The 72,089-nt window shown below is 38.1% G+C and overlaps 3 protein-coding genes across 5 annotated transcripts; 1 reads left to right on the forward strand and 2 right to left on the reverse strand.

The window, feature by feature from the left end:
• The first annotated feature begins 7,668 nt into the window (after positions 1–7,668).
• LOC111917006 (aspartokinase 2, chloroplastic) lies at positions 7,669–11,844 on the forward strand. Of its 2 annotated transcripts, none has more exons than XM_023912657.3 (13): positions 7,669–7,825; positions 8,018–8,583; positions 8,683–8,762; positions 8,852–8,892; positions 9,031–9,185; positions 9,276–9,425; positions 9,865–9,960; positions 10,045–10,161; positions 10,675–10,794; positions 10,882–10,974; positions 11,074–11,196; positions 11,320–11,436; positions 11,517–11,844. In XM_023912657.3, exons 2-13 carry the CDS (start codon positions 8,182–8,184, stop codon positions 11,676–11,678), a joined length of 1,656 nt encoding a protein of 551 aa, XP_023768425.1. In that variant the 5' UTR covers positions 7,669–7,825; positions 8,018–8,181; the 3' UTR covers positions 11,679–11,844. The 2 variants fall into 2 exon arrangements, with proteins under 2 accessions (XP_023768425.1, XP_023768428.1); XM_023912660.3 differs by having other exon boundaries at positions 11,074–11,190.
• An 8,906-nt stretch (positions 11,845–20,750) lies between these two features.
• Positions 20,751–22,619, reverse strand: LOC111917017 (N-alpha-acetyltransferase MAK3). Its single transcript, XM_023912667.3, has 4 exons — positions 22,071–22,619; positions 21,859–21,979; positions 21,604–21,659; positions 20,751–21,181 (listed from the first exon to the last, which is right to left on the reverse strand). Exons 1-4 carry the CDS (start codon positions 22,251–22,253, stop codon positions 20,951–20,953), a joined length of 591 nt encoding a protein of 196 aa, XP_023768435.1. The 5' UTR covers positions 22,254–22,619; the 3' UTR covers positions 20,751–20,950.
• A 9,424-nt stretch (positions 22,620–32,043) lies between these two features.
• On the reverse strand, positions 32,044–36,387 carry LOC111917026 (uncharacterized). Of its 2 annotated transcripts, none has more exons than XM_023912686.2 (9): positions 36,057–36,387; positions 35,785–35,831; positions 34,518–35,696; positions 34,169–34,257; positions 33,980–34,082; positions 33,791–33,895; positions 33,343–33,463; positions 32,949–33,116; positions 32,044–32,424 (listed from the first exon to the last, which is right to left on the reverse strand). In XM_023912686.2, exons 1-9 carry the CDS (start codon positions 36,235–36,237, stop codon positions 32,279–32,281), a joined length of 2,139 nt encoding a protein of 712 aa, XP_023768454.1. In that variant the 5' UTR covers positions 36,238–36,387; the 3' UTR covers positions 32,044–32,278. The 2 variants fall into 2 exon arrangements, with proteins under 2 accessions (XP_023768454.1, XP_023768443.1); XM_023912675.3 differs by having other exon boundaries at positions 35,785–35,834.
• Between the last annotated feature and the right edge of the window lie 35,702 nt (positions 36,388–72,089).

The following is a 72,089-nucleotide window of genomic DNA, read 5'->3' on the forward strand; positions in this document are numbered from 1 at the left end:
AGTTGTAAAAATGTAAGTAAATGTTTGAAAGTGTTTGTAAAAGTTTGAATCACTCAGAAAATCCTATATTTTCTATAAAAGTAACCTTCTACCAAGGCTAGGCTGTTTTGTAAACTTTTCTGTTGTAAAGTGTGTGATTTCCCGAATATAACTATCATTTGTTAAAATATAGCTTGTACATTAATGCTTAAGTGAGATTATCACTAAAATATGTAATGGGTAAATCATTGAAGTACTGTAGCTTTGTATAATAAGACTACTGCTGTACTAAATACTACTACCTTAAACCGGATTTATATTAAGGCATAATGTGATAAATTGCACCATGCTATCGACTGGTAACAACGACATAATGAATGGTCGTACTAAAAGAAATGACGTTTGGCACCCGCAGACCTGCAGGTCCAGCTGTAGCTAGCAGCAAGGTGTAGGATAGTCAATCCAGTATAGATCTATACGCAAACTCACGCTCTCCCTTCAAGAGAATTCTGGCTACAACTCGGGCCATGACATTTAAGGCATGCCCGATACAGTGGATCACAATTATTGCGTATTTATGTATATGTATTGTTTCTCGTATATCTGTATATGTATTGTTTCTCGTATATCTGTATATGTATTGTTTCTAGTATATCTGTATATGTATTGTTTCTAGTATATCTGTATATGTATTGTTTCTAGTATATCTGTATATGTATTGTTTCTAGCATATCTGTATATGTATGATCCTGCGTTACCCCGATGGTAACCAGCTAATGATGTACTGATGAGCATGAATATGGAAGTACTTTTATGTCTATACATGTATATATGATATATAAGTAATATGGAAACGACCTTCGAATGGTCACCCGAAATCCCACCAGACCACATCCAAATCGAGGAAAAGGAAATAGGGCGGATGGCATTCCTAAGCCTTTTGAACATTATTTATATATCTATACATATATGGGCATGCAATTGTATATATAAAGCATAAATAAGTTTTCATAAAACATTTTGAAGCATAAATATAATTTCAAGAGAAGATTAGCTTGATGTCGAGCTATAAATCATTTTGAAAGCATAAGTTGATAAAACAGTTTAATTATATAAGAAGCATTTGATTTAATCACAGTCTATAAGTAAGTTTGGATAGTAAAACAGTTTGTAAAACATTTTGATAGTAAAGCAGTTGAAAAACAGTTTGAACAGTGTGAAAATCGTTGTTTTCCTAGTTATTAATCACATGTGATTAAACACAATCACATGTGATTGAAGTAATAAATCATAAGTATTTGACTTGTATTCCCCCCATAAAGTGTTATAAAACATTTAAAATCATTTCAAAGGTTGATTCAAGGGGTATGAACTCACTTGTGGTGAGTCGTTTGAATTGCAGTGTCGGCTACCGTGCTAGGTGACAAACGAAGACTGGTTTACATGCACGAGCCTAGTTATCATATAATAAGCATATAAATAACTAATTAGACAAATAATAACTTAAATAAATAAGTTAAGACACTTAGAAAACCTTTAAACACTTTTATGAGTGTTTAAGGTCCAAATGGTTGCATCTAAGTTGCTACGGGACAAGGCAAAAGGGTTTGAAACATCAAAGGGCCTTGTATAGGAGTTCACCACCCAACAAACCCCACACCTTGGAGTTTACGGCCGTAAACTCATAGGTTTATGGCCGTGAACTCCTAAAAGGGTAGTTTTGGGTGTTTTGTGGTGCTATCTTGATCCTAGAACACTCCTAGCTTTATTGGAACAACATATGAAGTAGTTTAAGGCTTTAGAACACTCCATATGGGAGTTTACGGCCTAAGGTCCTTCACCTTAGAGTTTACGGCCGTAAACTCTAGGAATTTAATTGATTTGAGGCACTTAGACATCAAGGATTGCTTTCATGAATTTATCTAAGGCTAATGGGGACAAGAGGCACGCTTTGGTGCCTTCACTTGGAGTTTACGGCCCAAGTCATGTTCCTTGGCCATAAACTCCTTTCAAGGAGTGATTTCTATGTGTTCTACTCTCCATTCTAGTCCCAAAGGTGCAAGGTAAATTGTCTAAAGGCCTTAGGTGTGCTTGGAATGATTTTTGTCCCACAAAAAGGGGTTTACGGCCCAAGAAAGGTTCTTGGCCGTAAACTCCTAAAAACTTATGGTTTTTATGGGCTTTTGATGTTCTAAACAAGCACAAGTACTAGTAGTTAAAGTCCTTAAGCATTTGGGGAAGATTTGGGGCACTTTAAGCCCTTGAAAAGGGGTTTACGGCCCAAGGGAGTTCCTTGGCCGTAAACTCCTAGAACTTGTGTTTCTTGGATGCTTTTTGGCCTATAAAGATCATATCCTAACTCCTAAACAAGTTGTGTAACAAGGAATCGGGACTAGGAAGCCATAATGTTCCATTTTGGAGTTTACTCCCCAAGAACGTTCTTGGGTGGTAAACTCCCGGATCTTGATATCTAGACATGCAATTGATGTTAATAAACACCTAACAAGTATTGAATCACATATAGAAAAGTAGACTCACAATCTGGGATGAAAACCCGAAGATCCGTCAGAGAGAATATGGCTTTTCTCTATTTGGAATTGTGAATAATGAATTAATTAAATTCAGAAAACTATTTATAGTCCTGGAATATTTTGACAGAAAATATTTTTATTCCTGACGTTGGACTGTAACAGTATGAAACTTGAAATGCCCAAGTTTCACAAAACCAGGAGTATCCACTCTCCTGATATCATCTAAAACATAAACCCTAATGTACACAAACTTGTTCGGAAAAGCTTGAAAATCACTGAAACTGAACTAGCTTCTATTGAATAGATGATGTTCATACAATGGAAATTTCGGGTTGTCACATCTTTCATTTTGATTTATGCTTTAGTGTTTATCAAAATTTGACAGAATACAATTGTATAATAATTATTTTATTAATGCAATGGATGATGTTGTTGCTTGTTTACTACTTTACATTGTTGTTGATATTAAACATGACGTCCTCCGCCCCAGAACGTTTCCGCCGTTCTTGGTTTTGGGGTGTGACACATCAGCTCAACAATCCCCTCCTTGATCGACCCGAAGATGATAGGGGTCGACTCAAGGATGCCTCTCGTGATCTCAGACGCGATGAACTCGCGTAGCCCGTCATCAACCTGTTCGGATCCCAAACCCGAGCCTGATCCTGATCCTGATTCGGAACCTCCTGCTCCAAGTCGTGTGGTCACCATACTGAAAATACACGCATAAAGGTCAGGATCATACATATACTTGAGAGGTCTAACACACTCTCCAAGGTTCCCGGTTTCATCTAGGCCCTCCTTGATTCGAGTACAGGTCCTCTGCTTTCAGTAGTACGGGCCCATACTACCTTCCACATCTACCCGTGCTTTCCTCAAGGATTGCTTTGACTTCACCAGGTCCCTTTACCAATACCCTTTCCACTAACCACATCCTAGGCTTCCCTAGGGCACTCTTCGACCTACTCTCCGCCATTAGCTGCACAGGAGCCCCTACCATTTCCCCCTAACTAACTTGCAGGTACTGTTACATATCCGCTCCTTAGTTAGTTGTAAATAGCCAGAACCCCCATAGCACAAAGCAAGCAGCATTCGTGCATCGAGTAACAACATCAGGCATAACCTATACAGGCCATCCTACTGCTGCCTAAACAGTCCTAGCATACAGCTCATACAATAGGCATATAAGGCATCCTCCTAGATCCTTAGCCCTAACTAGCATGCGATTATAAAAATCATATATCAGGTACACAAGGCATCTTCCTAGATCCTTAGTCCTATTCTAGCATGCAATTCTGAATCAAAGTCGTATAGCATAACATAACATGTATAAGTATCTTGGGGAATACTTACTTGAGCCCGGCCGGTCGCATGCATCACACACCTTGTCTTTTGTAAAATCCTTCCGTTTAGATTTTTAGAAAACCATTTTATTGTAAAAATCCTTTAGCCCCTTAGTTTGAGTCCAGACACCCCCGAGGGCGTGTCTGAATCCCTCAAACCAGGGCTCTGATACCAACTTGTAACATCTCAAAATTTGAGTCCAAAAATTTCATTTTAATTAAGTTGTTCATAAAATATTCACTAAGAAATATTGAATCAACACGTCATCTCATAAAATCAAGTATCATGTTTCAAAACCCACAACATAAGCAAATAACATATCAGAGTACAATCCCAGAAAACACCATGCGGAAAATCAAATGTGTGTGTGATGCCATGCTACGCCGTCGGCTCCTTCGCCGTAGATGAAGAGGTACTTGAAACCAAAAACTGAATCCGTAAGCACAAAGCTTAGTGAGTTCCCCCATCATACCACATACCATACAATACCATCGGTATCTTTCAACCGGTAATCGTCATCGGTATCTTTCAACCGGTAATCGTCATCTGTATCTTTGAACTGGTAATTGGGGACTATTCCACCCCTACCACTAGCATACAATAGCAAGATATAAGCACACAGTCAGGCATATCCGGGTACTGACTACCCCTTGGTCCTAAGGACCACTATCAGGGAAACTATCCCTATCAGGTAACATATCATACAAATATAGCTCATAACCAAACGCATACCAGACCAAGATAAATTATCACAAAGACAACTATCTTCTAAATACTCCTCAATGGTGGGTCGGCATTGTGGCCTTAGACCCACCCCTACTGGAAGGTAACTCACCTCGTAGCTGCTGAACGGTGCGGGAATCCTCTGACTGCTGTCGCTGCTGCTCCGGAAATCCTCCGACTATAATTCCCACAAAACACTTAGTCAGAAATTGCCATCTACTCTTAGGGTAAAATGACCATTTTACCCCTTGACCAAGTCAAAGTCAAAGTCAACTTCCAATTGACCTGACTCGCCGAGTTGGCTCGCCAACTCGCCGAGTCTCTATCCTTCCACCAGACCTCATACCCGTCTCTACTCGTCAAGTTAGGCAATGACTCGACAAGTTTTCCTTCTAAATGAACACCGAATGAATCCTCATCCGACTCGCCGAGTTGTATGAACAACTCGTCGAGTTCAACATCAACTGATACTCATGTCCTGCCCTGACTCGCCGAGTTGTATGAACAACTCGTCGAGTTACTCTTCATCCTAAGAACACGTTCAGTCCTTGACTTGCCGAGTTAATGAACAACTCGCCGAGTTCTATGAAGATTGTCTTGGACTCGCCGAGTCCGTTCATGCACTCGCCGAGTACCATGAATTCCCAGAACACTATGCTTAGTCCAGAACGTTGGGTCACTCCCCGGGACTCTCTAAAACCCTTCCACACTCAACTGGTCCTTATGACCTTCACTGATATGGGACCAAAACCCTTGGACTCGCTGAGTCCAGGAATGGACTCGCCGAGTTGGTCACACCCCTCACTAAGAACTCCGATTTCTGATGTACAACACTTAATCAAATGATAGATCCAGGCCCATAAACTCGATCTAGCACGTAAAGTTACAAACTTCACGTGCATGCATGGGACATTAGAGCTTAAAAGGCTCTAAAATGGTTCTTTTGTTGCATGGGGCCTTCCTTGGTGCAAAAGCAACCTAGATCTGACTTGTGACTCATAAAATGACATGATACAGAAGCCTAAACCCCCAACCATGTTTGCAAACATGGTTGGCTACCAAAAATGGCTTATAAAAGCCCTAATTCACCTCAAAGAGGGATCTAACAAATGAATGAGCAAGGTTCAGACTTTATACCTTCCAAAGACTGCAAATGATGAACCAAACTCGAATCCTTCAGTCCCCTCTTGATCCTTCTATGCTCTTCCTTCTTCCTTGAGGTCAAAACTCACAAGAATCACTCAAAAAGCCTTAGATCTTCTCAAAAACGACTAGGGTTTGCTATGAGGAGCGTTTGGAAGCATAAAGGGGGAAAGGAGGCTGCATAAGGTTGTTTAAATAGGGTGCAAACCCCTGGACTAGGGTTTTTGTCCAAACAGCGGCTACTCGCCGAGTCCGCAGCTTAAACCTCGCGTCTCATCTCGCTTCTACTCGGCGAGTCAGTCCTTCAACTCCCCGAGTCCAAGGCTAAAATGCAAAAATAAAAGAAGATTTAATAGCAGAAAGCATACCAAGAACCAGGTGCTACACTTTCCCAAACAACCTCTAAACGAGATATTAAAGACATGCTACAAGTGAATAAATTTCACCGAGTATGAAGCCAAGAAAAATGAAAACACGAGATTTCCGAACTGTACGAACGATAAACAAGTTGCAAAATACTCCCTGAATCGTAAGCCTGTAACAAGGCAGAAAACTCTCTTATCAAAATATTGTCAATAATCGGCTATTAGAAATAACAACCCTTCAACATCAGACTGTGAATATGTCACTACCTCCTTGCATAACAAGTAATGACATAGCAACGAGTGATATTCTACACCATCCACATATCGACCTACCGACTAAAGTAGGATGCCCTAAAAAGTGTCGTCCATGTTTAGTAGGCTATATAGCCTAGCCATAATTTTCTAATCCAATTCAGATTTTCATGTTTTAATGACAACCACTTCACACACACATACTAATATATATATATATATATATATATATATATATATATATATATATATATATATATATATATATCGCATTGCTGCAAAAATATTAAACTAACACACTGTTTTGAACTAGAATTTTCTGTGTTTTAGACTTGTTCTATTTGTTCGAGACTAGTTCTATGGATTCCAGAGTGTTCGAATGATTGTTTTCTAGGTTTTTATTTGTATTAATTGCTTATAATACGAGTATTACTAACACATAAAGCCCAAATAAGGTGTTGTTTGTTTAAAAAAAAAACAATTCAGACCAATTATTGTTGCGTCGCGTAGCACACGTGCAACACTTGCCCCTTCGCAGCTATTTGTTTTTCAGAAGACTTCTGACTTATAAACTGTTGCGCGCGTGCTGGGTGGCGCAACACTAAACCAATTGCTTCAAACCTCTTCACGCCTTATTTTAACTTACTGCAGCAGTCTGCAGACGTTAAAAAACAAACATATTTTTTTATTAAATGTTGCAACCGTTTGTTCCACCTCTTTTGCTACAGAGGTGGTCCGCAGACTTCAGACATTTTCTTTTAAAGAAACAAACAACACCTAACACTATCTACTTCAAATGCAATATTTCGTCTAAAAGAATTAACAACACAATATGTTCCAAAATCAATAGGTTAAGATAATAATCTAAAAACAACATAATATGATTAAAATAACAATACATATGCATAAAACTTTGAGCTCCTCACCACTATCACATGACATTTTGTAGAATATTGTAATTCCCAAATGTATTTATTAGACCAAAACTTTGAGATAAAGACTTTTGTAAGTCCGAAATATAATTTTAGATGGTCCTGAAATATGATAGAGAATAGAGGGAGACCCATTATCGGGTCGAATTAATCATCTGAATGATAGACCCGGATACAATGCTCTAGACAAAATGATTATTTTGCAAAATAAACAAATTGTTATTTTCTTTAAAAAAGAATTAGTTTAGTTAATTTAGCTTCTGGTGAAAATTTAATATATTAATTAATTTCCAAATCTGAAAAACAAATAAAAACCCTTTGATTGGTTAACCCAGTCCAAAACTACCCTATTGAGTTTTGACCCACCAGTTCCTTGTCTTATTGGGACCCTTACAAGCCAAGCCACTCGAAGAGAGAAAGATGTGGAAACCAGTTTATAGAACACAGACAAGAAATTCCCTTTAAATTATTGCTACTCCACCAAACATACCTCCATCTTCAGCCTCAGCCGCCGCCGCCGCCGCGGTTCTCTGATACCATTCAGCCCTAGACTCACAAGGTACACCCCTCTTTCTCGTCCTCATTTTCACCTTTCTTAATCTCAAGACCATTTTCATGTTCTCTGCACCTCCAATGTGTTTTACTTTTTGTTTGTATTGATTTTGAATATTGGTATTGATAATCGCTGGTCGATTTATCTAATATGTCAGCAACTCGTATTAATTCGACCGAGAAATCATGTCACTTGCAGGTCGTTCATAATCCAATAGAAAAAAGCGCGTTGTCGATTAGATCCTTCAACGTTACATCATTAGCAGGGAGAGCTACTCTGTTTAATTAGCTCTCTCTGCCTCTCAACTCCCCTGATATCACCCCAATTTGTCGAACAATCTCGTTTATTATCTAGTTGTTACAATGGCGACACCTACATACCTATGTGGATCTAAGACCCCGTGTTATTTCTCCAAGAGTGCTTCGTCGTTCTCCCGATCCATGTGTTCACAGCAGCAAAAGCTCAATTTTGCTTCATTTGGTGGAGCGTGTAGAGTGGTTCAGTGTCCAACTCAAAGCAGGGGAAGAGGTGTGAGGGTTGTTTGTAATGTACAAAAGGTAGATGTCCTCACCAGAATTGAACCCGAAAGTCAAGCTTCAGAAGGATTAAGCAACCGGCTATCATGTGTGATGAAGTTTGGTGGATCGTCTGTGGCCTCAGCAGAAAGGATGAAGGAAGTAGCTGACCTAATCCTCAGCTTCCCAGAAGAGAGTCCTGTCATTGTTCTTTCTGCCATGGGCAAGACCACCAACAAGCTTATAGCGGTTTGTGTTTCTTTGATTCTTTCTATATATCAGACATTGTCATGAGTTTTTTTCAAGAAGGTTTTTGAGTTAAATTTGGGTTGTATGATATATATATAGGCTGGAGAGAAGGCTGCAAGTTGTGTTTCCATTGTGTCTGAAATTGATGAATTAGCCTTTTTGAAAGAACTCCATTATAGGTAAAAATCTTGATTATTGACTTCAAGTGGCTATTAAAGTTTGTAGACATTAGTTTATATACTGAATGAGTATCACTTTATATTCTCAGGACAGTGGAAGAGCTTGGATTAGAAAAAACACTCATTGAGGGTAAATTTATGACTGAATTATGCTTGACTTGTTTTAACTTCTGTCATCTTGTGGAGTTTTTGGCCTCTTTCTGAAGCATAACATACCTTAAATTGTCCATTTTGGTGATGTTAATTGTTCTTTTAATCTTTCCTACAGATCACCTAGAAAAACTGGAGCGACTTCTGAATGGGATTTCTGTACTGAAAGAGTTCACACCACGTGCAAGGGACTATCTGGTCTCATTTGGGGAATGCATGTCCACAAGGATATTCTCTGCATACTTGAATAAAATCGGTGTCAAAGCACGCCAGGTATGTGCTTTGTTGATCACTTGTATTTTGAAACTAAATCATGTCTTTTCCATGTTAATGACTTGACTTTGTTTTTGTTGTTTCTGGTAGTATGATGCATTCGATATCGGTTTCATAACAACAGATGACTTTACTAATGCGGATATTTTGGAAGCAACTTATCCAGCTGTAGCCAAAAGACTAAATGGTGATTGGATTAGGGATCCTGCAATCCCTATTGTCACTGGTTTCCTTGGAAAGGTTTTTTCATTTTTTTTTTTTTTTCAAATTGGACCAAAAGTGTCAAGTTCATAATACAGTAAAACTCAAGGTGGCAAACATAAAATACAAGGCACCAAAAGTGTCAACTTCTTATAACTTTTGTGGCGAAATTATGAAACATAAAAAGTTCGTCGAGGATTTCTTTTTCAAAATGGACCAAAAGTGTAAACTTCTTAAAATAAAACTCAAGTTGGCAAATATAAAATACAAGGGACCAAAAGTGTCAACTTCTTAAAACTTTTGTGGCGAAATTATAAAACATAAAAAGTTTGCCAAAGACGTTTTTTTTTTTTTTTTTCTTTTCAAAATGGACCAATAGTGTCAACTTCTTACAGCTTTTGTGGCTAAACTATGAAACATAAAAGGTTCCTGTTCCTAACTCGGTTATGATTTTAATATGTATGTTAATTGTTTGTAGGGTTGGAGAACTTGTGCTGTGACCACATTGGGTAGAGGTGGTAGTGATTTAACTGCCACAACCATTGGTAAAGCACTTGGTTTGCGAGAAATTCAGGTTAGTGAAGAACTCGAAAAAAAAAACAAAAAAAATCCATATGTGAAAAAAGACATAAATACCCTTCTCATAAATTGATTACAGGTATGGAAAGATGTGGATGGTGTCTTGACATGTGACCCTAATATATATTCGGGTGCAGAACCTGTCCCATATTTGACTTTTGATGAAGCAGCTGAACTTGCATATTTTGGTGCTCAGGTATTTTTTTTTTTGCGAGTAAATTTCACAATGGTCCCTATGGTTTAGGGTAATTTGCATGTTTGGTCCCTAACTTATTTTTTTTTTAACTCGGAAGGTCCCTACTGTTTGTTTTTGTTACACGCTTGGTCCCTGTCTTACCTAAAAAGACTATTTTGCCCTTGATTTTTTAATTTATTTAAATAAATACACTCCCAACCCCACTCCCCTCACCTTACCCTACCTATCCCATCATTTTTCTCTATTCAAATAATAGTCTTTTAGGTAAGACAGGGACCAAGCGCGTAACAAAAACAAATAGAAGGGACCAAATGCGTAACAAAAACAAACAGTAGGGACCTTCCGAGTTAAAAAAGTAAGTTAGGGACCAAACATGCAAATTACCCCAAACCATAGGGACCATTCGTGTAATTTACTCTTTTTGCACAAACCAAACATATTATGATGAAAATATGAAATTATTTGTTTTACTTTTACAATCTTTTTTTTTTTTTTTTTTTTTTTTGATAATAGGTCCTACATCCACAGTCAATGAGGCCTGCAAGAGAGGGTGATATACCTGTTAGGGTTAAAAATTCTTACAACCCTAATGCACCTGGCACCTTAATCACTAAATCACGAGATATGAGTAAGGTCAGTAATAACTAATAACAACCTACTTTTTGAACATTTTAAAAGCTAGTCAACTATGAAAAGACTAATTTGTCCCTGGTTTTTCAGGCTGTACTTACCAGCATTGTTTTGAAACGTAATGTGACAATGTTAGACATTGTTAGCACTCGCATGCTTGGTCAATTTGGATTCCTTGCTAAGGTACTAATATCACTTTATCAAATCATATTATTTTTTTTAGTCATAAAAAGTTTCAATTTTGTCCTATTATCATAAATTTGTATATGGTACATGATTCAGGTGTTTTCAATTTTTGAAGATTTGGGTATATCAGTGGATGTTGTGGCTACAAGTGAAGTTAGCATTTCCTTAACATTAGATCCTTCAAAGCTTTGGAGCAGGGAGTTGATTCAGCAGGCAAGCGTATGATATCATTGATCATTCTCATTTTTTATAAAAATGATTATGTTTTGATAAAATATCTGAAAAAAAAAATATAAGTATGTTAATATGTCCAAGTAGTGATATCGTAAGGTGTTGTTGCAGGAACTCGATCATGTTGTGGAAGAACTTGAAAAAATTGCTAAAGTCAATCTCCTTCAACACAGATCCATTATATCACTTATTGGAAATGTTCAAAGATCCTCACTTGTATTGGAAAAGGTATAAAAGCGTATGGTTTATTTAAACTGTGTTTGGCTAATAATAATGTTTTTATGACAAAATAAGTTATGTGGGTGTAGGCATTTCGTGTTCTTCGGATGAATGGAGTGAATGTTCAAATGATATCGCAAGGAGCATCGAAGGTGAATATATCACTCATAGTGAATGATAGTGAAGCGGAAAAATGTGTGAAAGCTTTGCATTCGGCTTTCTTTGAGAATGATATGTCCGACATCGATTGAGATGATTGATTTTGTAGCCATTTAATTTAAACGTGTAGTAGCATATTTATTACGTTTTGGCTAGAAACATTTATGTTGTTAGGGTTGTTAACTTGTTATTCAAGTCTTTGATTATTGAAAACAAGTTGCATGCCAAATGATTTTATGGGGCTCCTTTTGTATTTCAGTTAAAGCCTATCTTTTATATTTATGTTTCACAAGAAGCTTTGTGAATAAGTAGCGAGGATTATCGTCCTTTTGCTGAAGATTCATAATTCATTCGATGCTCAAGTAAGTATATCATTTGATAACGAGAATCATTCTTTGTTTGTTTATGCATTGTTCAAGAAAGCATTGATATTGTCAAAGTAATGAATTGTATAGTTTGTCACTTTGTTGTAAACTAGGTTTTAACCCGTAGTATGTTTAAAGTTATTATACTAGATAATAAAAATACTATTGTATGTTGTAAGTTTATAGGTAATTATGAATTAATTTGTTAAGTAAAATAAATATAATGTTTTATTATATATTTCAAAAATGTTATTAGGATAAGATTTTGTATTTTAAAATTTTCAATTGAAGTTGATATTTTACCAAAAAAAAACTTATAAAAATCATAGAAAAATGTCACCGGTCAAAAAGACATTAAAGAAAATGGTCATATGTTATATTTAGGTTTTGTTTATTTAATATGTGGATGTAAATTCTTATATAAGACTTGTATCATTTGATGATGTTATGTGAATGGACATAATCATGCCTAGTGTACGACTAACACATTAAAGAAAGTTTCGTATGCCAAGTGTATTACCAACTCAATAAAGAAAGTTTTGTAAGGGGACTAGAGCACACTATCATAAAATAAAAGAAAGTTTCATATGTTTAAGGTACTTCATTGAAGTTTTTTAGAGGTTTTCCTAGAATTTGTGTCAACAAACAATTAGAAATACCTCTTTAACTTTTTAGAATACGTACAGGTTAAATAGCAATGATTTGAAAACTTCTTTTTAAACTGTTATGGAAACCCAAATACTAAATCGTGTGGAAGTGTAAAAGATATAGGATTTCCAACATTAACAGAAAAAAGAAGAGAAACATGAATCGGAGACCGATCTCATGGCAAGATCGAGGAAGTGTGTTGTGGTGGGTGAAACACGAATTGCCTAGATATTATTAACTGTTTGTCTCTCTTATTTAAGCCGCTTAATAATTAGACTCTTACGAACATGTATGATATAAATTAGGGATGAATATAGGTGGGTATCCGTTCTAATTGTCTGGAACCGGATCCGGATACCGACACCGTCGGTTCTTGGAATGTAGGAACCGGAACCGAAACCAAGTACCAAATTGTTTTAAATATGCTAATAGTTTGAGGCAACTTTACGTTTAAAAAGTAAGCATATCTATGTTTACAAAGCTATAAATAAAAATAAGAAGCTTTATAATTTTTGATGATTTATACTTATGTTTTCTAAGTTATATATATATATATATATATATATATATATATATATATATATATATATATATATATATATATATATATATATATATATATATATATCGGTTCTGGTACCAGATATCCGGTTCCGATGCTCACCCCTAATATAAATATTTTCTTAGTATATTTTCAAACAAGCTTTTTTTATAATTGTTTTAAATTCACTTGGCTAAGATGCCAATGAAAGCTCACTTGGAGCAATATACATTGTTTCCCCGTTTTAACAAGAAATAAAGATACGTCATAGACTCGAAGGTGTGGGTTGAACAATGGCGGTGGCCGGAACTACACCCAAACACACCACACCATGGGTGCGGTTTCTCATATTCTCTCTCTCTCTCTCTCTCTCTCTCTCTCCCCCCCCCCCCCCTTCTCTCTCTATCTCTCTCTATCTCTATCTCTATCTCTCTCCAATTAAATATATATTTTTGAATTCCAATGGTATATATATATATATATATATATATATATATATATATATATATATATATATATATATATATATATATATATAAAACATTGTTTTCTTTTATTAATTTACAATTCTATAAATACCACTTCTATTCCACAATCAAAATCATACTATTTTCTATCTTTTTCTCTCTATTTCATCCATTCTAACAAAAAAAATGGATTCTCGCATCTCAACCCCAAAATCCGGTGAAAGAAAACTTTGTGTTTCTAGTACAACCATACCAACTAGAAACATTTTCGCTTTCAATCTTTCAGTCTCGAATTATTGTCCCCAACATTATGAACCTATTCAATCCCCTCTACAATTTGAATACCAAAATGTTCAATAATATTACCACATGCAAGTGTCAAATGTTAACCCCAACATGCTAACCAACTTTGTTGCTTTTCCGAATCAACTTTCACCAAATTAACCCCTAAGCCAAACCCCACCCTATCACCCTCAAACCCAAAGCCAAACCCCACCCTACCACCTTCAAACCCAAAGCCTCGATGAATTAGATGACGAAATTGTAAGTGAAACTGAACCGCTCGCACCCCTTTCATGCTGTAAAGGAAAAGATCCGATGGAAAATAAAATAAAGACCAAACCTAAAGGGTGGACTCCAACAGAAGACTTATTGTTGATACAATATTGGGTTGATATTTCGGAGGATTCATGGCTAGGAAATGAAAAATCGATTAACCATTTCTGGCTACACATTCTTGAAATATTTCGGTAGGAAATGGGTGTTGGTGATGACTACCGTACTAAACATCAACTAAATTCAAAGTGGCGAGAACCAAAGGGCCTTTGGCCTAACGGTATCAAGGTGTTAAAAATGTGTTCCTCCCCTAAGGGGTTTGAGGATTCAAGTCTCGTGGTGGACAAAATGAATAGTTTAGGAGTAGGATTTAACGGGTGTATGTTAGCCATTCAAAAAAAAAAAAATTAAAGTGACAAGAAATTGCGAATTGTGTTTCGTAGATGAACGGGTTGTACAACAACCTAAAACCCAAAGAAAAAGCAATCAAAGTGATGAAGAAGTTCTTCAAGAGGCTTTGCATTTATATTGTGACGAAACAAGAAAGACGTTCATGTATAATGACTCTTGGAAAGTGTTATATTCTAGTCCGAGATGGAAAGAATTTGAAGCCACCATCCTACATGGAGTAGAAACAAGAAAAATAAAAAAAGTAGGCTCAAGTGGATACACAACTTCTTTGGATGCTTGTGTCGGGTTAAATTTGAATGATGATGATGAGCTAAAGCTAAAGGAAATTGCCCGATCGATGAGTAGGGACAAAACAAAAAGGAAGGGGAATAGGTCTTCTTTAAATGCATCAGACTTCAGCAGCAAAACAGAAGAAAGGCAGAAAATGACAGAGACAATTGATCAATACAATTTGAATTAGGTTGAACGTTTGGAATTTGACAAAGAAAATTTTGCCAAAAACGAAATGGAAGATATGGAATTCTTGATGCAAAATACCGACATGCCCTCGAGCTTGTTTTGAGGATAAGGGAGAATATCACGAAAAAATTATTTCTCCTAGATTGTTTCATGTTTTTTTATTTTTTTAAATCTTGGTTGTTTTTTATTATGTAATTTTTAATTATGTTTTTAGGTTTTATTATGTATTTTTATTTTTAAGTAATTAACTATTTCTATTTTGATTAATTTTTGTCTTTATTAATCAGTTTTAGTTAATTATATTTATTTTTTAAATTATAGTTCTTAAAATTAAATTAATTTTATTGTTAAAAAATAAAAATGAAAGGAAGCGAAAGGTGACAATTTCCAAAGTTTTAAAGAGTGAAAGGAGAGTGAGAGGAAAGTTAACGTGTCACAAAAAAAGTAAAAGGTAAAAGGTGATGAATACACCTTATATCAAGATCGATGAATTGTGTTAAAAGTAATATAATGAGGTGAAGATGTTTTAGACACTACTTTGATCAATTTTGTGTAAATGATTATGGTATAGGTTAGAGATTCACTCTGAAAATATAAATCTTTCAATGGGAAAGTTGTATGATTATTTTTTTATTTTAAACAATTAAAGAGTAAATCTAAAATAAGGATATATATGAACATAGGACTATATAAATTACAAGATTGATTGCAAATAAAATTTATCACATACTTTTGAAATTTACTAACACAACTTTAAAGTTAAAAGTAAAACAAACTACAAATTAGAACGAAACTAAATACAATATGTTATAGTTCATAACTAAATTAATAATTTGGAAGTACACTTTCAAAATATAGTATCTTTTAGATAAACAAGATCAAATTGTACATAATATATAGGGTTGCTTGGCAACCATTGAATCATTTAGAGTCATGAATGATTCATTTAGAGTCACCACCTTGGTCAACATGTCTACATGATTGTCATTTGTGTTGATCTTTGATAACTCCAACTCTCGTCCCTTGATTGATTCTCTAAGCCAATGATAATGGCTATCAGTGTGCTTTATGCGGTAATGGTACATTGAGTTCTTGCTCAAGTCCATAGCACTCTGACTATCATAATGAATGATGTACTCTTCTTGTGGAAAGCCTACTTCTTGAAGAAACCGTTTTAGCCATATAAGCTCCTTTCCAGCTTCAACGACAACAATGTACTCAACTTCTGTTGTTGATAGTGATACACACTTCTATAACTTGGATTGCCTCGAGATAGCTCCCCCTGTTAAAGCGAAAAATGTAACTTGATGTAGATTTCCTATTATCAAGATCTCATGCCATATTGACATATATATAACCTTCCACGATTGGCTTTTCTCCCTCGTAGCATAAACATAGTTGCGAACTACCCTTCAGGTATCCAAGTATCCACTAGACTGTTTCTCAAAGTGATTTTTCGGATTAACTAGATATCTACTCACAACACCTACAACATGAGCAATATCTGGTCTTATACACACCATCGCATACATAAGACTTCCTACGGATGAGGAATAAGGCACTGTCTTCATCTCTTCTCTTTCTTTCTTGAAAGAGGGACAATTTTTCTTACTCAACTTGAAGTGATTTGCCAATGGTGTACCAAAGGGCTTGGCATTTTCCATGTTGAACCTTTTGATCACACATTCAACATAATCCTCATGTGATAAGAATAATTTTATTGATTTTTTGTCACGGATGATTTTCATGCCCAATATATGTTGTGTTAGGCCTAAGTTTTTTTTATATCAAAGAACTTAGGCATATCCTTCTTCAAGTGGTCTATCATCGTTGTATATTGTTCCACTATCAACATATCATCTATGTAGATCAAAAGGATGATAAATTTCCCATCTGGAAACTTCTTCAGGCAGACGTAGTGGTTTGCAGTTGTTCTTTTGTACTCGTGACTTACCATGAATGAGTCAAACTTCTTGTACCACTGCCTTGGGGAATGCTTAAGACCATAAAGGCTCTTCTTCAATTTACTTACAAGATACTATTTCTTTAGGACTTTAAAGCCATCAAACTGCTCCATGTATAATTATTAATCCATATCACCATGGAGAAAGGTTGTTTTCACATCCATCTACTCAAGTTCAAGATCTTGACAGTTAACCAATCTGAGTACAACTCGAATAGATATCATCTTCACAATTGGCAAAAAAATATCATCAAAGTAGATTCTTTCTTTTTGTTGGAAACCTTTGACAAATCACTTCAAGTTGAATAAGAAAAATTGTCCCCATTCTAAAAAAGAAAGAGAAAATATGAAGACAGTCCCTTATTCCTCATTCGTAAAAAGTCTTATGTGTGTGATGGTGTATAAAAGACCATATGTTACTCATGATGTCGGTGTTGTGAATAGATATCTAGTTAATCTGGGAAAGCACATTGGGAAGTAGTCAAGGGGATACTTCAATACCTGAAGGGTAATTCAAAACTACACCAAGTTACATTTTCACTTTAGCAGGGGGAACTATCTCATGGCAATCCAAATTATAGAAGTGTGTATCACTATCAACAACAGAAGCCGAGTACATTGTTGTCGTTGAAGCTGGAAAGGAGCTTATATGGCTAAATTGGTTTCTTCAAGAAATAGGCTTTCCAAAAGAAGAGTACATCATTCATTATAATAGTCAGAGTGTCATGGACATGAGTAAGAACTCGATGTACCATTCCTGCATAAAACACGTTAATATCCGTTATCATTGGCTTAGAGAAGCAATCAAGGGATGAGAGTTGAAGTTATCAAAGATCAACATAAATGGAAATCCTTTAGACATGTTGACCAAGGTGGTGACACAAGAGAAACACAAACTATATGCTAACATAGTTTGGATGAGGATTGTTTGACGAGGCCTAGAGGGGAAGATTTGTTGTGTTCCAACCTCCAAAGCTATAGTAGCCCTTTTTGTTGACAATAGAGAAGCTAGCATGGCATTTTCTTCACACGCTATAATGAACATAATAAATTATGGTCGGAGAAATGTTGGCTGCTATAATAAAGGCTTCATAATAAGTTGTGAAGTATCAACATAGAGAGATAGAGAGAAACACTTGAAGTGTAAGTGATAGAAAAAAAGGGTTAGTTTTTTATAATAGTATAGTTGAGTGTGATAGTTGTTCCTTCTATTATAATTATGTTTTTGTGTTATGGTGACCATGGTTTCACCATCCTCCCTACTTGAACTCTAGATCATCTCGGGCTACTCTAGTAGGGAACTTTCCACAGCCACCCTTTTTGTGGCCATAATAATTACATTGATTGCAATAACCTTCGAACCATGTATTTGTAGACTTACCTTGCTCTCGTGATTTCCTGTGATATCCCTTGATTGTGGGATCTTCCCCTACTTTGACCATGTCTGCCTCTACCTCGACCTTGACCTCTACCTCCAGTTTTGCGTTCGCCTCTTTCTTTGTTTTCTGACATGATGGTAAAAGACTGGTCTTTACCAGCTTCGTTCCTTCTGGCTTCCCCGTTCATTAGGGCGTTTGTGACCAACTCCATTGTCACTTTGCTACCAGGGACAAAATTGTTGAGAGTCACAAAAAGTGTATCCTAATGATTTGATAGAGAACTCAGGAGCAATAGGGCATGTTCCTCATCTTTAAGAACCCAGTCAGCAGCACCGTTAGTTTACGAGATCCTGGAACTGACTTATATGCTGGATGTGCCACTTCGTAACTTGTGGTTTACAAGGCCATCATCAACAAGGTCTTGTTGCATGTCGTCTTTTCTTGATACATATTCTCGAGCTTATCCCAGAGTATGTATGTGTTTGCCTCTTGAGAGACATGATGAAAAACGTTGTGGTCGATCCATTGTCGAATTTGTGCCACTGTTTTCTTATTTTTCTCGTCCAAACTTATTCTATTTTCGTGCCGGGTTTGACGGCTTTTTTTATTTCTAAAGGCTCTACTAAACCCTTTAGATTCAGCAAATCTTCCATCCTTGGCACCCACATGTTGAAATTTGTGGGTGTGAGTCGTACCACCGTAATCATACTTGTAAATTCCATCAAAAATAGTTGCATATTCTTTTTACGAAAATTTTGAGGAGCAATTAGATAAAACCGAGGTCTCCTTTGGATTCAGAAGCATCAAAAATGGTGGGGTAGATTTTTCCCGAGTTAAAATATACTTTCTCGAAAACGTATGGGCTAATTTGTAACGTCTCAAAATTATAGGGACTAAAATGTAATTTCTGAAAATACAAGGACCAATATGAAACATTTTCACCACACAAAAACTTTTCCGAAACTTTTCAGAAGTACTGGGACCAAATTGAAATTTCTAGGAAGAAAAGGGACCAAACTGCAATACTCTATAAGATCAAGGAGCAAACTTCAACTTTTTGGAACTTTGGTCGGCTGTTGATGTCACACTGATGTCACAGCTTCTTCTCCGGCGAGCCTGTTTTCTGGCGACTTTTCCGACAACTATTTGACCAACTTTGACCTACGTTGGTGGTCAAAAAATTCCGAAAAATATATATTCGGAATCCTAAAAACGAGGCCTTTCCAATGGTGTACCCAAAAACGGATTTGGAGACAAAAGAAGTTGACCCAAAACAGAGAAATTCGTAAAAATTCTCTTGACACCAAACGAGGCTCTGATACCGGTTGTTGCCATTGAAAAACTCTTCTATTCAACACAAGAACATAATTACAGTAAGAGGAGCAATTCTCACATTCAACTATTACAATAAACCAACTCTCTTTTCTAACACTTACAAGTGTTTCGCTCTAACTATCTCTGTTTGGGATGTTTCACAACTGATAATGAAGCTTCTATTCATAGCCATGGCAGCCACCATTTCTCCAGCCATCATTTATTATGTTCATAATAGGGTAGGAAGAAAATGTTATGCTAGCTTCTCTATTGTCAACAAAAGGGGCTACTATAGCTTTGGAGGATGGAACATTTGACAAAAAATATCGCAAACCTGAATTTCAAACTTTGCATTAGGTTTGACAATTTTTTTTAATCAATAACATAATTTTATTTTATTCCACAATGTTTTCAAAATAAATACACACATTGTGTTCTTTTTTTGGAATAAACAACACCAAGTCTATTAGCATTTCCATATTAGGCTAGGCATAAATGCATATGAGAAACTAGTAACTAAACAACACCATGTGCACTTGACACCTTAAGTCTTCTAAGGAGGCATTGAATCAAAGCAACTAAACATCACCATGTATATCAATACACACACACACAGCACCAACAATAGCAACGAACTTTGAGGTCAATCCCATAAATAGCAACAAACTTGTCTAAATCCCCCAATAAGAACATGTATCAGACATTGAAAGCAAGATCTTCAAAGCTGGAAACTACATTAGTTGGAAACAATTTCAGACCAACAATTTTTCAATCACTGTTATCAGTTCACATCGACATTTCAACAAACTCTTGGAGTGCTCCAAAGTATGACTCAACCAATACATTTAAAACGTTTCAGATTATCCTGTAAACATATTAAGAACACTGCAATGGTAACATTACATTGGTCAGAATAAAATTCAAAACACTATTTTATATATAATATAAGCCAGTTGGTTATATATAAAATTCAAAACACAATAATTTGTTTTGAATTTTATATATAATATAAGCTAGTTGGTTATATATAGTATTCATACTAACAAAAATAAAATACAACAATTTAATTAGCAAGAGCAAGTTCCGCTCTTTTCTTGCTCCACATTTTTTGATGGGACATTTCACATGTCAAACACAGTACAACCAGTTCGAATAACAATATTTTTACTAAAAAAACTAAGCATTTCAATTGGGAACAAAAACCGAATCTTTTGATTACAGTTATACATTGATTAAAGAAAATGAATTGTTCTAGATTTCACTCATGGACCAAGTTCATGTGCTTCATAACTCTCAAGAACCGATGACATTACAGTGTTGGAGTGGGAGTAGGGGTGGGAAGGTGGTAATTCTGGATGTGGAAATAGCAACTTCAATCTAAAAGCATCAACACCGTTCAAATAGTATCTAAATAGCCTTTTTGCTCTTATAAACCCCAAACGCCCATATAATGCAAGTGCCCCCTTATTTGTCACTTCAGCTTCCAATGTTACCTTCAAATAACAAAATATATCATCATAACAAAGAGTCTTGAAAAAGAAACACTCATATATAGCTTACATGATTAAGTCTTGTCACCTTTAAGTCTATTAAGTCAATAAGAAAACAGCAGCTTAATATAGGATCACAATGTTTGCATACCTTTTGTATGATATGCATAACATTTAGAAAGAATGATATAATACACATATCAATGAAAGTAGTTGCTATTTCTTGCATTCAGCCCTTATTTCTTTGCATATAGATGATAAGTCTTAAAAGGATGGCATCATGATATGTAATCATGCTGTAAACATTGTATTTTTGCATCTAATCATTATCCTATGTATCAAGATTCAAGGCATGTTACAAATCATAAAGAACAGGAAAAACTGAACACACTGAAACTTATTTGAATCCATTAAGAACAGAATACCTCTTCACAGCCTGATTCCATCATCACTTTTATGGATCTCGTAACAAGTTCTGTAGCTGCAATACAACTAATCATCAGTTTACTAGCATGAATCATATGATCTTTTCTGAAACTAGATATACAAAAGGGAGCACAAAATTCGACTACCTTCATCTGGATTTGGATATTTAATGTTGAAATTAATATGGGGTTATAAACTTCTTCAAGAAAAAGTAACTGAGATCTACAAGTGAGAGAGATGATGACAAAAATTACCAATTCCTTTGTGACGATAAGGTTTGAGGACAACGAGCATAGCAATGTAGCCTCTGAAAGTATTACGGTGTTCTCCCATTTTAGAAACCACTGTTCCGATGCATTTCCCCTTATGGAACGCCTGCAGATTTGAAGAAATATATCAAATACTTGATTTGATGACGAATAAGAAAACCAAATGAAAAGATGGAAAAAGGGTAGACGGAGAGTACGAGGAAGGAGAGATTGGGCCAGAGATAAACGAAGTAACGATAGGTGAAGATGGAATAGGGTTCGCTGAGTTCTTCATCAACGAGGCGCATGATAAGGGGCAAGTGATGCTCGCCGGCATAGCTCACATACTCTATCTCCGATTCATCTACGATGGAACCATCCGGCGTCGTCGTTTCCTCCATTTTAAGCGGTGGCCGGGACGAGTTGTATGTTACAGAAGATGAGGAATCGTGTGCGTGAAAAATTATAACAGATGCCAGAGGAACAAGCAACGGTGTCAGAAAGCAGTGGTGTATAAAATCATATCGGAGAAGACAGAGAGACGATCAAGGAAAACCCCGTCAGAAAGGAGACTACGGTGGGGAAGAGGAAGAAGAAGAGTCGCCGACGATTGACAATGGGGTGGAGAAGGGCAGACCGGAGGAAGGTAAATGGGTTATTTGTCTAAAAGCCCTTTAATTTTTCTATTTTGATAAGATTTTACCCTAGCATGGTTTTTCTGCACTTGATGAGGATCGCATTTTGTTGTTCCCCGTTTCACTTGATGAGGAGGCTGACATCTGCACCCTTTTCATTCTCTTTTAAGAAACCTATATGTCCTGTCACGTGCCAAGATTGTCAACTCCGCAGCATCACGTCTCGCTAACAAGGTAAAGACCCGGAATCCGTCTGAACCGGACCAAAACCAAATAAGTTGTAAACTAAGAACTAAAAATCAGAACGAATACTACTAACCGGTTCCACTCAATTTCAGTTCTAGTTTAGTTTTTCAGTTAAAAAGTTCATCCATAGCTTGGGTTATTCTTTGTTTGCTTCAACATTGAAATCCTTGCTATTTTTTTTTGTTATCAATTAAGGTATTTCATTTTTTATACAGGCTTCCCGGAGATGGTTCGCCATTTCGGTGAAAATACAGAAACGTCTTACATTCGCAAATGACGCTACATTACCCCTTCTTGACCAATCCTCTATGCCCCCCCCCCCCCCCCCCCCCCCCCCCCCCCAAATTTGATCTTGAGACTTCCCTTATTGGGAGCCCAACCTTTATCTAAACCATCACGGTTATTTGAGAGAAACCCAATAGGGTCAATTCCTTCTTCGCTGGATTCTGAGTTCTTGGAGTGTCATTGCCACTGTTTGGGAGGAAACACAAGGGTTCATCAATGAGTGATGCTCGGATTTACTAGGAGAGTAATCGTTTGATGGAGAGAGAGGAACTCGAGTGATGGAGGAGTTGATTTCTTCCTTCGGTAGGGCAAAGGTACAATTGGAACCCTTCTCCCTTTCTCAGTTTGCCTATTTCTTCCATTTTACTCGATCAGGTTAAGCATTCCGAGTAAGACTCCCAAATTTAGTTTATCAAACACCTTTAGTTGACCGAGTCAGCCAAAAATGTCTTACTTGACTCAGTCAGACGCATATCAAACAAGATTTTAATTGTTTTCAATCGTGTAAATACAAATAACCATTGTAACCTACCTAATTCTTATCGGTTGAACAATATAAATACTATAATTACAAATGATTGGTTTAATCTACTTCTGATTCTTTAATTTTTTATACGAAGATAAAATAAATGACAAAGCAGATATAAATACAATATAACATCAATATTAATAAATAAATATCTCAACATTTGTGTTTTTTTTTGGTTTAAAGTTATCTCAAACCTAACACCATTCTTTCTTACATAAGAAAAATGATGTTATCAAATATCAATAATATAACAAATTTTGTGTTAATGTTTCATGTGTACAATTTTGGTCCTTAGTTTTAAATTAATATTTCAAGTTTGAGTTTATATAATTTTTTAGTTACTTTAATTATATAGATTTTTTTATTCAATGATTTAAATACTTTTCAAGTAATTTAAATGATTTAAAACACAATAAAAATTAGATCAAATAGATTATATGCGAATTATTTATTTATTTAGCTAGTTATAATTTTATAAAATTCCTATAAAGAAACGATTTCAGAAAAACATATAAAGAGCTAATTGATATATTGATATGAGATGTATTTTTGAACACGATAGTGATTTGTACACAAGATTTTTTAGTCACACACAATTTATGTTTTAGACGATTGTATTCTACAACTGTATAAAACATAATTTGTTGTGTATAACTAAAAAGTGTTGTGTATGTATCATAAGGCTTTTGAAAATCTATTTAAACTTAGAAAAAAAATGTTTTTTACACAAAAAATGTTATGGAAGATGGTATTAGACAAAGGAACATCTAGGGTTGTAAACGAACTAAACGTTCGACGAACTGTTCGTGAAACCGTGAATTTCGTTTATGTTCGTTTATTTAATAAATGGATGAACATGAACAAAATTTCTCGTTTTTTTAGTTAAATGAATGAACGTGAACAATGGTCTCGTTCGTCTAATTATGTTCGTGAACGTTCGTTTATGTTATTCGTTTGTTTAAGTCCTTCTTATGTTCATATATGTTCAATTGTGTTTGATTACATTAGTATATTGTATGTTTATATATGTTTATTTATTTACGTTCGTTTATGTTCATTTAATATGTTCACGAACATAAACGAATGAACATGAACAATATAATTTTTAAAACGAACAAACATGAACAAGAAAACTTGTTCGTTTATTCGCTCGTGTTTGTTCATTTGTTCGGCTAACTTAAACGAGCAAACATGAACAAGCCCTTGTTCGTGTTCGTTCGGTTCGTGTATAGCCCTAGGAATATCTATAAATCTTATTTTTAGTTTTGTAAAAAAAATCAATATTGAATATGTTTTGTTAAAATACATGACAAAAAAATTAAATTTATTACTTCTGTATCATAATCCATCTGATATAATTATTTTTAGGTAATTAGCCCAACAAACTTTAGTATATTGGTTTAAATTGTCTCTCGTGACTATTTTTTGCATTTGAATGGCACAAACTACTGTTTTACCGTTTTAAAATGTCCTTTTACCCCTTTTAGCAGGTATCCTTGCCTAGTCACCAGCTCAGTAAGCAAGTTAGTAAATACAAATAACCCGATGAGTCAGTACAGACTCACTACTGAGTCGAATCGATGCCACACATGCATGGATTTATTATCGCCATTAAATTCCAACAACACACCCAACAACCCTTATATTTGAGGAAATCGGTGGTTTAGGTGGGCATATTAAACATGAACAAACCCATGTGGGGTTTGTTGCAAAACAAACCTGAAACTTCTTTACCATTTTCGGCCAAAACACCCTCCGACAAGAACCCTAAAATAGTGTTAATGTCGGCTCCACCACCTTCAACCGACTCCTTAAATTCTCACGAAGATGTCAACTACGATGTGCTCCATTCCATCTTCTGTGAATGTGGTCAGAAGATTGTAGATAACCAAAGAGAAATTTAGCGTTTAAGGACCAGCTTAAACAAGACTACATCGTTTGCAGGATGGACCACATCAATTTCTACCACAAGCTGGATGACCATGACATGAAGTTTCAAGTTGTTGGTGTTGCGATGGGTGGCATGATGGCGGGGATGCTCGTGTTGCTGGTGGTTGGGCTCCATTTCGTTGTCAAGCTTAGGTAAAGGGTGGTTATGAAGCATATAAGTATGTAGCTTTTGTGTTTTTTTTGGCGATATATGCCGACGATTGTAAAAGACTCGTGTTCATAGCATGCATTTGTAACCCCACTCCAATGATGAATGAAAGGCTTGATCAAATCAGGCGTTTTGTATGTAACATTTTCGTTGTTCTTATTTTCTTATTTTCTGACATCCAAAAAAGTATGTTTCCAATGCATGTTAGGTGGGAAGAAGGAAAGAGTATTGTGTTAGTGAACCCCACGTGCCTTTCATACTGGGGGTATTTTAATGATTTCCATATACTTGAAATCTATCAAAAGCTTCTTCTCTACCTACTTGTTTCATTCTCTCACTTTGTTTCTCCTTCATATACTCCCCATTGTCAATCAAGATAACAAAAAAAAATGGAATGTGGATATGGAAGTACTAAAATAATACGAACACCGCAGACTAGCAATAACCCTGGAAGACCATTCTACGCATGTCCAAACAAGGTAAATTGTAGTTTGTTCATCTTCTTATTTTAACCCTAGTTTTTTTAACGTTTACTAATTTAGGAACATAATTGCAATCAAGATACCCGTTCAAGTTTTATAGCTTGGATTGATGAAGTAAAGTGCAACAATGAAGGTGTGATCATAATTGGGTTGATTAAGTCGAGGAAAGAACTTCAGTCTGAGGTGCTTAAGTTGAAGTTGTACTTAATCTGTAGTTGGTTTTTTGGTTATAACTATGTACAAATTGTAATCAAAGTCATGTAGGTTGGATGTTGTATTGTAAGTGACGTTTAAAGCTTAGAATGGTTATGAAAAATTCTTTGGCATGGATGTTTAGCATGAATGGTTGTGTAAATTATTCATATTAATTTGCTTATTGTATTACCCTTAAAGTTATTGTCTTAAATGATCTACTCATTGTTCGCCATTGCATTAAGTTGCTATATGTAACATCCCAAAAATTATAAGGTAAAATTTTCATTTTCTTAATTCAACCATAGGCACCATTTAGCCTTTTCAATCATTCAAAAGTATATCAGAATAAAAACATTTATCAAAGTACAATCCCAAAATCAACAAGTTGCGGAAACATGGTTGGATGCGTTGCGATCAAGTTGGGACCTTCCTTCCCGAACAGGAGGTACCTGAAACCATAACCATAAAATTGTAAGCACAAACCTTAGTGAATTCCCCAACAAACCATACATATCATTGGGTCTAGCCCTCACGTTGGGCCCAACCCACCATAATGGGCCTATCCTAGCATACAAATGCAAGAGTCATAGAGACAACTAGCATCCTACATAACATACATTAGACCTAGCCCTTTCTGATCCATGGGCCCAACCCAACATACAATGGGCCTAGCCTAACGTACCATGCAATAGTCACAAAGACAACTACATATAACAAATCCTAGTAAGCCGACATTGGTGCCTTCGACCCATGGGCACAGTGAGGAAACTCACCCCACAGTTAGAAGTAATAGTTGTAACCTCATGTTGCTCCAAATACCAACTCTACCGATCACCTTTACAATATGTGACATCCCCATTTTCACGGGTAGAAAAGACCGATTTGTTTATGCTTTATTTGAAAATCAGAGTACCCTTTTAAAGAAATATGTTGCGGAATTTTATCCCAAAAAAAACATGATAATAATATTATCAAAGCATTTCCGAAGAAATGTATTTCATTTATATTAAATCTTTGGGATGTCATCGTCAATACAGAAACATAAGCATAAACAAACCTTACATTCATTTACACTAGTGATTTACATCTCCTTTAATCTCTCAATGTAATATAGCTTCGTATCGATATCTTGGATACAAATAAACTGAGTGGGTCAGGTTGGGAAACTTGGTGATTACATAGTGTTTTCAACCTAGAATAATATAATTATTATGTTTAATCATCAAACAATTAACCTAATTACCCATCCCAATTATATTATTTATTTCTTAAGGTTCTACCCTAAGAATCATCTATCATTCACTCTTTCATTCTTAAGGATTATCCTAAGGAATAGGTACGAAGTCCGCCGCTGTCAGGCTTTATCCAACAGGCACTAAGTCCATAGTTGTCGATGTTATCTAATTAGGCACACCTACCAATATTATCATTTAGGCGCAGTTGTCAGGTTGTATGATGTTCTCTATTAGGCACAGCTGCCAATATTATCCTTTAGGCGCAGCTGTCGGGATTATGATGTTCTCTATTAGGCACAACTATCAATATTATCTTTTAGGCGCAGATGTTAGGATTTTTAGAGTACATATGGTTAACACGTAGTTCAAAAACACCTACAGGTTGTGGCGCAGTTGCCATTGTTCATCTATAGGGCACTAAGTCCATAGTTGCCAATGTTCCTCTATATCATCTTTCATCTCTCATCATTCATCTATCAATCTTTACCCAATATTTTTATTGGTATAAAATACATATACAGCTCAAATCAAATAAAACATGTATATTTGGTTCATCCAACATAGATATCAAGAACATAGATAATATGCACACATATCACGTAATGTATATTAAATAATTCATATATATATATATATATATATATATATATATATATATATATATATGTGTGTGTGTGTGTGTGTGTGTGTGTGTGTGTGTCTGCGTGTGTATGTAAGATGAAAGTAACTATGCACTCACTTGTTAAAGTGATGATTCCAAACTCGGGCAGCACTTCACTTCTAACAATTCTATTTTCCTTCGACGAAACCTAGTATCATTACCACTAGATTTTACTTTAATATTTATCGCGACTATTTACGAGCGATATTGTTTTATAAGTGTTAAACAATATTTTTCAGCCACTATGTACAGACAGGGGCCAGACATGAAACACCAAAAGCAGGACCATTTTGGCATTATAGCACTTCTAAAATCCAACAACCCTATGCGACCCTTCAAACCAGATTCCCCGTACTTCGAGTAGTTAAAAGATATTATAATAACACTTTTTATATTATATTTTATAATATATATATTGTTTATAAGTTCATAATAACGATATTGAACCTAAACATAAGCTATACTTTAAGTAGGGTAAGCATAACTCACTTACTAGGAGGTTTAGCTAGGAGCCGGGCTCTGCAGGGGCAGAACTTCCGAGCCGAAATCTCTTCTTTTCAGAGCCTTCTGGCACTCCGGGACTTGCCTCTAGCTCTTAGGAAGTACTAGGGAAGGGGAAGGATAGTTTTTGAGTGTTGAGAGAGAAATAAGGGTGAAGGTGTGAAGAATATGGATGATTTGCGCCTCTACTTATAGGTCGTTGGGGCCTCTCACATCGTGAGCCTTGCGTAGGCACCAAGGCGAAGCCTGGTGCTGACACATGGCGTCGGACACAGGTAAAACAACCAATTTAAAAAAAAATCATAACTTTCGCATACGAGCTTCGTTTTTGACGTTCTTTATATCCACGTTTAGGTATTGACAATATCTACAACTTTCCTTTTGACCTAATTGGCTAATTCTTGACTGATTTTTAAATTTAACAGTCTGAGAAGATTACATTGTTAACGACTGTGTAAAATTCATAACTTCTACATACGAACCCTGTTTTCGATTGTCTTTTTATTGTTTAACTCCTATTAATGAGATCTTCAATTCTCATTTAGATCATTTTGGCTAAAAATTGACTGATCTATAATTCGATTTTCAGGTTGTGCACCGATATGCTAAATCTTAGAAAAATCATAACTTCCTCATACGAAGTCAGATTTGGACGTTATTTTTATGCACACTCTCGGTTTAACATATACTAGGACTTTTGTTTAGATCGCTAAGGCTAAAAATTATCTTATCGCAAACTCACTTTTTACGTCACACAACGTCGTGCCGATTTTTTCGCAAAACTTCGTCGGGTCATAATTTCTTCATAATAAGTCGGATTTCTACGTTCTTTATATCTACGGAACCTTTGTGACATATACTATAACTTGGTTAAGATTATTCATTCCAAATAATCTTCTATTAAAAAGTCATTTTTGACGCTTATTGTCTTTAAATTGACTAGCCCGAATATGAGGGCATTACACAATACATAAAGACCAAAACTCAAACAACTCAAAATACCCAAATTACCCTTAGATCAAACTTTGGTCAAAATCCAGGTCAAAGTCAACTCAACTATTCACCACGTCATGGACGCAGCCCGACAAAACAAGCGGGTCATAACCAAGTCACCACGCCGTGGTGACCTCAACCACATCGTGGTTGTGCGTTTGGACATCTAAAACCATTAAGTCCTACTTTTCCTAACTATAACAACTCCAATGCTCAGATCCAGACCTTCCCATGGTCTTGATGGATAAAGTTTGCAACTTTACCCCTCAAATCCTTCCATAAGCCAAACTCCCAAACCTAATCACTAATGGTGACTTAATGCATCAAGATTCTTATTAAGCACCAAATCCTTAGAGTTGCACCTCTAAAGTTTTCAGAAATGATTCACACTCCATAGTGACCATAAAAATCGTGGTTTTGTGGACTTGCATGTCCAAAACATCCATTGTCCATTCTAGGGGAAAAATAGGGTTTAAAGACAAAAATCACATGCATGACGTCAAAACTTGATTATAATCCAAATCCAAGACACTACTTGCTCATTTTGACTATTGATCTTGGATTTGATCTTCTTATCTGCTCACCATATGACCTGAGCTTTGCATAGTGCTCCAATAGGGTTCCTTCAATCAGTTCAATTGCATACTTCTTTGCTCTTCTACTCTCTCTCATATTTATATCTATACCAAATTTCTATTTAACCTCGTCCCTAAGCACCTTGACACTAACTTTTTGTTTCTGTAAGAATTGTGTGGTGTAATGGCTAACTATCCAGGAATAGTTAACAACTGAACTTAATTTGAAGTTTCTTGCACATTTATGCTCATTTACGAGACTCTTAATCTGGAAAGACTTTTCCTCACTCATCCAAGAAGCCCACATTCTAAACTTGCACTGCCCAGAACAACATTTTACTAAAAGTTTCCTACTATCATTTTTTGTAGCATAACTGATAACCATTTGCAACAACATAGTTAAACATCATATGTTTCAGTTGTTTAGGACTCACAAATCTCATACCTAATACATGCTTTTGCTTTTTCCAATAAACATGTTCATTGTAAAGAGCTTGGTCATTAGACTTTACCTTATCCTCATGTAAATAATCATATGGCTCCTTATGAGGTGGACTATGTGGGGTGACTTGCTCATTTGGGCACAACTTACTCAGAAACTCATCATTTTTTTGTCTTGTTCATAGGAATGCACTCATCAGCTTCAATGTCAACCTCCATGTCAATGCTATCATCTTGCTCACCTTGCAAATCATCCCTAGCACCTTGCAAATCCTCCATATCTCCTTGCAAATCATCCCTCTAAACTGCAAATCCTCCATATCACCTTGCAAATCATCCATGTCAATGACAACATCCATACCACCTTGCACTTCTTCATAAACTTCATTTACACCAGACAATTCGTCTAAAACACTGCATACTTCAGCTTACTCGTCAAGAATCCATTGATGTATGTTAACACCAAGATGATCCATGTATACAGGAATTACACAACCAGGAGCATACCATACTTCGATGAACTCCATGTAGTCCATGTCAATAGCCATTATCCTCAATACATCAGCGAACTCAATATCGGGCATGCAAAAATAAACATTCATGCATAACTAATTCGCGAATCTTTGAAGGAACTCCACGAATTCGTTTGTGTCCATTCTAGCAAAACCAACATCATCAAAGCTTTGCTCTGCTCCATCTGAGTAAGTAATTTTGACAAAATGTAGATCAATCTTCATGTAAATGGCCATAGCAACGATCCAGTTGCCCAATTTTAACGAAGAAAAGTTGAAGAAAAGGATTTGTACCAAGAACAGTTGCACAAATGATCGAGGAAAAAAGTAGCAAAAGAAAGACGACAAAAGGGACAGTCGAGGAAAAAGTTGAAACGTTTATTAGGTCATTTACTCACACCAACTTCGTAAATGAGTTGGAATCGTTTTATCTACACAATAATTGCATGGCATTGTTAAACAATTAATTAGGATGGATGTCACTGGGTCACCCTTTAAATTTTCCAAAATGATCTTTTAAAACAGTAAAACATAAGTTCGTGCTCTTCAAATGCAAAAAATAATCACCATGGACCATTTAAACCAATATACTAATGTTTTTTGGGCTACAACGACAATAACTCATTATTTTTTATATATATTTGAAACCCTTTTTTAAAATATTTATGGATAGCTTGAAAGCTTTACCAATGTATTAGCTAGTGGTTTGCTGGTAATTGTTGGGGGGTTGTTAAACCCTGTTTCATTTATGGACAAATCAACTAAAGCAATGGCATCAAGCATTCTACATTTCTACTTACAAATACAAACAATTACTACTTTACTATAGCAATTCATTAATGTCTTACAACTTACAAGATTGATAGAATAGCATATAGCATAGTTTACTACAACAAAACAAACGTAGATTGTTTCATTTTTGCAACAACACCCATGACACCAAACCGCGTAACAAAATCTCAATTAATTGCCTTTTTCTTTTAACTTTTTTAGAGTAGGATATTGAATTCCCTAAAATTCCAACATGCGTATCAATATTCAATAGCGACGAGCACCTGAGGTTGATAACAAAACTCTACTTGCCTTCTTTCCTTTCTTCCCCATCTCATTTCCCTTGTTGCTTTCAACAGGTTTTGCCCTCGATATAACATTTGCAAAAGATGATGCACCTCCCATTGGCAAGCCTGTATGATAAATTATATAGCATTCTACTTTCAGAAACACATCTAAAAGAATGGAATGAGTCATTAGCATAACTTAACTAAAAATTGTAATTGATTTTACAAAAGATGTGTTTATTACATAAATAAAAAAAATGGGGTTTATTTTATTTTATTATTCCATTCCATGATTAGATTAACAAATTGGAAGGAATCACATTCGTTCAAGAATGGTCCACATTCCATTCCATTAGCCAAAATAAACACTTCTTTTTAATTCCAATTCCATCCATCATACCAAACACTATCTGATGAGATTGCTAATATACCAATTATAAAAAGATCAACCAGAATTGTTACATGTTAAGTCTAGAATGGAGGGAAAGGATAGATTCGGTTATGGTGTGAGGGTAATATAAATCTTTTAGGGGGTGAAGATATTTGTTTGGATTTGTATTGGCTCCTGAGAGAGAGAGAGAGAGAGAGAGAGAGAGAGAGAGAGAGATGTTCATGTGCAACAAACAAATACAATGAGTTTCAAGGCTTACCAGTTGAAGAAGCAGTTTCCTCTGCTGTTCTTAGAAGATTAGGAGAATCATGTGCTGCTGCAAAACCAAGCCTAGCAACATTTGAAAACAGGGGCCTATCTACTGCAGCTGGAGGACTACTTGATGATGGTGTTGGTGTTGTTACACTTACAGAAGAGCTTCCCAGAGCTTCAAAGTTCAAACCAAACATACATTTAGATCATGACTAAATTCATACTAATACACTATACTTTCAATATAACATAATTTTGAAGATATTGGCCCTACTTTAAGTTTGTTGATTGTGCCACAAGTCAACAAACAGCATATTGTCTAACTCTAACATGTGATGTTAGTGAGTGCTGACTCTCGACTCTTTTCAAGAAATAAGTCAACATTTATAGATAGATAGTACCTTCAAAGTCATCCAAGGAGAATGCAGGAGAATGATCAAAGCAAGAATGTGCATCAAAAGGAATGGCCACATAATGTGTAGCTGTTGCTGCAGCTTCTGCCTTCATTTTCTCCTCTTGCTCCTTCAAGTAAGTAAAACATCACAAATTCTTATCAAAATGTAAAACAAGTTATCGCCTTTTTTTAACTTTAAAATATTGTTGCTTCAAGATCAAACCCCTTTAGATTCTACTGCATTTTGGAATTCATTGGATTCACCGGGAGTGATGTTAATGGGACAAAACACATAAATGCCCTCATCATCCACATAACAAACAAAATTATATATATATATATATATATATATATATATATATATATATATATATATATATATATTATATTGTGTTGTATTATAGCAATAAATAAATGACACAAAGTTATAAAAGGATAAAAGAGCACATAGACACCTTTCTGGCAACGCGCTTCCTCTGCTTTTCCCTATTTTTCAGTTCATCCTCAAATGGAGAAAGAGAACTCGGAGGCAAAATTCCAGTGAGATCAATTTCACAAAGCTGAAAAATATGAGCACCAACAATAAGACAAAATCATCACAGAAGAATGACATTTTTTTTATTTAAGCAAGCTTTGAAGCATACCTGAAACGTGGTTGTTAAAGAAAAATGGCTCAAGTAGCGATATCGCCTCCTCATGGCTTCTGACTGTGTAACACTCTCCAATTGAAAAATCTTACCACTAATCCTGCAATTTTGTGAATTTAAGTTTCAAAAGGGAGAAAAGGAAACAGATGCAGAATTTGATGCATGAATATCTATGAAAACTCCAACCTTTGAGGAAGATTATCATATGTTCCATAATGATGAAGAAGACACTTCATGTTTAAAGGATGGAGTATAAGGTGTTGACCATCTGCCGCCTGCAAAGAAACAGAGAGTAAGAAATTAATGTTACTACACTTGAGGCAGACATAAGGTTATAAATTACATAATTTTATGATAATAAAGGTTTACTCTTATCAATCTTAGGATGCAAATATGAGAGGGATTGTTTTGTACTTATGTAACTACATGGCTTTACATGTATGGGTAGGGTTTCATAGCCACCAATGATACAATCTAAACCAAAAGGGAAGCTTGTCAGGGAATGCACTACAAATAAGATGCTCATAAAAGTTACCTGATAGAAATCGTATGATCCCTTGATCTTCTTATCTGTAAAACCATTAGAAGGTAACTGTATACCTTTGCTATCCTCATAGGAAGAAGATAAAGCTTCATCTTGGCCATCATATGGTTCATGTTCATCCACATCAGCAGTTTGATTCAATACAGGTTCGTTAACATCAACCAACTTCAACCTACTAACAGAAAGTTCTTCAGACATAACTGAACCACTAACACCCACACTAAAATCCAAACCCGAATGAAAAGATTCATTATTACGAGAGTTGACCCCATCAAGATCCCTATGTTCCTTCCAATATTTCTTTCTTTCTTCCAATTGTTCCATTGCAGCACAAACATATGGAAGCTTTTCCATGTCATCAACAAGCCCTGATTCTGCTCTAGCAAGCCAGCTATCGAGTTCAGACATTGCTTTCCTAACTGAAAGTTCAACATCTACTGTAAAAGTGAACTTTGAAAAGGAGTCGAATGAATTGACACCTTCTTTCTGTTTTGCATTTAGTGTTAAAGAATCTTTATCGCGGGTTAAAAGCATAAACTCAATGGTATCACCAACACAATGCTGTTTGACATTCTCAATGTAGATGGTGTACAAGTCTTTTGAAGATATCATCATGAAACATAAGGGACACTTCTTCCAAGATTCACGTTTATGATCATCCTCTCCCATCAAAAAGTATCTTAATATACACGGGAAACAGAAGATATGGCCACATGATGTCATCTGAGGACACAAAAGTTCTTCCAAACATATTGGACAGTTTGTGGGATGAGGAGTGAAGTACATTACACATATGATATCTTCCCACTGCAACATCTTATCTGGATCCATTGACTCAGGAGCATGATTGCCAGAATCCAACAAGACAAACTTATAATTTGCTTGGAGAAACAAGTCTTTGTTGTAAGGTTTTCTCTTTGGTAATTTTCTTGGAGGATTAACCCTTGCTTGTGGACGAGTAATGGGATCATAGTGAAAATTCAGCAAATGATTACCATTAACTGCCTGTGTTTTTCTCCCTGATGATGTCTGAGTGCCCCCTTGATGATTATAACGAGATCTCTGCTGGCTTCCAGGGGAGCCTTTGTGTTGAGAAGACCCAACACTAGATTGGCCAGATTTTTGGTGGTCCAGGATCTTTTTGCCATTTACTTTATGGTCTTCTTTCACCTGTAGTGATGAACGAGTTACTATTGTAAGTAAAAGAAAAAAGCATAAAGTTATAGTCCTGGTCATCAATGGCGCCCAGAAAGTTTACCTTTTTGGAAGATCCACCAGAAGTTTTCGGTGTTGGAGCAGCAGGTTCTGCTGAAAAAGTCAAAAAAGAATTACGATAAAAAACTAATAGACCAAGAACCCCAAACACATTATAACAGATGTTAATTCAAGAAGACAATAACTTTCACACAACAATGACATTAGCGTAATGGTGGCCCCAAAATTAAAGTTTTGGAGATAGAAATTCTAGGGTTCCGAGGTCGTACAAGAATGAATATACAAGATTAGAAAGGTGGAAATAGGATGGTGAACCTGTGAGTTTATCAGGCATATCGACAGGACCGGAGATTCGGAGTGATTGAAGGGTGTGAGTTGGTTGGGAAGGAGAGTCGGGTTGTGGGAGATTGAATCCATGATTGGGATTAGGGTTTTGAGCGTGAAGATTAGATGAAGATGACGATGAACCAAGATTTTGAGAGGGCAAGATGGACATGAAATTTTAGCGAAGGGAGGTTGTAATTTCGTTAGGGTCAATCGCATAACAAAATTGCATTAGAGTGCCCAATTTATGAGTTTCTTCTCCTTACTTCTGTGATCCGAATAATGGTGGAATCTCGATCCTACCGACTGCGATAATTTCAAATATCGCCCCCTCTCCTTACCTTTATTTCTTTTATAGGCCCTTCTCAAAATATTTTCATCCAAATAACAAATAACGACATTGCATTTGAAAGGATATGTTATTATATAGTTGCCGTAAAAATGACTTAATAATTAAAAAATATAGACTTTTATGTGTTTTTAAGATTGTGATATTTTGATATACTAGATTATAGCCCGCGTTAAACGCGAGAAGCGCATAAAAAAACATATAATCGTTTATAGATATTGTATAATGAGTATAAAAAAATATATGATTATTGTTATTATTGAAATATGTAGAAAATACATTAAAAACGATAAATATATATAATCATTGAAAGATCTCTTTGTAGACATCATTTTTTATTTTATTAGTTGAACGACTTTCCTCGTTTCATATAGTTATGATATTTATATATTTATAAGCATTTTAATTAGACGTTCCTTGCATAATAATGTTACCTAATGTAAACATATATTGACAACCAATATACCGTTTTTTCTATTGCATTAAATATTGACAACTATTTCTTTTATTCAAATAAAGTTATGTAATATAATTTATAAAATGTTAAATGTTATATAGATTTAATTTTAGTATATCATCAATAGAGATTCTTTTATAAATCATGATTGGTTTATTTTAAATTGATTATAAATATAAATGCTAGCTTTTATGTTTGTTCTTATTTATTTAGTGTTCGCAAGAACTTTGCACTAGTTTTGGCGCAACTTTGAATAATTTTAGTATATCATCAATGTAATTTGATACATCTGTCAATCATAAGAAATATCAAATAATGACATTTCATTACTATTGTGATAATTTAGTTTATATATTGTATTTTCAGTAATCTTAACGGTCTTATTTTTTCTAATAACCGTAACGCTTTTACTAAATGTACTTATTACAAATCTCCTAATATCTTATAATTTTTATCTTACTTTATAATTTTTCATAACTATGTTATTTTCAAGATTGATTGCTTTAATAGTGTTTTTTTTCGGTATATTCAATTTTATATTTCATTGTATAACATCATCGTTTGTATGTATTCTGAAATTTCACTTTAAAAATGTTTAATGTTTACACCTTGATATTAATTTTTTTAATAAACTCATGTAATAATTATGGAATATATATCTCATTTTAATTAACATTCACTTCCTTTATTATATCAAATTCCTCATTAAACGGATATACTTTTGGAAAATAATAATTATAATAGGGCAGCATTATCTAAGACGTAAACGTTTGATATACTTTTGGAGAAAAAAAAATCAGGATCATTAAAAAAAAATTATATAAAGAAAATACAAATTTAAACTGGCGAAAATTTATTTTGGAGGGAGTTGTATTTTGTAAGGTATAATAATATTACAAAATTTGAAATATCTATATTTGTTGTGTAAATTAATAAATTTTATTGTTACTATACAAAAATAAAAAAGTAGGTTGATATGATATACAAAAACATAATAATTTCAATGATATTTTAAAATCATGCCAAAATTAACCGGATTCTTATGACATAAAAATTAAAAAAAAATCATAATCATCTCTAATATATAAAAGTAATATTTTCGTAATTAATGTCAGTTCCAAAGATAGTTAATTTTTGTTTTGTTAAAGGTACCTAATATCTTTTCATGTTTATTTGAAAAGTTTCAGAAAAGTAGTTAACTGATTTCATGTAATTTGTGATAAAGAAAATCAAAATATATGAATACATACATTTGATATAGGAACAAAAAATAATCGAAAAAAAATATAAAAAGCGAAAGAAGGTACTGACCTTCTAGCGCACAAGAGTGAATGTTTATAGTAGATAATGATGATGGAAATTATAAGCAATATTAACGATGTTGTAGGAGAAGGTTTGAAGAAAAGAAACGATTGAAAATAAATGTGAGTCTCGGATTCAATGATGAATCGTATATGTATGTGATAATTTGAATATAATTTTTCGGTATTAATGATTTCCTAATAAAAAAAGATTTTATATTAATGGTTACTAATATAAACGGATTTATATTAATGGTTGATATTAAGGCCTTGATTGAAATGATTTGTTAGTAATATGTTTTTAAAATTAACCATATTAAAATCTTCATAACTGAAAATTCAAGATGTAAAATATGGAAAGCTTTCATTGGAATTAAATACATTCCATTTCAATGAATGTAAGTTATTAATTGATGATTGGAAAGCATTTATTGGAATTAAATACATTCCATATGGGGAAGATGATGTCAGCAATTTGATATAAGGGTGAAAAAAATAAGATTGAAATACAATCAATGGTCCAGATTATTTAAGATGATGTCATAAGGTTTCTCTTTTAGTAATATTTAAGATGAGGTCTATAGTCACTCAAACAAAAATATAGATGCAAACCGATCGATATTTGTTGGGAAAATGATTTAAAAGGGTAACTACCTCTTATCTGTGTCCACATATTAGCAACTTCTTCTTTTTTGTACATAATAAAGCAACTAACTTGTTTTAAATGTTTAAATTACACCAATATTACTGGCTAATACATGTTTTAACCGGTAACTCAAAGAGAAAATGACTTAGGAGGGTAAGTACCTCTTATCAGTGTTCACATATTGGCAACGTCTTATTTTTTGTACATAAGAAAGCAACTAACTTGTTTTAACTGTGTAACATCCCAAAAATCATGACCAAAAATTTCGTTTTTAATTTAATATTAAAACCATAATTGTCAAACCATTAATTTAATACTCCGGCATCGGGCCCCGCCCGGCATTAGGCCCCGCCTGGCGTCGAGCCCCGCTCGGTATACAAATATGTCTCTCTTAGGCCCCGCCTGTCTCCGGGCTCCGCCCGCTAAACACATATAATCATATAACATGCTAACACATAAAGAAACATACTCTACTGCATCACTGTCCTAAGAAACATACTCTGCTAATAATGAGATACAGAACTTCGTCCGTACTCAGCTAGTTCCAGCCAGGGCTTCAGCAGTGCAAGGTGAGTCTCCTCACTGTGTGAATATGTCTAAGGCCACAATGCCAGCCTATGTAGTCTATGAGTATGAAGACCCGAGGGTTAGCCCTAGGCATTGTATGCTAGTATGTTATTCCAAACCAAGGTCTGATGTCGGGCGGGTGCCCGAGGAATGTTTGCATGTTAGATTATACATGTTGTCTGTGTGATACCTGTATGTGTCTGGTAGGGAGGTGAGTGTAGGTGAGGTCCCGTATCTCATCACTAGCTGAGTACGGACGATGTTCCGTATCTCATTATTAGCAGAGTATGTTTCTTAGAACGGGGATACAGTAGAATATGTTTCTTTATGTGTTAGCATGTTATATGATTGTATATGTTTAGTGGGTGGGGCCCGGAGACAGGCGGGGCCTAAGAGAGACAAATATGTATATTGAGTGGGACTCGATTCCAGGTGGGGCCCGATGCCGGAGTATTAAATTAATGGTTTGACAATTATGGTTTTAGTATTAAATTAAAAACGAAATTTTTGGTCATGATTTTTGGGATGTTACACAGTTAAAACAAGTTAGTTGCTTTCTTATGTACAAAAATAAGAAGTTGTCATTATATGAACACGGATAAGAGGTAGTTACCCTCCTAAGTCATTTTCCCTTTGAGTTACCGGTTAAAACATGTATTAGCCGATAATATTGGTGTAATTTAAACAGTTAAAACAAGTTAGTTGCTTTATTATGTACAAAAAAGAAGAAGTTGTCAATATGTGAACACGGATAAGAGGTAGTTACCCTCCTAAGTCATTTTCCCATATTTGTTATGAGTTTTGACACATGCCATTCTATGGTATTTTCTAAATAAATAATATCGACATGTCAATTTATGTTTTTTTTTCAATTTTTATAAAGTAAAATGTCACATAATACTAATATTTATATATGTAAAGTATTAAGTAAAATAAATGACAAAAATTGTCTAATAATTGATGAGAATTTGAATTCGTAAATCCATTTACTAATAATAATAAGTTAAGATTTTTTTGTTTTAGATAGATGATAACCTATTTTGTTTAATAAATTATAATTTAGATCCTTAAATTTTATTTTTTGAAATATGCTCACATAAAAATTAGTTAGACATATATGTTAAACGTTTGACTATCTATTATTTATTTGATTTTCATTATCAGTATAAAACTATCATTAAAATGAGTTTTTGGTTGTTATTTATTTAATTTTTTTAGTTTATCGGTAGCTATTTTGTTGCAATTTTTTAATACTTGCTTTCTTTGGACATAATTTTCTTTTTTAAAATTCGAGGGGTAAGTTATTATCTATCTAGCAATTTAAGTTTTGTTTTAACAAATAGTTTGATTGTGATTATAGTTTGTGGTGGCTACTTGAATTAGAATTAGGTCATTCTTGTCATTTAGTTTTATGAATTCCGTAATTGTTTTGTGAAATTTATATTAAGTGACAATATCAAATTAGATTTGTGATGAAATTAACTTCGGTGTTGTTGGGAGGTCATTCTTGTGAAATTGATATTAGGTCATTCTTGTCATTATCTATCTAGCACATTCTTACGTCCCCAAGCTTGTGAGGAGTATTAGATGTTGTTGGAAACATTCACACAAAATTTAATGCAATCTTCCACATTGATTATAAGAGCTTGTTTTGGTTAAACAGCTTGGTGAATGGGAAGTGTGAGTTTGTTAATGTTTTCAAGTACCAACTTATATTAGAATCTAATTTGACATCAGTTTATCATTAACTTGCATCATTAGGTGAATAGAACTCAAACATGATTGTTTTAAATTTTATTTTTAGTATTTCTTTTATTGTATTCCTTTTTTAGTTTACTTGTTTTCAAATTCTCCCCTCATATTTACTTTATATGTATTTGAATAAAAACATGACTATTTTGGTTTATTTATTAATAAAACCAACTCTATAAGGATTGACCATGTTTGTCATTATTACTCTTATTTTCAAATCATATAAGTGCAGATAGGACTTATTGTTTGATAGTTTCGACACCCATCAGACACTGTGAAGTACTTGTACTTTGCAAGTCGGAGTAGTGAAAGTTGAAGTCTTAGGGTTGGTGAACTCAGGTGGAAGTCATGAACCACTTAGAACAGTAAACTGGTTGAGCACATGAGTAGTGAGCGGGGTTAAGTTGTTGTGTAGGTTGTCATTAAGAAACACCAGAGTAAATAGCTAGCTGAATTGAAATTGCATATAATAAACAATTAAGTTAAACAATATGTGATAATCGGCTGAATAAAGTTGGTAACTATGATTAGTTATGTTGAGATGAAAATGACTTAGTGTAAAATACAGTTGAAATGCCTCATGATATAAAGTTGAATTTTGCATTCTATTTGGTTGTTTTATTATCATGATATGCATGGATGACCCATAAAGGGATTGTGTATTTTCCCTTGTGTACAACTTGTCGACTCACAAAGCAATTGTTGACACTTTTTCCTTTGTTGTATGCCTTTATGATTGGTGCGGGTAGCTTAGGAGAATGGCTTGGTGAGATTGGGTCACTTATTGGATAGTTAGTTTTTAATAAATATGCCACTTGGACACGTTTTATTTTACTCGAGTATTTACTTCCATAACAATATAACAATTTTATGTTTACTTTTGAAAGTTGGTAACGCGTGGTTTGTTTGGAAATGTTTTTTAAATAAATAGTTAAAATCTTTCGTTGATTTTCTGTTAAATGGTTTTAAAATAATAAAAAAAATGAGTAAATATCACGACATTACAATTCCTTGAAGAACAACATAAGTACAATCAAACGTGTTAAGCAAGATACTCTTTAACACATATTTGGAAACGTCCTAAGGCCATAGAAGCTCGTATTTCCCATGATTTGTATGATTGTATCTATAAAAATAAAAACTGAAATCACCAGCTCATGATTCATGAAACAACATGCTAAAGTATGCAAGTCTGCAACAATTTATCTAACATAACAATGCTCTAACCTAAATTCAGCAATATTCATCTATCATGAGCATAAATTTGCAACAATTTATCTGAAAATGCTTCTAAATTATGCAAACTGTATGTAACAATTTATCTAACATTTTGAAATAAATCAATCATCAATCATTATGATTTACACAGATTAGGAGATAAAAATCAGGGGACCTGTTTGACATTTTTTTCCAATGGAGAACACACACAGAACACTGAACATGAGAAGAGATAAGAGAGAAACAAGGAGAAATAAGAAGTGAGAACATACATGATGGTTGATTGATTCCAACGGGGAGTGGACGGCGGAGCGGTGCTCACTGATTAGTGAATTGGCGATTAGCGAGGGATGTTCTGATGGAGCGAGGGCTAGAACCTTAGAGGGATAACTAACAAGGATGATTATTGTTGACGTCTTGACAATCATTAAAATTTTAGTCATACGATCAGACTATTGGAGATAACAGGGGGCATAGCCCAAATTGTAAATATTTAGGCCTAATATGCATAACAAAATGGGGTATTGACTATTCTAATAATAAAAATAAGGAGGGAGGCACACAACCCCTTATGGCCCGTATAATGATGTGCCCCTGGAAACCACCAAAGTCGTCACCTACTTTAACAGCCTTCACCAGCACCATCAAGGAGGAGTGTCATTGTATATGGACCATTATTGACAAATCTGGAACCACCGCCACTGTTGGAACATGAACGAATAGTCATCAGATTTTGATCTGGAACTCCGACGTTGTAACTCAAAGAACATGGTGGCATTATAACTGGCTAAATGCCAAATACTTTGATAAACTGTCCATGGATTTCATACAAGGGTACTCTTCATACAAATGTGATTTTAATGAGAGTATCTTTGTTACAGTTAAACGGGATGAAATGCAACTACTTTTATTGGATTGATCCTGAGATTAAAGGCCCGTATGCACACTACAAGACCATACTTAATGAAATTAAAAGTGGGTGCGAATGGAGATGCATATTGTTGTTCTACAAGGATGGAGTCAAAGATGAAGGATATGCATATTATCATGATGGAGGAGCAACAATTGTTTGCTACATATGTGTTGAAACAGACAAAACAAGGGGAAAAAGTTTGCATGAAGATCAAACTAGCAATACTTTTTGGGTTTGTTTGTGGATGTGGGTTCATGATGATGGTTAATAGTTTCATGTAGGAAGTGTTGTAGTGTTGCTAATGTATGCATAGGTTTTTGGATACTTTTGTATAAACTTTTGGGTAGTGTATGGGAAGATTTGTATAAGCATTTGGGAATCTTTTGTATGTAACAGCACATGGGTAGGGTTTGGGAATCTTTTTATATATAACACCACATGGGTAGGGTCATAACAATCGACACTTTTTTATGTATGTAACAACATATGAGTTCAGTTATCAATGGAAGTCATTCCCACTTTAAGTACTTTTAATAGTTGTGCATATAGTTATCAATGGATCATAAACAAAATACTTAAATTGTGCATACAATTATCAATTAATTCCATTACAAAAGGTTCCTTGGTCTTAACAAAAGAACATGGATAAAATACTTAAATTGTTCAAAAGGTGCCTTGGTTGTGGACCACAAAGGAAACAAACAAAATACTTAAGTTGTTCATAGTTTATACCCTACATTAAATAAGACAACAACCACATCATTCTAAATCCAAAGGTTTCTCATATGTGATCCCTGCTCCACCCAAATTCCTGCCTAGTTTCATCAAGAGTATCCTCTCAGATTTATTTCTTTTCCTATAAGATGGCCTTGCATTTGGTCTTGCAGGTGGATTAGAAGGTGGGCCAGCAAGTGGTCTTACAGGTGGTCATGTATCTTCCCTTGTTGTCTGTGCTTGCAATTCATCTTCTTGATTTATTCCATCCCGCAATTTGTAACACCTGGTTCCTGGTACGTATTTTTAAATTAAGCATCTTGGCATTTTGACCTGAGACTCGGCGAGTTGGTGGCCCAACTCGTCGAGTAGAAGCGAATTAGACCCAGGAGTTAAGTGACTGACTCGGCGAGTCAGAGACCGGACTCGACGAGTCCGTGCTGTCTGGACAAAAACCCTAAAATGAGGGTTTGCACCCCATATAAACACCTTAACTCGGCCTCCCTTGTCCCTAAATGCTCTCCTAGAGCTGCATATCAAAACCTTAGTCGTTTGTGTGTGTGTTAAGGTCATTTTGGTGCTTTGTGGACTTGTGAAGCTTGGAAGGAAGAAGAAGAGCTTGAGTATTCGACTTAGGGCTTGTAGATCCAGAAATCTCATTCCATCTTCAGCTTAATCAAGGGATCGAGGAGTCGTAGGGAGTCGACTTGTGCGCCGGGGATAGTTCAGACACTGCACGACATTGAGGTGAGTTAGCATCCAATAGGGGTGGGTCTAAGGCCACAATGCCGGCCCACCAAAAAGGAGTATTTAGAAGATAATGGTCTTTGTGATAGTTATCTTGGTCTGGTTATGTGTTGGTAGTATGCTATGTGTATGGTAGGGATTAGTTTCCCTGACAGTGGTCCTTAAGACCCAAGGGTAGGTCAGTACCCGGATATGCCTGACTGTATGCTTATATCTGTTGACTGTATGTTAGTAGCAGGGGGTGAAATAGTCCCCAGTTACCGATGATGGTTACCGGTTGAAAGATACCGATGTTGATTACCAGTTGAAAGATACCGATGAAGGCTACCGGTTGAAAGATACCGACGATATTGTGTGGTATGTGGTATGATGGGGGAACTCACTAAGTTTTGTGCTTACAGTTTTGGTTTTGGTTTCAGGTACCTCTTCGTCGAAGGGGAAAGAGCCGACGGCATAGCAACGCATCACACACACATGTTTCCGCAAGAAGATTTTGGGACTGTACTCTGATTTTCTATACTTTTGATGTTATGGTTTGAAATACAACATTATGATTTTGTAATGAATGTTTATTGACAATGTCTTGGTAAAAATGTTTGCTAAATGCGTTACTTCAAAAACGAAATTTTTGGACTTGAAATTTGGGTCGTTACAAGTTGGTATCAGAGCCCTGGTTTGAGGGATTCGGACACACCCTCGGGGGTGTCTAGACTCAAACCGAGGGACTAAAAGATCTTTCAAGGAAAAATGGTTTTTCTAAAGTTTAAACTGAGAAATTTTTAAGAAAGATGAAGTGTGTGATGCGAGCGACCGGTCGGGCTCAAGTAAGTTTTCCCCAAGATACCCATACTTGTTATGTTATGTTATATGGTTTTGATTTAGAGAACTGCATGCTAGAATAGGACTAAGGATCTAGGAGGATGCCTTGTGTGCCTGATATATGATTCTGAGAATTGCATGCTAGTTAGGGCTAAGGATCTAGGAAGGATGCCTTATGTGCCTGTTGTATGAGTTGTATGCTAGGACTGTTTAGTCAGTAGTAGGATGGCCTATGTAGGTTATGCCTGGTTTGGTTACTCAAAGCACAAATGCTGCTTGCTTTGTGCTATGGGGGTTCTAACCACCTCCAACTAACTAAGGAGTGGATATGTAACAGTATCTGCAAGCTAGTTAGGGGGTGGGGACTCCTAGTGCAGCTGATGGCTGAGAGTAGGTCGGAGAGTGCCCTAGGGAAGCCTAGGATGAGGTCAGTGAAAAGGGTATCGGTAAAAGGGACCTGGTGAAGTCGAAGCAATTCTTGAGGAAAGTACGGATAGATGTGGAAGGTAGTATGGGCCCGTACTACTGGAAGTAGAGGATCCGTACTCGAACCAAGGAGGGCCTAGATGGAACCAAGAAACTTGGAAAGTATATGTGGCCTGACATTCGTATGTTTATTTTTAGAATGGTGGTCACGCGACATAGAGCAGGAGGTTTAGGATCCGGGTCAGGATCGGGCTCGGGGGCAGGATCCGAGCATGTGGATGATGGGTTACGCGAGTTCATTGCGTCCGAGATAACGAGGGGTATCCTTGATGCGACGCCGGTTATCTTCGGGTCGATCAAGGAGGGGATCATTGAGCTGATGGAGGATCGCCTCAGGGCGTTCCGGAGTGACATGGCGGCTAGCCAGTCTGGGCCGCACACACTGTCCTTTAAGGACTTCAGAGGGAGTGGTGCGCCAGATTTCCACGGGGCGAAGGATCCCATTGCTGCCAGACGATGGATTGCGGACATTGAGTCTGCACAGCTGACCAGCTTCTGCCCTGAGGGGTCAAAGGTACGACTTCCAGCAGGGTGTTTGAGGGACCGGGCTAGGGACTGGTGGGAGTCGGTTGGTGACTCTTTGGGAGCCTCAGCTGTTGAGGCTATGACATGGTCGGATTTTGTGACCCGGTTCAGAGCAAAGTTTGTGCCAACTGTAGAGCTTCAGCAGTTGGCCAGGGAGTTCTTGGATATGAGACGGACTACGGGGACTGTGGCGGAGATCACCGCCAAGTTCCGGGAGAGGGCTTTGTTGGTGCCCCAGTATGCGGGTGATGAGGACATGAAGAGGACCCTCTACCATGACATGCTACAAGCTGACATCCGAGAGCATGTTAGTTTTTCAGCTTGTCCTACCCTGGATTCCATGATTGCCAGGGCTAGGGAGAGGGAGATTGATCTGGAGCACATCCGGAAGAGGAAGGCAAAGGAGGGGCAGATGACGGGGGATTCGGGGAAGAAGCCCAAAGGATCCGATGGTAGGCTGAAGGGCCAGTCAGGGCGGGACCGCTGTGGAAAATGCGGTCGGTCACATGAGGGAGGTTGTCGCACTGGGCCGGGTTCAGGTTGCTATAAGTGCGGCAAGGTTAGGCATTTTGGCAGGGATTGTACTGCCCCTACCTCTGCGATTCAGATATCTGACCTGATTTGCTTTCATTTCAATCAGAAGGGCCACAAAAAGGCCAATTGCCCTAGATTGGCAGCAACAGCGGTGCCGACAGTGGTGCCGACTCCAACGACAGGTCGGGTTGTGGATGGCCGGAAGGTCAAGATGGAGGCTCCAGTGGTTCACAGCCGAGCATTTCAGCTGACAGCCGAGGAGGCACGTGCTGCACCCGATGTGGTGACGGGTATGATTTCTTATCCTTATGCTTTATATTATGTCACTGTGATTTTGATATATCATGTGCCTTGCTTAGGATCGTTCCATGTGAACGGAATCCCAGTTCAGGTGTTGTTTGATTCGGGTGCCACCCGATCATTTGTCTCTCTTGCGCTTAGCAAGAAGTTTCCGGTTCGGGCACGTTGGATAGCCCTCTAGAGGTCGATATTGCGGACTACCAGTCGGTGCGAATGTCGGAGGTCTATCGGGACTGTGTTTTAAGGCTGTTCGAGGAGCGTTACCTGGTAGACCTGGTTCCTATCCCGCTGAGGGGGAACAAAGTGATCATAGGCATGGATTGGTTGAGCCCCAATGGGGCAATGATAGACGGCGCACATCAGCTGGTTCGGATCAGGACCCCAAGTGGGGGAGAGTTGGTAGTTCAGGGCGAGAGGCCGCAACGAGGGCCAGCGGTATGTTTAGCAGCGAGAGCTAGGCGTTACCTTCAGCAGGGTTGCGCAGGATATGTCGCCTATGTTATGGACACCCGGGAGGCGGGTAAGGTGACGGTGGGCGATGTGCCTGTGGTATGTGAGTTTACAGACGTATCCCCCAAGGAGTTTCCTGGGATACCTCCGGAGAGGTAGGTGGAATTCAGGATCGACCTAGTCCCTGGTGCGGCTCCGATAGCGAAGGCACCGTATCGGTTGGCTCCTCTTGAGATGCAAGAGTTTTCTATGTAGTTGCAGGAGCTGTTGGACGAGGGATTCATTAGACCGAGTAGTTCTCCCTGGGGAGCCCCGATTTTGTTTGTGAAAAAGAAGGACGGGTCGCATCGGATGTGTATAGATTATTGGGAGCTGAACAAGGTAAAGGTGAAGAACCGTTACCCACTCCCGAGGATTGATGATCTCTTTGACCAGCTACAGGGAGCATCTTGGTTCTCCAAGATTGATCTGCGTTCAAGATACCATCAGATGAGGGTCAGAGAGGAGGATGTGCAGAAGACTGCGTTTCGGACGTGCTATGGCCACTACGAGTTTGTGGTGATGCCCTTCGGGATCACCAATGCTCCTACCGCGTTCATTGACCTCATGAACCACGTGTGTAGACCGATGTTAGATCGGTCTGTGATAGTGTTTATTGATGATATCCTGGTTTACTCCAAGATGCAGGAGGAGCACGAGGAGAACCTGCAAGAGGTTCTGGAGACTTTGAGGAAGGAGAACTTGTATGCTAAGTTCTCCAAGTGTGAGTTCTGGTTGCGCGAGGTGCAGTTCCTTGGGCATATCGTCAACCAAAACGAGATCTTAGTGGACCTGGCCAAAGTGGAGGCCGTGATGAGATGGGAGGTTCTGAAGTCTCCATCTGAGATTTGAAGTTTTCTAGGATTAGCCGGCTACTATCGGAGGTTCATCCAGGATTTCTCCAAGATAGTCGTACCCCTGACCAGGCTAACAAGGAAAGTCGTGGTCTTTCGTTGGGGGCCTGAGCAGCAGGCCGCATTTGAGATTCTAAGACAGAGATTGTGCGAGGCGTCAATCGTAGCCCTGCCAGAAGGCATGGAGGATTTTGTTGCGTATTGCGATGCGTCCATCTCAGGTTTGGGCGCAGTTCTGATGCAGAGAGGGCATGTCATCGCCTACGCGTCGAGGCAGCTGAAGCCTCACGAGGCGAATTACTCGACACATGATTTGGAGTTGGGGGCTGCTGTTTTCGCCCTCAAGATTTGGCGTCATTACCTCTATGGGGTTCACTGTATTATCTATACGGACCATAAGAGTTTGAGATACCTCATGGATCAGCCGAACCTAAACATGAGGCAGCATCGGTGGATGGACGTGGTAAAGGATTACGATTGTGAGATCCTTTATCACCTGGGTAAGGCTAATGTGGTGGCCGACGCACTTAGCTGCAAGGCAGCGCCGATCAGGGATATCTGCCTGAGGATGACGGTGGTGACTCCGCTCTTGGAGCGGATTCGGGAGGCTCAGCAGGAGGCCATGAAGGAGGAACATCGGAAGAGTGAGCGGATTGTGGGTCAGGTTTCCTCCTTTGACTATGACAGCCGGGGGTTGTTGACTCTGCACCGTAAGGTGTGGGTCCCGTATCATGGGGGTGTGCACCAGGTATTGATGGAAGAGGTATGCAAATCTCGATTCTCCATTCACCCCGGGGCGACGAAGATGTATAGAGATCTTTGTCTGGACTATTAGTGGCCCTGCATGAAGCAGGATGTGGCATGGTACGTAGAACGGTGCTTGACCTGCAGGAAGGTCAAGGCCGAGCATTAGAGACCTCACGGCAAGATGCAGCCATTGGATATTCCGTTGTGGAAGTGGGAGGACATCACGATGGATTTTATCACTAAGCTTCCTAGGACCGCGCAAGGGGTGGATTCGATCCGGGTCATCGTCGATTGATTAACCAAGAGCGCCCATTTCATCCCGATTCAGGAGAGCATCTCGGCCGAGAAGTTGGCCGACATCTATATCAGGGAGGTGGTGGTGCGGCACGGTGTTCCAGTTTTTGTGATTTCAAACAGGGATGTGCGGTTCACTTCCAGGTTTTGGAGGAAGTTTCATGACGAGTTGGGTACTCGTCTGCATTTTAGCACCACATTTCACCCGCAGACAGATGGACAGAGTGAGCGGACCATCCGGACTTTGGAGGATATGTTGCGGGCGTGTGTCTTAGACTTCGGATGTAGTTGGGATACTTACCTTCCTTTGGCTGAGTTCTCGTATAACAACAGCTATCACACGAGTATTGATTGTCCTCCCTTCGAGATGTTGTACGGGAGGAAGTGCAGAACCCCGATATGTTGGGTTGAGGTTGGTCAGAGGGTTATGTGGAGTATCGAAGTAGTACTCCAGACTACGGCGAGGATCCAGCAGTCCGGAGAAGGCTTCAGACTGCTCAGAGTCAGCAGAAAAAGTTATGCCGACAAGCGCCAATCCGAATTGGAATTCCAGGTCGAGGATATGGTCCTCCTGAAGGTGTCACCTTCGAAGGGTGTCATTCGATTCAGGAAGCGGGGCAAGTTGGGCCCTAGGTATATTGGACCTTTCAGGGTTGTAGCCCGGGTGGGAAAGGTGGCATATAGGTTGGATCTGCCAGCTGAACTCAGTCAGATTCATAGCACCTTTCACGTTTCCCAGTTGCGGAAATGTTTGGTGGACGATTCGGCAGTAATGCCTTTAGAGGACATTCAGGTTGATGACAGCCTGAACTACATCGAGCGGCCAGTGGTGATCCTTGACAGGAAGTCAAAGGATCTGAGGAACAAGAGAGTGGAGCTGGTAAAGGTTCAGTGGCAGCACCGAAAGGGCTCAGAGTGGACTTGGGAGCCGATGGATGAGATGATGGAGCTTTACCCAGAGCTTTTCTAGGAACAAGCAGCAAACTTAGAGGACGAAGTCTAAAATAAGTGGGGAGGATTTGTAACACCTGGTTCCTGGTACGTATTTTTAAATTAAGCATCTTGGCATTTTGACCTGAGACTCGACGAGTTGGTGGCCCAACTCGTCGAGTAGAAGCGAATTGAACCCGGGAGTTAAGTGACTTACTCGGCGAGTCAGAGACTGGACTCGACGAGTCAGTGCTGTCTAGACAAAAACCCTAAAATGAGGGTTTGCACCCTATATAAACACCTTAACTCGGCCTCCCTTGTCCCTAAATGCCCTCCTAGAGCTGCATATCGAAACCCTAGCTGTTTGTGTGTGCGTTAAGGTCATTTTGGTGCTTTGTGGACTTGTGAAGCTTGGAAGGAAGAAGAAGAGCTTGAGTATTCGACTTGGGGCTTATAGATCCCGGAATTTCATTCCATCTTCAGCTTAATCAAGGGATCGAGGAGTCGTAGGGAGTCGACTTGTGTGCCGGGGATAGTTCAGACACTGCACGACATTGAGGTGAGTTACCTTCCAGTAGGGGTGGGTCTAAGGCCACAATGTCGGCCCACCAAAAAGGGGTATTTAGAAGATAATGGTCTTTTTGATAGTTATCTTGGTCTGGTTATGTGTTGGTAGTATGCTATGTGTATGGTAGGGATTAGTTTCGCTGACAGTGGTCCTTAGGACCCAAGGGTAGGTTAGTACCCAGATATGCCTGACTGTATGCTTATATCTGTTGACTGTATGTAAGTAGTAGGGGGTGAAATAGTCCCCAGTTACCAGTTGAAAGATACCGATGATGGTTACCGGTTGAAAGATACCGATGTTGGTTACTGGTTGAAAGATACCGATGAAGGCTACCGGTTGAAAGATATCGATGAAGGTTACCGGTTGAAAGATACCGACGATATTGTGTGGTATGTGGTATGATGGGAGAACTCACTAAGCTTTGTGCTTATGGTTTTGGTTTTGGTTTCAGGTACCTCTTCGTTGAAGGGGAAAGAGCCGGCGGCGTAGCAGCGCATTACACACACATGTTTCCGCAAGAAGATTTTGGGATTGTACTCTGATTTTCTATACTTTTGATGTTATGGTTTGAAATACAACATTATGATTTTGTAATGAATGTTTATTGACAATGTATTGGTAAAAATGTTTGCTAAACGCGTTACTTCAAAAATGAAACTTTTGGCCTTAAAATTTGGGTCGTTACACTATTCTTCCTGGTTTTGAGTCATTTCTTCTTGCCCTTGCACTTCAAACAACACCTCAACATGCACTCTACCCTCATCTTGCATCTCAGACTACACTCTAGCCTGCAAAAATGTAGTCATGTAAGCCAGTTAAGAATTGAAGGGTAAATAAACAAGTTTCAATGCTGGAATTGGCCATTTACCTTTTTACTCCTAACATTAAGCTTGGTTCTTTTAGATGTGCCCTCAGTCACTTTCTTACATGTGGCCTTGTTATGCCCAATCTCTTTGCATACACTACACTTGATTCTCTTTCCATCTCTAAACAATGTATGTGTTTTAGAAACAGCTTTCTGATCCACGTCTTCTTCTTTTTTCAGTTGGTCTATCAGGCATCCTTCTATCTTTGGGTGGCAAAGTGTGACAACCGTCAATTTTGGTCAAACAAAGTCAACAAAGGTCAAATCAGTTTGTCTTAGAATTTTAGATAAATTGTGATATTCCCAAATGTGTCCAATGTACAATTGATAAGTTATAATACAAAGTACCAGTCTTAATGGAAATTATCGAACATAAACCCTAAATAAGGTTAGTATCATAACAATTCGGTAATTCAGTTTTATATTATTTTAGTATAAATAATATTCATAGCACGATGTAGTGGAATTCATAATCCTTAATACTCATGGCAAATTCATAAGAAAGGCTACAAATACGAATTTTAGTGAATTCGTCACTGAATACGACAAATTCCATACCCGGACTAAAACGCCCAACTTTTAACAGAAAGAATTTAGAAATCAACCTAATTTTCATATAACGTATTATTATTTTTGATATAAATAATACTTTCAACACATTAAGCTATTATCCTTATTGATAATGATCTTTTTTTAAAAATTTGAATTTTTATGATTCAAATTAAGTAGTTCTACATTTTTATGCCACACTTTTTATAAAAACTAACACTCTTTTATAAAAGTCCAACAATTTTTATAAAAAAAAGAGAGTTGACCTTGATGAGACTTTTCTCATCTTTTCCAATAAGAATTATTACCCAACATATATCAAGACATTATCCGACATATAACCAAGTTTTATCCACCAAACAACAAAGTAACCATCACCTCACCCACACCCTACCCACCACCACCCTCCCCCTCCCCTATACAACCACGTCCCACCCACCTCTATCTCTCTATCTCTCCGCCATCTTCATCTTCTTCATTCCTCCATAATTCTCTTAAGAAAACTCCATTTTCTCTCAAGGTTATTCCTCCTAAGTTGGTTCTTCAAAATTTGGTAAGCTTTCCTCCATAGATCTAGTGATTTTACACACATCTACTTAATCAAGCACAAGTCAGAAACCTTTGAAAAGTTCAAAGAGTTTAAGCAGGAAGTGGAGAGTCAACCGGACAGGAAAATGAAGATGCTTCGATCCGTTCGAGGTGGAGAGTACCTTAGTCTTGAATTCCATGACTACCTCAAGGAATGCGAAATAGTTTCGCAATTGACGCCACCTAGGACACCACAGTTGAATGGTGTGGCTGAGAGGCGTAATGGAACCTTGCTAGACATGGTTTGTTCCATGATGATTCGTGCTTCGCTACCTATCTCATTTTGGGGGTATGCCTTAGAGACTGTCGCCCATGTCCTTAACTTAGTCCCTATAAAGAAGGTTTCCAAAACACCTCACGAGATGTGGACAGGGCAGGCTCCCTCGTTGGCATATATCAAGGTTTGGGGTTGCGAGGCTTTCGTAAGACGAGAGACTCACGACAAGCTCGAACCTGGTAGTGAGCGGTGTATTTTCATCGGCTGTTCGTAGAAATCCTTTGGATATCTCTTCTATAGACCGAGTGACAATGTTGTCTTCGTTGCGAGGAGAGGTGTTTTACGAAAGCGAGAACTCATAAGCCAAGGGGACAGTGGGAGGGAAATCGATCTTGAAGAGCTTCAAGAGTCGAGTGATGAAAGAACCTCTAGCACTGGCGCTTAACCCAAGGATGGAACTCCGGTTGAACCGATTGACGAATCCTTACCTCTTAGACGTTCCAGTAGAGTTAGTGTTCCACCTGTGTTATATGGTTTTCATATAACATGTGAAGGTGATACGTTTATTAGTGATAGTACAGTAGTAAATTTGGATGAACCTAACAGCTACAAGGAAGCCATGGCAGCTCCGGAGTCTACAAAATGGAAAGAGGCTATGGACAACGAGATTTAGTCCATGTATGACAACCAAGTTTGGAATTTGGTTGATAATGTGACAGGTCGTAAGACGGTCGGGTGCAAGTGGATCTTTAAGAAGAAGACCAGCATGGATGGGAAAGTACACACTTATAAGGCGCAATTGGTTGCGAAGGTCTTTAATCAAACTCTCGGAGTTGACTATGATGATACCTTCTCGCCAGTTGCGAAAATAAAGTCTATTAGGGTGATGCTGGCCATTGCTACATTTCATGACTATGAAATATGGCAAATGGATGTCAAAACTGCTTTCCTTAATGGGAAGTTGGTTGAGGATGTTTACATGAGTTAGCCAGAGGGTTTTGTCGATGCGAAGCACCCCAATATAGTGTATAAGATTGAGAAGTCCATTTATGGACTAAAACAAGCATCTCGTAGATGGAATCTTTGTTTCGATGAGAAAGTCAAGGAGTTCAGATTTTCGAGAAGCGAGGATGAATCATGTGTATATGTCAAAGCCAATGGGAGTATAGTTAGCTTCCCCGTATTGTATGTCGATGACATACTACTCATAGGAAACGACATCTCGACCCTGCAGGAGGTTAAGTCCTAGCTTGGGAAGCGTTTTTCTATGAAGGACCTCGGAGAGGCTGCCTATATTCTGGGAATAAGGATAGTGAGAAACAGGAGTAAAATACTAATAAGACTTAGCACAATACTTACTTGGACAAGGTACTAAAACGTTTTAGTATGGAGAATTCCAAGAAAGGGGAATTACCAATCCAAAGCAATACCAAGTGAAGTAAGACTCAAAGTCCAAGTACTGAGGCCGAGATAGCATAAACGAGTCAAGTACCTTATGCTTCCGCACTTGGCTCGATCATGTATGTTATGACTTGTACCCGCCCAGATGTGGCCTTCGGTTTGAGCATGGTCAGCAAATATCAAGGGAACCCTGGTAGAGTGCATTGGACCGCAGTCAAGAATATTCTTAAGTACCTTCGGAGGACCAAGGAATGGTTTCTAGTCCTCAGTGGGAGTGATGACTTAAGGGTGCGAGGGTATAGTGACGCTAGTTTTCAGACCGACCGATACAACTACCGTTCTCAGTCGGGATGGGTCTTTACCTTAAATAGATGAGCAGTGACTTAGAAAAGTTCCAAGCAGGAAACCGTAGCTGATTCAATGTGCAAATCATAGTACATAGCAGCGAGTGAAGCATCGAAGGAGGAAATAAGGTTGAAGAACTTCATTGGAGACCTTGGAGTTGTACCGGCCATAAAGGAGCACATGGAAATTTTCTGTGAAAATGAAGGTGCAGTTGCCTTAACCAAGGAATCGAGGGATTATAGTAGATCCAGACATATCGATAGAAAATATCACTTTATTAGACATCGAGTAGAAGAGGGTCTCCTCGTAGTGAAGAGAGTATCGTCAGAGGATAATCCGTCAGATCCCTCACGAAGGGACTGAGTAGGGTTAAGCACTTGCAGCATGCTAAGAGCATTGGGCTGAAGGAAGATATTAGTTTAGATTAGATAGTTTCAAAACATGTAATAAATAAATTGTAATTAACATTTGATGATTAAATAAAGGAGTATTGTTTATAAGTAAAGTTACTGTCTTGTGTTAATTATTTACCTATTGTTTCACTTTGCATGTTTTGACTTCCTGAATAATAGGATTATTCGAACAGTCCACAGTCGTTCAAATGTTGGAAGTAGGTATGAATGAAGACTGTCATGAATCTGTTTGTAGACTATCTAAAAGTGTATTAGACATAGCAAAAGTTTGATGCAACGTTCATGAGTGCTTATGAATTGAGATTTGAGCATTGGATTAAACCCACGCTTGCAGGTATCACTTCATGGAATTTATCACGAGTGATTGCAAAACAATAATATCATATGATCTTGAAACCTAGATATATGGTTTATTGTTTGCAAGTTGGTTGTGCATTGATAATGTGTAAATGCATCAGTAACTTGATGTTATAAAACACATTGTTGTGCATGATTTGATGAGTGAATAGTAAATGCATATAAGTCGAAGTTTATCTGTTACTTTTATCCTAAGAGGGTAAAAGTGATATCTGGGCCCCTCAATGATTTGGTTTGACTTATGTGTCGGGACCGGTCAGGACTAAATTGATGTGTTCAATTAAGTTCTATGTCAGAAAAAATCAGAGATCGTGAAACAAACTGCAGGACAATAAGTATGACTATGTTCCATGTAATTGTCCGCACGATATCTAGAATGGATGACTATACGATCCCTTATCTAAAGGACAAGCTATTAATAAGATCAAGAGTTTTGAGAACTGCGATTGCTAATCGGATCCTGAAGTCATACTTGCATTTGTAGTTATTAGACTTATCCAAGTGGGAAACTGTTGGATTCGTGTCTAAGTCCATAACTATATTTGGTATGTAGTTGACCCGGTTGGAGCATGGTCCTTTTGGGTTGCCTTCACCAAAGCAACTTGACTGGATGAATAATAGAGAAAGAGGTTATTATGGTTTATTAATATATTATAAGAATAATATATTAAAAGAGAAATCATATTTGTTTAGTTAACATTGGTTAAGAATTAATTTTGTGGTCAAAAGAGGTTAATTGAACTAAGGGGACTGAATTGTAATTATGTGATAGTTGCAAGGTTGGGTAAGGAAACCCTAAAGGATAGGGTGGACGAATTCTAAGGATATGGCCTTAGGAATTCGTCAAAATGAGGGATTCTAGAAATATCTTATGGGTTGCTTGGTGGCTAAGTAACCTGATAAGGATAATGACTGAAACCCTAATTCTTACACTTATATAAAGACCCCATGGGCACAAGAATTTTAGAAATATCTCTGTTGCTTCATCTAATTGCTTTTGGTGTTTGTGATTCGTTAGAGGCACAACATTTGGGGTGCTAAGGTTCTCAAAGCTTCAAGATCTACAATCAACAATCAAGGTAGTCATCTAACTTGTTTATTTGATATTTAATTATTTTTTTGTTGTATGCTAGATTAGGGTTTTGCAAGTCTTGGACAATATGCATGTACAATTAGAAAAACTAGATCCAAGGATTAGGGTTTGCATGAACACCATAGGAATGTTGTTATGCTCAAAACCCATCAAGATGGAGGGGCACCTTGTGCTTCATTTAGGTATATGATAGACTAGTATAGCCTAGTGAGTTAGTGATTTCACTACTCACATCTTGTGTTAGGCTTATTGTACATCCTTACGTCTAATAGTAGTAAAACAAAATCTATGTATGCCTTCCAAGAACATTGAAACTCAAGTCAATGGAATATTCCTATCTTATTGAATATATGAAGAAGGTGCATTGTGTATAAGATACATACTACTACTACCACTTACTAAACTAAGTACATCTCTGACGATGTTGGTTAAGACATTGGGAATCATACAATAACAATAACACGACATACTTATGGCATATGACTAGTAACAATTTTAGTTGCTTGCAAATTGTTTCAAACCTTAATACTTGGAATAGAATCATGCCAACCAGGCAAAGCGCAAGAATCCATTCAGAACCAACCCCAATACCAATACCACACCAACATAAACTCGAATACCAACATCAATGGATGCGACTAAAATCGAAGAAGTGATCACACAAAGGGTGGCGACTGTTATAACAAACTTTAATATCGAAAAGCATGTGTCACACCCCAAAACCGGAACGGCGAAAACGGGGCTTTTGGTCGCACCCAATTTAGGTGGTCGTAATAAAATTTTAACTTTTTCCAAATAAATGGAAATGTAATTTTTACATGTATTTACTTATTTTATTACGACTATAACGAAATTAATATAAATAAATAAAACATTTATTTATTTGGCGACCTCTAATTAACGGAACTTTTATAAAATGGAATATTCTGTTAACGGTAACAGGGTAATGTAACGGAATAATTTTGGGTTGTCACATCATCCCCCCGTTAGAGGGAATTTCCTCCCGAAATTCAGGTCTAGGCAAGGAAGTAGGTATGAATGATAGAGGCAGAAGGGTACTTCCTATTAGGTTTGTCCTTGCATTCCCAAGTGAACTCTGGTCTGTGTTTGTCATTCCAACAAACCTTCACCTTCCATCTCGTGTAGTTAGTGGGTTCCGACTGGTGTATCTACGAGGTTAGGGTTCTCAATGGTTTCTATCTGGATGAGTGGGATACGAAGAGTGGCGTCGGGTAAACACATATCAAGTCTAAGAAGTGGATCGATCGAGTGTGAAACTTGTGGAATATCCGGGAGTAGTAGCGGTCTGATGAGGGTTGGACCAATCTCCGTATAGGATCTCGGGTGGTCCTAAGCTCTCGGAAGTGTAGAGCTTTTCAGTGCTTAGAACATAGTGTACTTGTATGGCAAGATCATCACTGACGTGATCGCCATTCCGAAGTTCCTAACGTTCTCTCTCATATTGGTAGTGTAGTCCTTCAGGTTGGTTCTTAGGAAGCTCGGGTTGTCCTCGGTTTTTGCGTTTCTTGTCAATTGGCTTTTAGATACTTTCTATGTCATCGGATGGGTTGCGTGTCTACGGTTATCCATCTGCTGTAGAGTGTCTATCTCAAGCTCGTGCAAAATGAACCTGCACTAATGAATCTTGAGATATGGGAACCCTCAGGGACGGGGAGATAGGGTTTCACCAGACGAGTGTTGGACTACCTCATGAGGTGGTTCTACTATTTCTGCACGAGATAGTATTCATGGAACACCTAGTAGTCCATTGAATCTATAAGATGTTGGCTTATTCTAGTGCGAAAAGCGCATGCTCTTGCATAACCCCTCGACTAACACCAAGGCTGGTGTCAAGTCTATAATCTCTTCGGGATCTGGGTCATGAGGCTTAACGTAACTACTTTCGCACTTTGATCAAGTACTCTTGGTTGCGGAGGTTATCCTGTGGTTCTCGGTATTCTAGAGTTCACTTCGGAGAATGAAGTCTATCGTCTACAGGGCGACGACGATGTCCTCCATGCGAGAGGGTGGACGATCCTAGGCACTATTTGTCTGTAACGGGGTGGACGAAGTGCCTGAGTAGTGCGAACATCTTCAGCAACTACTCTTCCGAAGGTTCTGAGTTTTCTCGGTCTAGGTCAAATCTAGTGGGCATAGGGTTCCATCACTCGGAACTTTAGTCTTCTCATCCACTCTTCTCAGAGTTTAATTTATCGCAGCTCTCGGATTTCTGGGATATTCGTTGCGATGCTTAATTCAGGGGATTAAGCGTGAATGGATGGTCGTAGTCAATGTCCTTGACTCTTACGACTCAGGTTTCTTTATTAACCGAGGGTGTTAGCTACTAGGTTGGCTCAAGCGGAATGACAACAACTTCGGATTTGTGGTCATTATAGTAGCTCAATCCGTAGGGTTCTCTTGACTCTAGCTCCCGTTCCATGGGATAAGATGAAGGGTCTTTTTAGGGAATCTACTAGGTATGCTTCGGGTGGTTATCGTCTTCTGGAAGGCATGTAGTGCCTTTCGCTTCGGTTCCTATCTGTCTAAGGAGGGTTGGTTAACAGCGCGCGGTACCCCTCTCCTGGGTACTTCGGAAGGTTTGAAATAAAAGTGACGACTGAAGGATCGCATTAGGTTTGTTTATTTGTATTATGTTTAGGTTCGGAAGAACCTTTATTTGCCGAAAGGGCTATGGAGAAAGTTCTTTTTACACAACACTAAGGATTTACACATGGCTGAACGAAGTCAAACCATGATCGGTAGAGGCATCGAAGTTGGCACACTTCGACCTGATATCAAATGAGGGTCGATAGAGTCATGCGCCGAACAGGCACACCAGTTCTAGGCGTCTCGGGTTTCGTCCTGTGTATCACTGCCGCGGATACTTGGACCGATAGAGTCGACGCGGAACAATAGAGTGTCCTAAGTGTTTCCGAGTAGAGTATCTTTTCATGAATGGATTCTCACGAGGCATTTCTGTAATCGCCTAACATATACTAGTCATGTATAATTAAGGTGGGGAGGACTGTTGACTGAGCGACTCCGCCCTAAATCCACAACCAAACGAGGAACAGAAAATGAGGCGGCATTCACTCACTCTAGGTCTATCCATCTTAACTATACATGGCCGTAACGTATATGTTTTGCCATTATAGTTTTACCTGATGAATTTTAAATTTTATAACAGTGCTGCGACTTTTGCCTTAATGGGGAAGAAAATTACATTTGAATTAGCCTTTTATTGTTTTCACTTTAGTTATCCGAGATCGAGAGACGTACCAAACTCTACTAGGTTCCTTGATGCTTCTCCCTAAGCATTAGAGTTAGACTCCTCCTGTGTCTTTGTCTTTCCCTTCGGTTGGGCAGTCCTTCTTGAAGTGTCCCATTTCACCACATAGGTGGCAAACTGTACAGGTCGCCACATTGGTGGTTGATGCTATACGCTCCACCGGGGTTCTGCATACGCGAGCAGTATGCCTCTTCATGTTGCACCTAGCACATATGAGTTCCCGACAGACACCATGATGATGGTAGTTGCACTTGCTGCAATGGGGAAGGTTTCCTAAGTATGGTCTCCTAGGTGTAGGGATGGAAGGGTTGGTAGGGAATTTGACCATCTCAGCTCGTTGCCCTTCGGAAGGTCCTTGAGCCGAGGTACTTCCCTCCTTGATCTTGATCTTTCTCTTCAGTGGATCTGAGTGAGGTTCTTGGGTGGCTGGGTATGCAGGGGTTGGTTGTTGCTGTCCGTTGCTAGGATCGTAAATCCCGATAAGGCCCTTGCTAACAGTGGCGTTGTTAGCATTCAGGTGAGCCATGACAGCTGCTACGGCTGCCGAGACTGCAGCTTGGAACGTAGCTTCATCGAATAAGAGAGTAGGTTTCTTGCTTGCGGACTGGTTGCGCTTCTTCGGTGGCATGGTTTTTCCTACACAGAAAGGAATACAAGATGATGAGAGACGATGGCTAGCCCTGGACATATTTGTCATGACTGTATTAGGCATAAACTTTTCCCGTGCCTCGGGTATTGACTGTCTGAGTGTTGACCTACATCCCTATGATGTAGTCCTGGTAATCAAGGTAGGAGTATGAGTATCGGAAAGGCCATAAGATGCGAGTCGTTCCTACTACGTTACCTTTATACTGGGGAGGTTTCACTCTCCGGCATGGAAAGATTTGAGAACAGTTCGAAACGAACACCGCAGAAAGAGAGGCTTATAAAGACTTATGGCTAAATGTTCTCAATAGGGGTGCGGGGATCCGCTCTAATTGTGTAACTGGCAACGGGAAACAACGATTCACCTAACAAATAGTGTGAGTAGTGTAACCACTAACTCACTAAATTGTATTATTTTAAGGGTGTATTAGCATGACGAACACGAGGGTAAGACACTTCTCGGGTTCCATGCACTGGCTCCCTGTGCCTGCCTCGTATCTTTGACTGGAATCGGCGTTGTTTTTCTTCTGGTAGTTACCTAGGGTTCTTTCCTCGTATGGACATATTGAATTTCTACTCCGCCTTGCCTCCGAATCCGACTCTGGGTGTCATCGCTTCATGACGGATGACTGGAATCTCGGAAGCTTAGGCGAATGTCTCACCACTGTCCCTAAAAGATATAGGCACTTGGTGAATTCAATAGTCCCAACCTAGTTCATTTATTTTCGAACTGGAAATCTTCTCAATGAACTTCTTCGGGGTCAGAATCAACTCTTCTGTCAAGCACTGAAGTGGTTGGGTTTTCTACAGGGTTCGTGCGAGAATGGAAATGTCTAAAGAATCCTAAGAGATTATTAACATGTCACTGGATGATCCATATCGAGTCCTGCTACGATTACACAGGGTATACAAATCATATATAGCTTAGATCCGATAGGCCTTCGAATATGTGATACTACTCTAGATCCACATCCTAACGAGGAAAAGGAAATAGGGCGAAACCACACATTCTTAGCCTATGGGATCCTTATTATATATAACCTTGGGGGTATACTCTCTGTAATTGTAGGTATGTCAATAAGGATCTTTTTAGTTCTTCAAACAAGGTTAGTTATGGATCCTAAAATACCCCTATGGTATTTTAATTTCTTGTTTGTTTCTTATCTTCTAAATATGATTCTGGGATTAGTGTGAATCTTTTAGTGTTCCAAAATACTCCTATAGTATTTTAACTTTATGTTTGGCTCTAACATTCCTAGTTGGTAAGTTTCAGACCTGTTGCAACACCACTATCACTCCCAAGCACACGTTCATCGCATCTCGAATAAATGTAGTTGATCAGGTTACATTTATTCCAGCTTACGATTACATAACTGCCTAGGTTTGACTGTAGTGCTCAACATCCGAAGACTTTTATTATTGTTCTTCTTGTGATACTTTTGTTCGAGTGTTTAGGTTCTGGATGTTCTTATACTTTGGTAAAATATGGTTATATTTTAAAGTATAATTCTTGGTCAGAGTGTTTTATCCCTTTGTATTTATAGGCTGTATATCTTTTATGAATTGATATACTTAGCTCACTATAAACAATGCTTTGATACCAATCTGTCACACCCCAAAACCGGAACAGCGGAAACGTTCTGGGGTGGATGACGTCATATGAAGTATCACAACACATGCATTATAGTAATCAAAGTACAATAAAACATTGCATTAATAGTAATAGTTTTACATGGTTTGCTTTACAATACATCAAGGTAATACAAGTAATAATAATATATGTGCAGCTTGGTACTAAACTATCTTCGTCAAATGCTCTGGGGATGTACCTGTCTAATGCTGACCTGAGAATACAAGTTATTTGAAAAGCGAGTATCAACATTTTTACAAATGCTGGTGAGTTCATAAGTATTTAGTGGCATTTTATTCAAATAACTTTAATAAAAGTGGTAGTTTCAGTGTATCTATTACATTAGTGTCTTTTCCAGAAAATCCTATATTTTCTTTAATAAAAGCAGTCTTCTACCAAGACTGGACGGAGTTATGTGGTAAAAATTAGTTTTTCCCTTAATCGATATCTCTAGCAAAATACAGAATTTGATTATTAAAGAAAGCAAGAGAAATCAGGGAAAATAACATATGCCTCAGCAGTGAGGACTGCTGACTAAGGCAAAAGGAATCATAGACTCCAGGAGAGTAACGAACAAACGACACGCCTGGCTCAGTCTAACAGAAAGAGACACAGACCCCAGACGGTACCAAATGAAAGGTACAGCTAGTAAGGTATAAAACAGTGAACACAGAACCCAGACAGTATCAACTGAATGATACGTCTAGCAAGGTCTAAAACAGTGAATACAGACCCCAGACAGTATCAAATGAATGATACGTCTAGCAAGGTCTAAAACAATGTGACTCTGAGAGTGGGTTCCAACATACAGTGTAAATTGCTGGTGAAAAACCATTACCTTAAGGCCATGAATATAAGGTAACCTGGGATACTCGTAACCATACTAACCAACACTAGAGTACCTGACGCCCTACAAGCGTCTAGAGAATATGACATTTGTCACCCATTGGCTTGGTAGGCCGTGGATTGTAGCTAGCAGTCAGGGTGCGGGGGTGTCAATCTCGTATAGATCTATACACACAACGTCCGCTCTCCCTACAGGAGACTCTGGTTACCAACTAGACGACGGAGAAGGCCGTGTCCCGAAGATGCATCCCAAATAGTGGGTAGTGTGTTTCCAATACAGTGTTGAACTAGAGGTAGAGACTCATAACTGAACTGACTAAAGTAACCCTATATGTCTATGCTTGTGTGCATAATATATAACTAATAAATCAAACGACCTTCGGATGGACATCCGATCCCACCAGACCACATCTCAACAAAGAAAAGGAAATAGGGCGGACAAGCCTTCCTAAGTCCTTCAATCATTACTTATATGCATCTAAACAAGCACAGACATACATCTAACTACGCTTGAGTGTGTAACAAGTGGAATCATATCGTGAAGTATAACCGAATCGTGTGGAATAACCGGATCGTGATGTATAAGCGTACAGTGTGGAATAGCCGAATCATGATGTATAAACATACAGTGTGGAATAGCCGAATCGTGATGTATAAACGTACAGTGTGGAATAGCCGAATCGTGATGTATAAACGTACAGTGTGGAATAGTCGAATTGTGATGTATAAGCGTTACCAATTATAAGTGTATCACGAAGTGGAAACGTTACTAAATAGGAGTGTAAACTAAGTAAAAGTGAAGCAGTGGTATCTAACAAGTAAGAAAATTACGGCATGAAAGAGAACCTTGATGAAAACCTTGGAAAACCTTTATGCTTAAGAAAATCACAACTTGGTGATCTTTGGTAAAATAAGTTTGAAAACTTTTAGAAATTCTTTGGAAACTTTTTGTAAACCAGTTTAAAATGAACATTGATGAAATAGTATAAGCAAGAGTTTTTGAATAAGTGAAAACCTTTTGGAAAACCATTTATAGTGTCCTACTTGGTAAAACAGTTTACAGTGTGGTAAATCCTTGTGCATGCGGGTTATCGATCACATGTGATTGATATGATAACTGGCATGTTTAACTTGTATTCCCCCCTATAAAACATGTAAAAACATTTAAAAGGTTCATTCAGGGGTATGAACTCACCTGGTGTAAGTGGATCCGACGAAGGCGCCGGTTGGGTGCTCGGTGTCAAGTAAAGACTTGGACACACTTAGTGACCTATTAACATATGATAACATATGTTTACATACAATTAGTATATATAATACCAATTAAACAAGTATACGCATCCTAAAGATCGAAAAACACTTGGTTAAGTGTTTGGGGTGTCCCAGGTAACAACTAAGGGCTAGAATGGCTTCGGAATGGAGTTTACTCTCCAAGAGTAAGCTCTATACTTAGTGTTTACGGCCCTGGGACAACTCCCATGAGTTTACGGCCATAAACTCATGGTGAGGGTGTTCTAGGATGCTAAAATGCCTCATATCAATTGTGGGATTTTCCTAGGTCCAAATATAAAAGGTGTGAATGGATTTAAGGCTTCACATGGACCATTGAGGAGTTTACGGCCCTAAGCAAGGAAGCTTACGCCCATAAGCTCCTATACATTCATTCTTTTGGTGTTTTCAAGTCTTAAATGGTAGAGGATAATCCTAGGTATTTTTCCAAGTCGAATGAAGGAGTTTAGGGCACCATTTGGGCATAAATTAGGAGTTTACGGCCCATGAACCACCCCTATGGGAGTTCACGGCTGTGAACTCCTACTCCCCTAGTTTTATTGAAGTTTAAGGCCCTTGGTTCAATTCTAGTGATTTATAATGAAGTATGAGGCCATTTAGGGGGTTAAAACCATCATTTGGTGAGGTTTGGGGGTGTTTACGGCCTAAGCACTTGCTTGGGTCGTAAACTCCTTTTTACCCCTCATTTCTTAGTGTTTAATTGTTCTAAACCCGAAATAGCATGTCCCTAATTTATGTCTTAAGCCTAAGGGTGGTTTGGGAGTGTTTTTGGGGCATTTTGCAAGGATTAGAGGTGTTTATGGCCTAAGCATGTGCTTGGGCCGTAAACTCTCTTTTATGCCCTAAAACTAATTGTTTTATGCTTCAAACACTCCTAGGCTAAATCCTCAATTAGTTTCCAAGCTTTTAGGGACAAATTTGGTTCATTTTGGCCTCTTATTAGGGGTTTACGGCCTAAGCATGCTCTTAGGCCGTGAACTCCTTTTCAACAGCTTCTAAGTTCGATTTTTGGGCTATAACAACAAGTCATGATGTTTAGAATAGGTTAGGGTAAAGAGACTTGCGTTTAGGAGGCGGAAATTCGCGTTTTTGAGTAGAAAACGGGTTTTATGAGAGAGAGTATAGAGAGAGTGTAAAGGGGTGGAATAAAGTCCAATCCCCCTTATATATGGGTTGAAGTTGGAGCTCAGTGGAAATCTACCCGATACTGCCGTTATACGGGGCTTTTGGTCGCACCCGATTTAGGTGGTCGTAATAAAATTTGAACTTTTTCCAAATAAATGGAAATGTAATTTTTACATGTATTTACTTATTTTATTACGACTATAACGACATTACTATAAATAAATAAAACATTTATTTATTTGGCGACCTCTAATTAACGAAACTTTTATAAAATGGAATATTCCGTTAACGGTAACGGGGTAATGTAACGGAATAATTTTGGGTTGTCACAACATGAAGGATCAGGACACAATACCCATAACTCTCATAGTGACATCTAAGGAGTGAGATGCAAGACTTAGAACAAGGACTCCGGAAGCTCGCAGGAAGAATTATGAGATATGCGGCTTACATCAACCGCTTCAATGATCTGACTGTCTTGTGCCAAGAAGGGTTACTGCTGAGTACAAAAGGATAGAGAGATACAACTGAGGTCTTACCCCACAACTCCAAGGGATGGTCATTTCTTCTCGACCAACCACCTTTGATAGCGTAAAGTGCATCGCTCATCAGTTGACTGACCAAGGCATCCGCTAGGAAAACCATGGTTCTGAAAGTCAACCCTCCCAAAGGAGAGGAAGAACAAGAGGGAATTCTGGAATAAAAGGAAAGAGTAACCCTAACAAGGACCCGAAAGAAGTAGGGAACGGTGACAGTCCTCGCCACAACCACCCCTGCAGCCATCAACCAACCAAAACAATACGTCGGAAATCTCCCAAAAGGCGACAAGTGCCTTTATCATCACTTTGGCACACGTAAGTAGAGTTTCAACAACGGGACATGAGCAAGAAACGAGGGACCCCGCTGTGATTACCGATATGTTTCTCCTTAAATAACTCATATGCATGCATACTTTATGATAAGGGTGCAGAGAGGAGGCTCGTGAGTCACGAAGTATAAATACATACTCAAACAAAAACCTCAGACATTCACTAAAATATTCCCGGTAGAGACGGCCGAGGGAAGAACTGAAACCACCAACGACACATACCTAGGATGCACCCTAACTCTAAACAAACATTCTTTCAAAACTGACCTAATACTGGTTAACATAGAAAAACTTCGACACGATCATTTGCATGTTTTGGTTAAGTTATCACCATACCAATATCATGTGTTATGAAAAGGTCGTTCAACATAAGTTACCAAATAACAAAACCCATGTCATCTATGATGGCAAACCCGACACAAACCTCCAAATCGTCTCCTACATTAAGGCTTAGAAGTACCTACACAAGAGGTTCCATGCCTTCCTAGTCCACGTTGTGGATGAGAAACAGGAAGTGAAAGACAACAAGGATATTCCAGAAGTCTGTAACTTTCCCAATGTATTCCTGGAAGACCTTCCGGGAATACCACCCGTACGCCAGGCCGAGCTCAAAATTGACTTGATTTTTAGAGCCACTACCATAGCCAAATCCCCATATCATTTAGCGTCGGTGGAAATGCAGGGATTGTCTAGTCAACTGAACGAACTAATGAGTAAAGGATTTATCTGACCGAGCTTCTCACCTTGGGGAGCGCCAGCCTTATTCGCAAAGAAGAAAGTGATGGGTTTTATACAAACAATCCTATGTATGCATGTAACCTTAGAGTTGGATCTATGTTATCACTATTAGTTATAAAACATTATGAACACATAAAGAAACCTAGTATGCTTCTAGAAATTTCGAAAATCACAAAGAAGGATGAAATACATACCTCTTGTTGTTATATTGTAATAACAACTTAAATCTTGAATCTTCTTGTCTTTGAAAGGAAGTACCACAAGTGTAGTACCTCTAACGGCTCAAAAACACCAAGAGCAAATGGAGAGGCAAGAGAGAGAGGGGAGGTATGAAATTCAGCTCTAGGAACCTAGATATCAAGTCATCGACGAATTTCATATGCCAAGGGGTGTTTATATAGGTGAAGGGATTAGGGTTTCAGTCCTTATCCTTATCTGATTACTTGCCCACCAAGCGTATATTGCGCGTACCCATGGGCATGCCTTTGAAACAGACTCTACCCAGGTATGTTGGGCGTACCGTAGTTACGTTGGGCGTAATGGGCCCATACTCAAAAACCCTAAATGAGTCATGAGCACTATAAAAGAAATGTTATGGCCTCCATCCCAGCCACCATTTCCATAGAGTGAAACCCTAAAAGAGTTAAACCTTCATTCTAAATTTGTGTGTGCGTATTTGAGCTTGAAAGTGTCATTCTGTGATTGTGAAGAAGAAAAGAAGACCTTGAAGAGGAAAGATTGAAGTCTAAGCTACTAGATCTGAGCTAAACTGAGTGGGGAGCTTCTCACAAAGGTAAAAAGCTTCAAACTTTACCATTCATTTATTATGAGCATGATAGAGGAGCATTTTTAGGGATTATGTCCCAAAGGTGGATACTTTTTGAGCAAAGGAACTCCATGGACCTTGATCTACCCCATTTTAGTTTATTTTGTGTTGTAGATCCATAAAAATCCAATCTTGGACATTAAGATTAAGTCATGCATGAGATTAGGGCTTAATTGGGAAATAGGATATGTGTTTGAAGTGATTGGTGACCTTTACAGCCATGCAAAGGCTTAAAGGTTTCGACTTTATGGCTTAAGAGATAGTAGAGTGCCTGGATATGAGATATGAGCTTATGTCTTAATCTATTCAGACCAAAAATCATGAAAGTATGAAAACTGGGACTTACGTTGGGCGTAATCCAAGTATGCGCCGCTTAGGGGGTCGAGTTCCTCGATTCTGGATGACCACGGAGTACGTCCCGTGTATAGAGCCAGTACGCGCAGCATCGTACCTCCCTACAGTTGACTTTTGTTGACTTTTGAGGTTTGGTCAACATGTGGACTTTTAGACCATTAGAGTGGTAAAATGGTCTTTTAGCCTTTTGAGAGAACATAGGAAGGGATTAGTCTAGCCTTGAGAGCCGCAATTGATTTGAAATAACTACTTTATGTGATTAGGCGGGGGCTAGGCCTTTGTTTCGGGTTCGGGGATATCAAACACGTGAGTTACTAGAAAGCATATGAGGTGAGTCTTCTCGCTATACCTTACCTAGAATGGTAATTATGTGTGACCAGGAGGTCTTATGTGCTATGAAGAGTATGTGATATATGTTTGTATGTGATATGTATATGTTATGTATGTTATGAGTAGCATGGTATGGATCGGAAAGGTCAACAGGGTATGGACCGGAAGGTCAGTAGTGTATGGACCAGAAGGTCGATAGAGTAGGATCGGAAGGTCTACTCAGATTGTGGGACCGGAAGACCCCTGAGATACATTGAACGAAAGGTCTCTTAGAGCTATAGCCTCGAGTGGTTGATGTGTTGTATGTAGTATTTTGGGGAACTCACTAAGCATTTATGCTTACCATGTTATGTGATATGTGTTTCAGGTACTAACGAGGATAGGGGAAAGGCGCCGACATGATTTGCACACACTGACAGAGGACTTTGTATTTGAGATTATGGGATATGTTTTACCATGATAACATTTGATACACTGGAGTTTTGAGAAGATTATATGAGATATGTTATGTTTGCAAAATGAAAAATTGTTTTAAATTTTCACATCGTTACAAGTTGGTATCAGAGCCTTGGTTCGAGGGATTCAGATATACCTTCGGGCATATCTGGACTCAAACTGAGGATTTGAGAAAAGTTTTAAAAAGAAACTATTTTTTCAAAACGAAGAGAAAGCAGAAAAGAGCTGTGTGTACAATCAGCCAGCGCTTGAATGGTGATTTCCCAACATACCCTTACGTTATGTGTTATGAGATATTATGCATGCTAGAGTAGGCTAGGTATTCATATTTAGGACTAGAGTGGCCTGATTTGTGTTGCCTTAGCCTAGGAGTTGCTGCTATCTGTGATTTGCTTTCGAGTATCTGCTGAGAGAGTAGTCAGATATCCACGAGGGGTGGAGTTGCTTGAGCTCGGTGATACCTTTTGAGTATGAGTAGAGCAAGTGGAGTTATCACCTAGAGTGGGTTTTACGTGTTTATTCGATGCCCGAAGGCTGCTTGCTTTGTGCCTTGTGGAACTCCCAATGATGGGAGTCAGCTACCAAGTGAATGTGACGATATTCAGGAGGTAGATGATTGGAATCATAAGGAGTTTCTCAGCAGATGATGGCGGAGAAGTGTGAGGACCTAGGAAGAGCCTAGGAAGTGACCTTAGTAAGATAAGTACCCTGTCAGAGTTGAACATTTCGCTGGAAAGCAAGAACGCGTGTGGATTGGTGATTGAGAAGGTTGAGCAGCTACTTAGGGACTCTGGGGTGGTTCGTGTAGAGAGTATGGGTAGATGTGGCAGGTAGTATGGGCCCGTACTACTGAAAGTAGAGGCCCCATACTCGATGCAGGGAGTATTCTGGAGGATCTAAGTAGCAGATTGAGAGGTGATGTCATGGTTCGAGTACCATGGGTTGTAGCAGATTGAGAGGTGATGTCATGGTTCGAGTACCATGGGTTGTAGCAGATTGAGAGGTGATGTCATGGTTCGAGTACCATGGGTTGTAGAAGATTGAGAGGTGATGTCATGGTTCCAGTACCATGGGTTATAGCAGATTGAGAGGTGATGTCATGGTTCAAGTACCATGGTTTGTAGCAGAATGAGAGGTGATTTCATGGTTCGAGTACCATGACTTGAGGCGGATTGAGAAGAGGGAACATGGTTCGAGTACCATGATTCGTAGTAGATTAAGAAGAGATAACATGGCTCGGGTACCATGATGCATTGCAGAACCGAGAGGTGGTCACATGGTTTGAGTACCAAGACTTGTGAGGGTTAGTGCTTCTGGTTTACCAGTTATCCTGATGTGATAGATTGGACTGAGATCAGATATGAAAAAGTATGGGGCATGAGGGCCATGTTGAACGAGTTTTAGTGGAGTATCCCTTAAGAGGGAAATCGAGTTAGCTCCGAGGGATTGTTGGTGAGATACCATTTGGAATTGCAAGACTCAGGGATGAGTAAGGATGGTGCGTTATGGAAGAATACGATCTGGGCTAGGCGGTCGGCCGATAGTGGGGATGTCACTTTCTGTGACCAGAGTGGTGCTAATTCCGTTTCCTGTGGGAGACCTAAGCAGTGTTGAGATTTCAGTTTCTGAGTTTGGGAGTGAGCCCTATGGGATTGCACAGATGGTGATCTTGAATCAGAGTATATGGCAGTAGGTCTGTCGCGAGGTAAAGATGTAGCTTGAACAGGTCGTCAGTGGGGATGGAGATGGTCAAGGACTAGGATACACCCTATTTGAGTATAGTAGGGCATGTGTTAGCTGCAGCGTCGGACGATCAAGAGGAGTATATCAGGGTGGTGGCTCTTATTGTCTTTGATGGGTATCGAGAGCGGTAATGTGGGTTCTGCTCTTATCATAAGTGACGTGATGGAGCATTGGTTGAGGAGTCGAGGATGAGGAAAATGATAGTTCATTATTTCCATACTAAGAGTCAGGGTTGATACTGGACAATTGGGAGGTCTGGTGATGGAATGGTGTGAGATTCTGAATGACTAGAGGCAGTCATGATGGGAAGTTCTAAGGATTTCATCTGAGATTTCGGGTATTGGGAGTTGCTTGATCTCTATTGGGGAGATCATCGAGCATTGCGTAGCACCTTCCAAGAGTAGGTGCGTTGGTACTAGTGGAACCATTTTATGGGATAGATTGTTGGTGCGCCAATTGGTGACGGTTCGAACCCTAAGTGGGGGAGAACCAGATATTTTATCGAGGGGATCAGAGATTTGTTCGAGAACGGTTAAAGATCTGGATATAGAGACATGCAGTGCGGATTCATGAGTCCAGGGTTATTGGTGATCGAGGCTAGATGCAGAGCGAGATAATGCATGTGGTATGTGTTTGAGAAAGGATGAGTGAATTGGAAGATTCTTTGTGGCCTGTGCTTTTCGGGGTTAGCATATGTCGAGTTCGAGTGCGAATGGGTCGTTGGATTGTGGATGTAATAGCTGAGATTTTCAAGTGAAGGTATAGATTGTAATCTATACACTCGGAAGGGCAGCCGTTGATTCGTCAACGAATTTCAGGGTCGATATGAGTAGTTCCGTGTGAGTA

Source organism: Lactuca sativa, chromosome 3 (assembly GCF_002870075.4).
Source record: "Lactuca sativa cultivar Salinas chromosome 3, Lsat_Salinas_v11, whole genome shotgun sequence".
NCBI lineage: Eukaryota > Viridiplantae > Streptophyta > Magnoliopsida > Asterales > Asteraceae > Lactuca > Lactuca sativa.

Bases quoted from the DNA above. Each gene is read 5' to 3' on its own strand.
- LOC111917006 (XM_023912657.3), top strand. From the start codon at position 8,182: ATGGCGACACCTACATACCTATGTGGATCTAAGACCCCGTGTTATTTC. The intron at 8,763-8,851 runs GTAAAAATCTTG...TTATATTCTCAG, and splicing joins TTGAAAGAACTCCATTATAG to GACAGTGGAAGAGCTTGGAT. The intron at 9,961-10,044 runs GTTAGTGAAGAA...AATTGATTACAG, and splicing joins TTGGTTTGCGAGAAATTCAG to GTATGGAAAGATGTGGATGG.
- LOC111917017 (XM_023912667.3), bottom strand. From the start codon at position 22,253: ATGGAGGAAACGACGACGCCGGATGGTTCCATCGTAGATGAATCGGAG. The intron at 21,980-22,070 runs GTACTCTCCGTC...TCAAATCTGCAG, and splicing joins GGCCCAATCTCTCCTTCCTC to GCGTTCCATAAGGGGAAATG. The intron at 21,660-21,858 runs GTAATTTTTGTC...GTTGTATTGCAG, and splicing joins TTATCGTCACAAAGGAATTG to CTACAGAACTTGTTACGAGA.
- LOC111917026 (XM_023912675.3), bottom strand. From the start codon at position 36,237: ATGTCCATCTTGCCCTCTCAAAATCTTGGTTCATCGTCATCTTCATCT. The intron at 35,697-35,784 runs GTAAACTTTCTG...TCATCACTACAG, and splicing joins CTGGTGGATCTTCCAAAAAG to GTGAAAGAAGACCATAAAGT. The intron at 34,083-34,168 runs GTTGGAGTTTTC...ACAAAATTGCAG, and splicing joins TATGATAATCTTCCTCAAAG to GATTAGTGGTAAGATTTTTC.